The sequence below is a fragment of the Raphanus sativus genome, chromosome 6, assembly GCF_000801105.2.
Source record: "Raphanus sativus cultivar WK10039 chromosome 6, ASM80110v3, whole genome shotgun sequence".
NCBI classification, from domain to species: Eukaryota; Viridiplantae; Streptophyta; class Magnoliopsida; order Brassicales; family Brassicaceae; genus Raphanus; species Raphanus sativus.
In genome coordinates this window covers 14,384,841-14,456,929 of record NC_079516.1, presented here as the reverse complement: position 1 = coordinate 14,456,929, position 72,089 = coordinate 14,384,841, and the positions used below count along the sequence as shown (strand labels likewise).

At 31.9% G+C, this 72,089-nt stretch overlaps 2 protein-coding genes, 6 long non-coding RNA genes and 2 pseudogenes across 8 annotated transcripts; 4 read left to right on the top strand and 6 right to left on the bottom strand.

The window, feature by feature from the left end:
• Positions 1–9,009: 9,009 nt before the first annotated feature.
• On the bottom strand, positions 9,010–9,836 carry LOC108838386 (uncharacterized). The gene is made up of 2 exons (XR_001947512.2): positions 9,375–9,836; positions 9,010–9,278 (listed from the first exon to the last, which is right to left on the bottom strand). It is a non-coding gene; the product is annotated as an uncharacterized LOC108838386 (long non-coding RNA).
• Positions 9,837–26,496: 16,660 nt separating this feature from the next.
• Positions 26,497–28,254, top strand: LOC108833176 (uncharacterized). The gene is made up of 7 exons (XM_018606611.2): positions 26,497–26,604; positions 26,693–26,779; positions 26,866–27,057; positions 27,211–27,366; positions 27,461–27,514; positions 27,597–27,728; positions 27,859–28,254. The coding sequence occupies exons 1-7, from the start codon at positions 26,497–26,499 to the stop codon at positions 28,252–28,254; spliced, it is 1,125 nt and encodes a 374-aa protein (XP_018462113.2).
• A 2,554-nt stretch (positions 28,255–30,808) lies between these two features.
• LOC130495571 (eukaryotic initiation factor 4A-13-like) lies at positions 30,809–33,369 on the top strand (annotated as a pseudogene).
• A 3,919-nt stretch (positions 33,370–37,288) lies between these two features.
• Positions 37,289–39,079, top strand: LOC130495570 (uncharacterized). Its single transcript, XM_056986982.1, has 7 exons — positions 37,289–37,396; positions 37,485–37,571; positions 37,660–37,851; positions 37,998–38,153; positions 38,251–38,304; positions 38,387–38,518; positions 38,684–39,079. The coding sequence occupies exons 1-7, from the start codon at positions 37,289–37,291 to the stop codon at positions 39,077–39,079; spliced, it is 1,125 nt and encodes a 374-aa protein (XP_056842962.1).
• Positions 39,080–43,462: 4,383 nt separating this feature from the next.
• On the bottom strand, positions 43,463–44,427 carry LOC130496622 (uncharacterized). Its single transcript, XR_008935777.1, has 4 exons — positions 44,223–44,427; positions 44,099–44,142; positions 43,911–43,993; positions 43,463–43,600 (listed from the first exon to the last, which is right to left on the bottom strand). It is a non-coding gene; the product is annotated as an uncharacterized LOC130496622 (long non-coding RNA).
• Positions 44,428–50,251: 5,824 nt separating this feature from the next.
• LOC130496107 (uncharacterized) lies at positions 50,252–50,975 on the bottom strand. The gene is made up of 2 exons (XR_008935133.1): positions 50,717–50,975; positions 50,252–50,618 (listed from the first exon to the last, which is right to left on the bottom strand). It is a non-coding gene; the product is annotated as an uncharacterized LOC130496107 (long non-coding RNA).
• A 108-nt stretch (positions 50,976–51,083) lies between these two features.
• On the bottom strand, positions 51,084–53,107 carry LOC130496106 (probable aldo-keto reductase 4; annotated as a pseudogene).
• Positions 53,108–55,968: 2,861 nt separating this feature from the next.
• LOC108810250 (uncharacterized) lies at positions 55,969–57,433 on the top strand. Its single transcript, XR_001943014.2, has 3 exons — positions 55,969–56,398; positions 56,477–56,632; positions 56,733–57,433. It is a non-coding gene; the product is annotated as an uncharacterized LOC108810250 (long non-coding RNA).
• Positions 57,434–63,234: 5,801 nt separating this feature from the next.
• LOC130496021 (uncharacterized) lies at positions 63,235–64,802 on the bottom strand. Its single transcript, XR_008935048.1, has 3 exons — positions 64,088–64,802; positions 63,771–63,969; positions 63,235–63,673 (listed from the first exon to the last, which is right to left on the bottom strand). It is a non-coding gene; the product is annotated as an uncharacterized LOC130496021 (long non-coding RNA).
• A 2,436-nt stretch (positions 64,803–67,238) lies between these two features.
• On the bottom strand, positions 67,239–68,358 carry LOC130496230 (uncharacterized). The gene is made up of 3 exons (XR_008935334.1): positions 68,216–68,358; positions 68,032–68,138; positions 67,239–67,643 (listed from the first exon to the last, which is right to left on the bottom strand). It is a non-coding gene; the product is annotated as an uncharacterized LOC130496230 (long non-coding RNA).
• Between the last annotated feature and the right edge of the window lie 3,731 nt (positions 68,359–72,089).

Below are 72,089 nucleotides of genomic sequence, written 5' to 3'. Positions count from 1 at the left end.
TGCCTCAGGAGTCTGGATAACTGACCCGATCATGATGAGTCTTCATGCTGTTGCACACTTTGCCTCTGTTTTGGGACCTCGCTTCTACACTCCTCCTCAGCTCTGCTCAGCTCATGCTTGGTTCTCTGACATGTCCCTGTTTCATGTCTCACAGAATCAAGCGCAGCAAATGATAGCCCTGCCAACTCCAGAAGAGATAAAAAGATTATTTTTTAAACTGAATCCCAACAAGGCTCCCGGGCCGGATGAGCTTACCTCTGGATTCTTCAAGGCATCGTGGGATATTTTGGGCTCTGAAGTCACACAGCAATCTCTCACTTCTTCTCAAGTAACTTCCTTCATGCAACTGCTAACGCAACAATTCTGTCAATGGTCCCTAAATTTCCAGGAGCGAGTAAAGTTACAGATTTTAGACCTATTTCTTGTCTAAATACGGTCTCGAGGCTCTTGGTGAAGAGGCTGAAGATCATTCTTCAAGGATTGATCCTCCCGAGCCAAACTGCGTTTGTCAAAGATAGGCTGTTACTTGAAAATACGGTACTTGCTAGTGAGCTGGTCAATGGTTTTCACAAGAAACATGGAGTGAAGAGAATTACAATAAAAGTAGATATCGCGAAGGCCTTCGACACCTTGTCTTGGGAGTTCCTGTTCGCTTGTCTTGAAGGTTTGCGAGTCCCACCTGACTTCATCTCCTGGCTCAGAGCCTGTATCTGCATAACGAGCTTCATGGTTGGTTATAATGGCACTGTTAATGGGTACTTTAAAGTGAAAAGAGGTTTGAGACAGGGCGACCTTCTCTCCCCTTATCTGTTTGTTATTGCCATGAACTTTTTATCACTAATGCTTAACAAAGCTGCTGAAGATAACAAACTTAAGTTCCATGCCAAATGTAAAGCCACAAAGATTACTCACTTGTCATTTGCGGATGACCTGTTGATTTTCACCGATGGCTCCCTTGCATCTGTACAGCAGGTCCTAATGGTGCTCCGGGAGTTCGAGCTTCGCTCTGGCCTGAAAGTTAGTATGGAAAAAACGAGTTTCTTCTCATCAGGACTAACAGATCAGGAGACACAACTAATTCAAGCTACATCAGGCATGAAAATGGGTACCCTGCTTTTCAGATATCTTGGAGTTCCACTAGATTCTAAGAAGCTAAACCTGGTGAGCTGTGAACTGTTGATACAGCAAATAAAAGCTAAGTTCTCCTCCTGGTCTCTGAAGTCTCTTTCTTTCTCTGGTCGGTTGTTGTTAATAAAGACGGTGATAGCTGGTATAACGACTTTTTGGTGCTCCTCTTTCATTCTCCCAAAAGCCTGTATAAAGAGAATCAACTCAATGTGTAGTGTGTTTTTGTGGAAAGGAGATGTTGAAAGCAGGAATACAGCTAGAGTAAGTTGGGAAACTGTAGTATTACCAAAGAAGCAAGGGGGCTTGGGGATTAAAGATCTACTAACCTGGAATAAAGCCTGTACAATCCGGCTCCTATGGTTAATGTTCTTCAGGAGTGGCTCATTGTGGGTGGCGTGGTTTCGAGATGTGGTCCTCAAAGGTTCGCTGGCAAACTACTGGACAACAAGGCCCTCAGCATCGTTTTCTTGGCTGGTGAACAAGCTGCTCAAACTCAAGGACACAGTCTTCCCGCTGATCAAACTTCAGCTAGCTAATGGCCTCTCCGCTCGGTTCTGGTTTGATAACTGGTCCCCCTTTGGAAGCCTCTTCACTTTCCTGAATGGTTCTAACTCCTGCTTGGGTATCCCACGGAAAGCGACGGTAGAATCATTGGTTTCTAATGGCTGTTGGTCTTTACCTCCTGCAAGATCAGAGCAACAACTCCAGTTACAGACTTATTTGACAACAGTTAGGTTGACAGAGGAAGAGGATCAGTATGTTTGGGAAATCAATGGAAAATTGTCTAACCGTTACGAAACTGGGAAAGTGTATGCGTACTTGAGGCCGCAATTGGCGAATGTCAGGTGGGAGGCCATTGTTTGTAACAAGCGGGGAATCCCCAGACATAATTTTCATCTCTGATTGGTGGTACAAGATAGGATCCCCACACGCGATCGGCTCATCCGTTGGGGTCTGCAAGTTCCTTCAGTGTGCCTCCTCTGCAACAGTGTCGACGAAACTCGGGATCATCTATACCAGGACTGCTCCTTCAGTTTCGATGTCTGGTCGCTACTAGCGGGGAAGCTCCGACTACGACCCTTAAGAAGCTGGGAGGCTACTGTCAATCAGATGATCAATCTTCCTGGAGGTACACCGCTTACTACTCTCTCTCTATTGACTTGGCAAGCTATGATATATTGGCTCTGGAATGAACAGAACATGAGACTTCACTCCAACGTGTTTCGATCGGTAGACACCATTGCAAACATCATCTATCGACAGCTAAAGAACAAGATTAGTAGCCTCAGAATCTCGAATCCTCAGCTATCCTCCAGATTGATGCAGCTCTGGATCTGATTTGCATGCCCCGTGATCGTTTCCTCTTTTCCTCTTTGATAATTGTTGGGCCTTTCTTTTGGGTTCATCTTTGGGCAATTAGTTTAAAGCTTCAACTAAGGTTCTTTTGATTTGGGATAAAACACTGAGCTTGGCCCGTTTAACTAGCCAGGGGGTTTGTAATGTTTTTATTCTCATGCATTTATATATGAAAGCCTTTTTTCAAAAAAAAAAAAAGTTTGGACTAGCCATTGATAACGTTTATGTATTTTTGCAACTTCTCTATTTTTTTGGTTTAGCTGGTAATTCTTCTGTGTGCTTGAAATTAAAAAAAAAAACAATTCTATGCATTTGCGTAAAACTAAGGGTCTTAATTGTAGTACATTAACGCTTTAGTATTATATTTTCATGATATATGATTTTGCCAAACTTCAAATTAGTTTTGTACATTGAATTTTCTGCAACTTCTCAACCAATGAAAGAGATGTGACAACGACTTGTGTACCAAGAAAGGTCTCTTGTTTTAGTGCACAAAAAGAGAAAGCACAGAGGACTAGGTTTTCTCCCCTTGCAATGTCATTGTCGTTGTTTCCTGTAGTTAGTCTTACTCTTTCTCCACTTGAGTTGCATTACAATATTTCATCAAGTAATTTGTGTTAATATCATTTACATCAGAGAAATTATTCCATTGCTAACTTAACTCTATGATGTGATGTTATTTTGCATTTAACAACACAGCATTTTACTGACCGTAATTAATAGGCATGAACATTCGGCTACCGGATTTGGAAATTATACCTCCTTCGGATATTACAAAATATCGGGTCGGATTCGAGTTGGGTTCTCTCGGATTCAGATGGGTTTGGTTCTGATGTAAATGAAACCTAAAAATAATCAAATAACCGATGTATCTAAAACGGGTTCGGATAACATTACCCAAAATAACCATATTATCCGATTCGGTTTGGGTATTTTGTATCCAAACTACCCAAATGTATGAAAAATAACCAAAATACTTATTAGACATGATTTTTGAGTATTTATATCCAAACTATCATATTTTATCCGAAAATACACAAAATAACTAATATATTTGATTTATAATTTTAATTTTAAAATAATCATATATAGTTATAAATAATATTTTAAAATATATATATTTACATTTCGGATATCTTCAGATACTCATTCGGTTCTCGATTTGGACCCATTCGATTATTTACTTGGTTCCAGATATTTTGTCCAGTCCTAATAATTGACTTTCAAAAGAGTTTTTTTTTCTCAACCCAAATCCAGTTTTTCAATAGTAACTACGAAAAAATAATGAATTTAGTTAGGTAACTTCTCGACCCACTAAATAACTTATTCTAATAACAGCTAATGTAATAATTTGTTTCTACAATTTGTGTTATTTTGATTTGAATAAATGAAAATTTAGTTGGATGAAAAAAACAAACAAATATTAGAGTATTATTCAAGCTTTTCAAGCAAACGTGTCAATTCTACACCGTAATTCGTAATTAAATAGTAGTATTAGATATACACTTATAGTTGTCAAAAGAAAATTGTACTAGATATATTTTAGCCTTTTTAAAATAATTTTTTTGACATCCTAAGATAATATAATTAGTGGTGTGAAAAAAGAAGATAGTAATTAGTGTAATATTGCAATTATTAGCACTATAAATTTGGACAAGACTGAAGTAACAGTTTCAAATTAATCTATGTTTTGGGTTTTTTAATTTTGGAGTTCTTATAAAATTCTCGAGAAAAAATACTTCAAATTTTCATAAGAAAAATAGTTGAAGAAATTTTAATCCAACACTAGTAGCATATATTGTTGTTATTCTCTTTCCATTTGTCTTATCATCATTAATTTCTTACTTTATAAAAACAAAGATAATCAATGAAATTCTCTACAACTCAATAACAGCTAATGAAAATTTATATACAAATATTTTGTTAAATTTTCTAAACTTGTAAAATCTGCTAATCATCAGACTCCACATAAATTCTTACGTTTATAGACTGCTAGTCTGCTACATACGTAATTATTCTTAACTTTTAAAATCTGCTAAAATTTTAGAATCATCAGACTCTCTCTCTCTCTCTCTCTTTCTCTCCCTCTCAGTAACCAGAACAGAGCAGAAGAAAACTCTAAATCACCGATCTCTCAGCTGTCTCCTGCGTCTTCTTCTCAACCTCCTTGATCATTGTCTTTTTCTCAACTTAAGAAAGAGATGACTTTTTTGTTTATCTCCATCTTTCTTTCTTTCTTGTGATTCATGTTCATGTTTTTTTTGCAGGATCGATGGGAACAAGGGACACTCCACCACCTAACTTCGCAGCGACACCCATTCCAGTGAAATGGGGTCTACTCTACCTCGGCCTCCTCGGCGCATTCGTCCTAGGGTTTCTCATTTTCCTATGCTTCAAACTCCGTCGACAAACCTCTGCCCGAGTTACCCCTGTTGGGGAACTAGAACTGAATGCAGCAGCTCCTCCGTAACTCTCTGTGTTTGCTAGTCTCGTTTTCTGTTAAAAAGAAAAAGAAAAACATATTAACGTTAGGTTTGGGTGTTTGAGGCAATATAGAGCCTCTTATAAATAAGAGTTTGCTGTTTCTCTTTTCGTTATAAGACTATTCAAAATGTTGTTTTCTGTTGTTTGTAAATATTGTGTTTACACGATGTAGATGTGGTGAAACACATGTTCATTGTTTTGCTTACAGATAATGTCTAAAGGAAGTTTATGCTAACTTTTGTAAGATATGATGATATATATGACAAAAGTTAAAGTTCTTATCACTGACTTGTATAGTCTGCTGAATGTTTTGGACTAAGTCTCCTGTCCTTTAAAGAATGTATAAATGTTTCTCGCATCTGAGATCTACTCAAGTAAGTCCTCGTTTTTCTCCCAACCTCTTATGACCAATTTAAAAGGTCTTTGAGATTCTTCTAAGCCTAGAGGCCAAGGTCCTTGAGCTGAGACAGGGGAAGGTTGCAGATACTACTTCCAAGGCAAACATATAGCATCGATCCTTCTTCTTCCTAAGGATGAAGCCATTATGATACACTCTTCTTGATCTATGGCCGCCTTATTTCCTCTCTCAGCTTTGTCTAAACCTACCTTATTGCACAAGAAAACATAACTTAAAGAGACGTGTTTCTATCACTCTGATCGCAACTCAGTCCTTGGAATCACTTTCCGGATCTCCTTTGGTCTCAATGGTTTCTACCTTTGTTTTAGGAGATTCGGTTTGATGCATGTTTCTCCAGTTTGAACGGGATCTTTGAGTAACCCAAGACGACTTTGTTCCCAGAAGTCAACACTTTCTCACCCATTAGATAATCATACACAGACTAGGATCTATCTTGTTCTTCACCCATGTCACCAATATTACAGAACCAGAGAAATCAAAGAAGCACACGTAATAAAATAAACAAAAGAATCACGAAATTATGGTTCAACGAGAGATTACTACGAGAAATAATAATACAGGGGGAAAATTATTTGGACATCCGTTGGAATCAGAAGCATAATTTTTGAAGGTGATCCACGGTAAATGAGAAAGACGATGAACAGTAGCAACCTCTTCATATGAGTCCAACGTGTTGTAGAGTCTTTCTGTCAACTCTGCCTCATGCATTGAGAACATCTATCTATACCAGTATTTTCTATTCAAGCTCTGTTCCTTTGCACTCCCATCGTAAGCGTTAACAGTAAACGTGAAACTCAACGCTAGAGAACACACTCTCTTTGCTGTGGCTATAAAACTCATCAACTCCGCTTAGCACCTTCATAAAAGCTTCAATTTCTCTAATAGTCCAGCAGTAGCTTCCTCCAGATCACCCAGCTGATATATCTGAATTTGAATCTCCATGATTTGTACAATTTCAGTAGCACAAACTCCTCCACATCAGCAACACACATGCTACCGCCTTGGAGCTTCCTTGTTTCTTTGTATTTAAACATCAAGTCTTTTGTATTACCCAGCTGTTTCATCAGTTTTAGAGTCTCCCATGACTACCCTGAAAAGCCCAACTCGCCTCTCATAGTAAATAGCTGGTGCCGTTATCTTTCCCTGAGAAAAACAGAGATCCTTAAATTTTCTCTCTCTTGTTTTTTTCTTCATTAGAAAAGTCTTCTTGCAGTGAATCCTCTGTCTTTGTTAACTCGTCAAGGATTAGAATTGTTAAAGAACAATCTTCTTTACTCATGATCACGATTGTCAGCTTCAGCTTCGGGTGTACTCTGTGAACCACTTGTGTGTTTCCCAATCATCCCACGCATCTTTGTAAGTAGTTGGAGAATCAATACCCAAGAATGAGTGAGTTCAAAGATAATTCTCCCAGTTCAGGTGGACCAAAATGCTACGGTGGCTTCGACTTTCGTCTCTATTCTCATCCAACACTTCAAACTCCACACCATTCTTACTTTCGCAATCCATCCAAATGTATATTAATTCCTTCAAAAAATTGGCATCTCAATCTTCTGCACCAAACCATCTCTAGACATATCACAATACTAGGGCGAGGCTCCATAGGAAGGATCGGATCGGTACCTGCTGATGAACCGGTCCTTTGATGTTGAATCGGAATCTAGGGTTGTCGCACTGCTTGCAACGGCGCGGCGAGTGATGGATCTGACTCGATTCGCCAGCGACTCGTTGTGAATCGCCGTTTGGAAGCATCTAAAATCAATCGATCCATCTTCTCTCCCATCCAATCTCATCTCCGCTTGCATCCACAACTGACCTTCGAATCTAAACCATCCAATCGCTTATAGATCTCCACAAAATGGCTCGTCCCGTCCTCCTCCGGAAGTTGTGGAATCCGTCGGTGAATACTGATGTCCCATCGTCGCGATTCAGGATCGATCGAGCTCACGAACGCACCATCTCTCTTGTTGATCTTATCGTAACTTCCAATTGTACTCGTATTATGAATCACGAATCAATCCAGAGAGCCACATCACTCTTGGATCTAATCGACTATCCGCAGACTTACAGAGTCTGTTACAATTCACAATACAAGCATCTCTCCTCTCCTCTCCTCTCTCTCTCTATTTATATGAGTATTATTCTTTACAGATGTATTAAACTATCTTTTGAATCTTCTTGACCACGACAGTGATATCTCATGTTTTTATAAGTTTTTAGATTCATATTTTAGATTATTACGATCATTTTATGTTGCATTTAGATGTATTTATTGCATTTGAATACACATTTGCATATAACAGGGTTTTAAGTGTACAATTAGAAGTTTTGGGTCAATTCGCTAGGACTTATATGCAATTTCCAAGGTGTTGGGGTCAGAAACGAAGTTTCCAAACGTACAGGGACTAAAGTTGAAATTTAGCCAAAAGTGGCCATTGGTGTTTCACGAAAGCTTCATCTCCGATCCCGACGATTCCGACTATCTTTTAAATCTTCTTGACCACGTCAGAAAACTCCAACTCCTTCTCCTTACTCTTCTCTTTGATCACCTTTCTTCCTCCTTCTATAGTAAACTCTATGCATCGCATCAATCACGTTTTGAAAAGACACAAGTATCTTCTACCGAATCTGTAGCTTTTGATGTAACAGCACACACACAGTCTGATTCCCTCCCACCGCATCTCTCCATCTCAGTGGCATATAAGTCGTTAATATGTAATCTCAGACATCCAGTACCACCTGGATCCCAAGGCTTGTTAACTGTAGTATACATAACCTGATGCTCCATCTCTAGAATCGACAAAACTTCAGTATGTGAAACGCTCATAAGCATCATTGACCATAGAACAGAAGTCGTGGATTCTCCTATCTTTAAGTAGTAGTCCTGTCAAACCTTGTGTTGGAACAACAAAATCAGGTTCAAGAAGGGCACTTTGAAAAGCTAAGAACTGGGTATCGTATGTTTCTTCTGCTATCAGTCTCAAACTCTTGAACAATCTGCCACCACAACCTGGTTGGAACTAAAAACGCTCATACTATAACCAAGTCTCAAGTTAAGAGTGTCCAAAACTTGTACTTGTTGTAGCATCAAGTGTTTCTGGAGAGTATTATCAGTAGGGGAGCCAACATCAAATTGTCCAAAGCCAAATCTACATATACCACTTCATCTTGACCCACTGCCCTCTTGTGCTTAGATCTCCATTTAAAGTCTGTCACTGACATGCTGGCTTCGTTTCTTAAGTCTTTTTGACACTTCCTTAGCGCTTCATCTTACTCCAAACCTTTAGAAGAAGCAATTAATCTAACATTTGGTGTGCTACGCAATCAACAATTTCGACTGACTTTTTGCTTCAATTCTTCCGCCACCTCCACATCTAAAATGCATGCTTCTTCTACTCTCGGAGCAAACCGAACATCAAGATTCTGATCACCCACGTGATTCAGTGAACAGAGTCTTGCAAGCTACAATTTCTAAGCGACACAAACTCCACTTCATCTATCTTATGAACCGACTCCGAGACAGTCGGCGTTTACCATTTTGTTATTACCAAAAGCAGTTCGTAACTAATCGTGTTATATTCTCCTCTAATCCTTAAAATAAATCTTAATGTCTAGCTCAGAACTCAGAAGCCCATCCGGAATCAAATAAATCATGTTCATGGTTACAATTCCAGGTGAGTTTTTTGCCATATGATATACATGATCAACATATTCCAAAAAGATGGATTCCAAAGAACCAAATGGCTGGTATCTCCACTACAATTAAACAGCAATAGAAGACATGATATATAACTAAGGCCTCCAACAACATCAATAGGCTGGTATCTCCACTCCACTACACTCAAACGCCGAAACTATTTGTTTTCGTGATACTCACTCACAATTCCTTCTTCTACTGATTCAAAAAAATCGTGATTATCAAGTTACGAAATCCAAATTCCTATAGATTGTTAATCGTAACATTGAAATTGTCATGGAAAAGACGTACTTATCCGAAGCAGCGAGACATGGAGGCGATGGAAGAGAGCAATAACGACGACATTCCTCATCGGCTAACGAAGAACGATCTATTCACTCGTAGCTTTTCTCCGTGCGCAGAAACTGTTCGATAAAATGCGCAAGCGACATCCCCCTTGAGGAAGATGTTTTGTGTAATATCTGATCTGTCACATAAGAAAGCACGGGAGAAGAGTGAGGATTCGTCGTCACGGGTATGACACGTGACAGTCGGCGTTTCTGTAACTTGGAGAAGTTATACGGGGGGAAAATTACCACTCACACGTACTTTTTGAAACTACAATTACACATGAAAATTTATAATACCCAAATTAATTCTAGTTTCAGAACTCAAAAAACCCGTTATCTAAAAGAAATAATTAGCGGCTGAACATATACATAAATGCCTAACTGATTATGTAAACAAATAAAATCAAATTGTTAACTATTTTGAATTCTTGCTGCGAAAAGAGTTTTTATCCAAATATGTCGAATTTATTATAGTTAATATGTAAAATAAATGTTGTCAATATATTATAGTAAATATAATTAATGAAGTAATTAAAAAGTGAGATAATGAATGTAAAATATTAAAAAATTGAAAACAAATAATTTTTGTTTTATACTTCTGCAATAAATGATATCAATTTATTTAGTAAAGATAATAAATAAAGTGGTTAAAATCGATTAAAAATAGAATGCAATCCGTAAAAAATAACTAAAAAATAGGCAAATACATTATTTTGTATAGCTATATATATGTTTCCAAACAATCTAATCTATTAAAATTGAAGTACAACTAGAAATTAACCCTGAATTTTTCTTAATATTTACCAATCATGCCATTGGCCATAAAACACTGACGTTTTGACTAATAATTATACGTGTATTTGGCAGACGATTGTTAAATCTATTTTAACTAAACCATTCTCCACTTTTGTCACAACAAACTTTAAATTACAAATGTCATTCCCTATCATTGTTTCATGACCGAAAGGAAACCTGTGTTTGGAAATCAATTCTAAATAACAAATTCACACAAACGTTATTGATAAAATATTGCTGATATCGACATATCAGCTATATAATATGTCTATATAACATAGTTTTGGTTGTTGTATATTTTGTGTATAACATTGAAACTAAACCAGTTAATTTGTCTTATACAAACTTATGATTCTTTAATAAATTCATGCATATCAAACACGATTCTGTGATAGAGTTATGACTATTTTTAGTTACATCTATATTATTAAAGTTGAAGTACACAATTAGATTGTTTTGAAAACAAGGATAACAGAATAAATGAGATATGTTTGGAAATATGGATAGTAGAGACGTGTACTTCCTTTTATTTACATATTTAGTCATTGTATTTTCAATAAATTAATAACAAATGATAATTGTTTAGAAACATCAATAACATTTTTAATACTTCTTTTTATTTAAACATTTAGCTATTATTTTTACAATAAATTAAATAACATTCTTTCTATATTTCTTTTTATTTACAATTCTGTCACTATATTTACAATTCTTTTTATTTACAATTCTTTATGGTGAAAATAAAAACACAAACTGAAATATAAATAGTATATTATATAAAATAATTTATAAAAACAGTATTATTACCTTATTTAATTTAGTCAAGTATAAAATTTCAAGAGTTCAATTTTCAAAAAAAAATATCATAAAATTAATAATAATTCATAGAAAACTAATGCAAAAAATTAAAATTTTGAAACATGCATAAAAGTATGTCAAGAAGAAAAAAGAAGTAATGACTTATGTTATTAATAAAAATTGGAAATCCATTATATCAGTTTTAAAATATACAAAATGGACTAATCTAATTACCTAAAAACATTGTTTTGTCTAAAATAATCATAAGATAAAATTTAAATTTTATATACATATTTCAAATCAAAATAATAATTTAAAGTTTATTTATATCAAAAATTGATTTAAAATATGCATATATTCAAAATTTTATTTTTACTAAAATGTTTTCCAATAACCATTATTAAAAATGTTTTCAATATATATAAGGAAAATACAAGAAAACTATTAATTTCATATACCAACTTAAATTATGGTTTTTAAATTTCACATTAAACTTTAAGAATATAATATATATGATTATTTATAAGATGGTACATATAAAATACTATTAATTATATGATTATTTATTTGATGGACCAATACAATTAATTATATGATGACATATATATTATACATAATAGTGACTAGGGTTGGGTGTTCATGTAGCAATTCTGGTTTGTTTCGGATCTATTTGGATTTCGGGTTTCGGGGGTCAAAGATTTCAGCCCCATTCATATATTTCTAAATTTCAGTTCGAGTTATGACTAGGGCTGGCGTGTTCAGGTATCCATTCGGGTTTGTTTCGGATCTGTTTGGGTTTTGAGTTTCTGGGGTCAAAGATTTCAGCCTCATTCAGATATTTCTAAAGTTCAGTTCGAATTATATTCAGATCTTTGCGGGTTAAGTTCGGATTCGGATAACCCATTTACATTATTTTTAAAAATTCATTATATGTTGAATTTCTTAAAATCTATAAATAAAATAAGATATTGTATATAAATATGGATAACATATGTCAGAATATCTAAACTTAACATATAAATTGGTTTGGTTTAAATTTTGGATCAAAAATCAATAACTATTTTAAATATTTTTGGTGTTTTGAGTGTACTTCCACTATGTTAGATATTTATATTTGACTAATTTATATATTTTCAAGTATTTAAACCAACCTAAAAGTATCATATATATTTTGGATGTTTTTATATACATTAAAACTAAAAGTAATTAATATATATAAGTATATAAATCTTTTTTTGGATACATTTTGATATCCAAAATACTTCGGTTCGAATTGGTTATGGTTTCGGTTGTCGAAATATCAAAATTTTGAATAGTTTGGATATTTAATCAATTTTGGTTCGGATTTGGTATTATTCTTTCGGATCGTGATCGGTTCGGTTCTTCAGATTTGATTTTTTTATCCAGTTTTGATATTGACATGAAAAATAAATAGCAATATAATTTTTAAATATACACCCGCACGGGCGTGCGGGTCAAAATCTAGTCTATATTATTAAAAGAGAAGTACCCATATAAATTACCCTTAAGTTTTCAAAGTTATTTACACTATTATGCCACTGATAATTAAATTAAATTACCTAATTTAATGTTTGTCTTTTTCAGTTGAGTTAATGTGTTGTCCTAATATAAATTAAGTTACCTATTTTAATGTTTGTCTTTTTAAGTTGAGTTAATGTGTTGTCCTAATATAAAATTTAACTTTCCTTCTCTATTAAATCAATTTCAAAATTATTTATAGTTTTATTAATGCTGTCTTTTCAGTTTAATAAACACATTTCCTAATTCTAAATTTACCACATTTAATGATAATAAAAATCACATATGGTATGGTAGGAAAATTATTGTGCCCTCACTATCTTTTAGTATCGAACCAAACTAATTTTTATGTTAAGTTTAAGTTTTTGGCATACATTATTCAAATTTATTTGTTATATATATTTTTATTTTTATATTTTAAGAATTTCAATTTTTTTAAACAATTTAAATGAGTTAACCGAACCAGAACATGAACCGAAATTATAAATACCCAAATGAGGCTAAAATATTTCACCCCGAAAACCTAAAATCCAAAGAGACATGAATCAAACCGAATGGATATCCGAACGTACATCCCTACTACAAGATATAGAAATTGAATCACCTTATTTATTTTCAAAAAATTATTTTCCGTTGACTTTCTCATCAGTCTACAGTAATTATGAAAACTAATAGTCAAATCCAATCTGAAAATTATTGAACACGTAAGCTCATTTATAATAAATTAGCAGTTAGATCAAATATATATTATATTACATTTCATTTTCTTACAAATTTTAATTTAATTTTTATATGTCACAAATTTGTTAAAAGTCTAACAATTATTTTTTCTTACAAATTTTATAACTAATGTATCATGTTTAATAGCATACTAATCATATTTTCTATTTTTATATTTATCACCAAAAACTTTGTTTGCTATATATTTACACATACATCTAATCATATAAATGTTAGATTTGTTTAGGTGATCTCCAGTGTCGGTGATACAATTTACGTTAAATGAAAAATATAAAATTACTTAATTTAATATGATTACATTTACAAATATAACATTTAGTACACAAACAAATTAAAATTTAAAATTAAATACCGAGTGAGATTATTTTTTAACAAATTTATATTAATAGAAATTCCAAATATTTGGAATTCGAAAGCATTATGACCCACACCTATACTATTTTAATTAGGACAATTTAATTTATATAAGAATATCTTATTAAAATTTTAATTTTAATTTTTGTTTTAACTGGAAAAATAGTTTTTGATCTAAATTTATGATCAATTATTACAAATATATTATTTAATACAAACTAAAAACTAAAAACAGAAAATAAATACCCGTGCGGTCGCACGGGTCAAGATCTAGTTTTCATTATAATGTTATCCATGTTTTCAAACAGTTCTTATTTGTACTTCAGTTTTAATAATATAGATATAATAGATAACTTGTAATAATATTTTTTAAAAGAGATTAAATATTATAAATTGTTCAACTTCTTTTTTTCTTAATAGAAATTGGGTTCTTATAACAAAAACTACATTTCTATCAAATCTAACAGTTATATTATTTTATCAAAAATATTTTAAAATTTATATATGTTAAAAAACTACATTTAAATCTAAAACTAAACAATCAATTTTTTTTTTAAACCAGACCACAAAGTTTTGACCATTGACTACACGAACATGACCACGTTTTTGAACACACAACCTGACCACACTTTCAAAACATATTAACCACAAAAATGTACTAATTAACAACGCAATCTTTACTGCATGTATGCAATCTTTAAATTATCTTCTCATAGTTCTAGTTTAGACAATAACCTTGAATTGTTAAACAGCCAAATCTCCAAAACGTAATGTCTATAAAATCATGACTACACAAACCTGACGCACCACATATTGAATATACAACTTCACTGTCCACATTCCCCACATCAACTCGACCACATACTCGCTGACCACACTACATCTAGCAACACATTCTTCGACAACAATAACTCCCTCTAATAGCTGACCACACCACATCTAGCACCCAACTATACATACATGATCAATCAACAATAACTCCATCCACAAGATTTCAAACATTACATACCAACAATTTGCCCTACATAGTAACAATTTTTGTATTCACAACCACTATTTACAAACATCATTAGATGCAGCGACAATAATATCAACAACAACAACATTACAGACGGCTTATCAGGTATTACAAATTTTGCATCCACACCTGTACTAGGATGGTGTCTCTATGGCCATGCTTACCTTTTCATGTGTCCATACATCTACAACGCGCACCTAAGTATACATACATGATCAATATGCAATAGATTCATCACCATATTTCTGAAATGTGTCCCATATTACTCGTCCAAATTATTATGTATATGTCTTTCATGTATATTTTTGGTGTCCACACTCCCACATCTAACCACACATTTTTTGTTCATGTTGTTTATACTTTTTCATTTGAATGTAAAAATATAGAAACAATATATATATATTAAAATGGATGTTAAAATATAGATAACAAAAAGTTACAATTTCTAGTATCAAAGAAACTATTGTATATATTTTAAAAATTTTAAAATAGGCAAATACAAAATGAGGGTAAATAGATAATAATTTATCAAAATATATTAGTCCTTTGTTAATTTTTCAAAATGACCTCATTTTGGATAAAATTTATAAAACTAAAAATTAATATATAAACACAATTTTAAAAATTTATGTAGTATTTTTTTAATTTTAATTTTAATTTTATAGAATATATCAATATCAGCGTCGTATGATAAATAAATGATTAAATAACACGGTTAATATATATAAAACACGATTTTAAGAGTTCATGTAGTAGTTTTGATTTTTTTGTTTAGTTCATTATGAAATATGTACTATTATAAAGTTTGGGAAAGAAAAGACACAAAGCTTGAAGGTCATATAGTATTTTTCAATTTTTATGTAATTTGGTATATAATACGCACTACTACAAAGTTCATGAAGGAATATGCACGATGGATAAAGTTCAGGTTAAAATAGACATTTTTCCCTATATCCATCCTATCACACACGACATTAAGGAGGTGTTATTGGATTATGTATATATAAAGAGTTATATAGATTTAGATTTTCTAATGATTCTAGTGTTATTCAATTATGACTTTTCAAAACTATATCAAAATCTGATGTTATTGGTTTATGAATTTGAAATAAGTTGTCAAGAATTTTTAAAAGTCTGGAGTTATTGGATTTGTTATTTTACCAAATCAACAAATATCTTGTGTTATTCAAAAAAATATGAAAATAACTGTTTTTTCATGACTTAAAAGTCTGTTGTTATTCATTTGTGATTCTACATATTTTTCTTCACAAAATTTGTTTAGCAAAGTATTGCCTATCGTTCATGTATTCTCAAATACTTTTTATAATTTAACCAAATTTAAATTAATAACATTTCAAAAGAAACTCTACAAATATTGGTAGCACATGTCTTCGTACACTCATCACCGTAATTCGTTCACTCATCACCGTAAAGATTGGAACATGTAAACTTTAATATTAATTATAAAATGCTAACTAGTTACATATGAATGTCGAGATTAGTCAGATTCTTAAAAAGTCAATGACTTAGAAAATAAACACAAAAACCTTTTTTTAACGCTTTGTATCATTAACAAGCCATATAAGCAAAAAGTTCCAACATATTACAAAACCAAGCACAAGAACATATCAATAGATATGTTATAAGAGAGGATAAATAGAAAAATATCAAAGAAAGACAAACGCAATACACGAAGACAGTAGTTTTTTAGATCAAAAACCTTTGATCTAAAAAAAAATTGTGAGCTTTGAGAAAGAAAAAATATGAACGAGAACAAAGGAAGAACAACAAATGGAATACAAACTGGAAAAATGTGAAGAGGATAACAACAAACGTAACAACACAATATTTAGAGATACTCTACATAAGTTTATAATTATCTTCAGATAAAGACTCTAACAATTTACAAAACTTTTTGACAAAACTTTAAAAATAGAAAAAAAATCTTCATAACTCTTTTAAAATTCAGAAATCTATAAATTTTAAAAAATCATCAGAACTCTTTTTAAATCACAAACTAATAACACCCCCTAAGAGTCGACGTAAGAGTAAGAGCAATGGTAAATTACTTGAGTGAGCATCTCATCCATATAATATTAATATAATTTTATCATGTAACTAAGATTTAAACATAAAATAAATAAGACAGCTTAAAACTAACATTTGTGTTTTGAATCTCTTATAATTGTAAGAAAGTCTCTCAACAAGGAGGCTCTTCCTAATTCTTTTTTACATTTTTCCTCTCTCATTTTATTATTTTAATGTTGAGACTGTGGATGAGAAATCTCCAATGCTCATGCTCTAAGCTTCTTATATGTAAGGCAGCTATATACAGTATAACCTCTTTAAATTAATAATCGATAGATTAATATCTCTATAAATACTACAAGAAAACATGCATTTTGCCACCCCCAGAAGAATCACAAAATAGTCACAAATATGGTATTAGGGACTATATTGCAACTACAAAAAGTAGTCACTAAAATTTGGTCGCAAATTGTTTTAGTCACAAAACAGTCTTTCATTTACAACTATGTTATCACTCTATTCATGGAGGTATATTAGTGACTGTTTAGATACAAATTTTATGACTATTTACCTAGCGACTAATTTGTCACCGTATTGGAAAAAGAAAACAAAAAAAAAAGAAATTTATTTATAATGAAACAAATAAAATACAAAAACATAATATATATATAATATAGATACACATATATTATACATATCTACTTCCTCTTGCATTCCGATGATGACTCCGGCTATCACCACCAGCACTCCGTTGACGTCTCTGAATCTTCATCTTCGGTGAGTCTTCATCTTCGATAAGTCTCCATCTCCGGCGAGTCTCCATCTTTGGTGGATCTTGGATAGAAAAGCAGAACGTGACGGCAGAGGGCTTCACCAAAGTAGCAGCGGTCGAGAGCTTCGCCGGTGTCGCAGCCGTTGACAGTTTCGCCGGAGTCCCGACGGCAGAGAGCGACACCAGAGACGCAGTGGCAGACAGTTTCACCGAAGACACAGCGACGTTGACGAGAGCTTCTCAGTAGCTTTGACGTGATGCTTTTTTTCTAAAAACGTTCCTAAAAAGACCTACACGAGGTGAAACAACTGTGAAGTGTTTGTTGATTCTTGATTCATACCCACAAATGAAGAATAAAGAAAAAAAATTGATTATTTGAAGCTAAAGGAAGAAGGTACAGATAATTATGTCTGAGCGAGATAGAGACGAAGAAAGAAGAAAGAGATGACGCGAAAGGAAGAAACACAAATTTAACAAATCTGAACCACTAGATTATTTCTATCAACGGCCAAGATAGTAATCCATCAGCTGATGGATTGACCAATAGAAAATGAGAAGATCTTATTGATTACATTTACTTTTGTTTTTATTTAAATCGAAGTCTTGTATAGAAAAGAGGCTTGTCTTAATCGTATATGCAAAAAGATAGATATTTAAATAAAAACTGTGCTGCTTTGGGATATAAGTACTTAGCGATTTGGGGTATAGCTTAAGGTTTTGTGTTATATGGTTTGAAGTACAGGTCTTTAGGGTTTGGGGTGTGTTTAAAAATTGGATTAAATTTTAAAACTAAGTTTAGATTTATTGTTAAAGCATATATATTTTCACTTATAAAGAGTAAACACTCTATGAGGTAAATCATTTTTTTTTTAATTTACTAAAACATTTAAAATCATTCCCTGAAAAAAAAACCAACAAACACATTAACATTTAAAGTTTTATGTCTAACATGTTGAAAATATATCTTTAACTTTTTTACCAAAATGAATGTTGAAAGATATAAGAAATTTAGACTTATTCAATAGATTGTTTATCTGTAGTAATTATAGTATACTTAGAAGCAAAAATTAACATACTAATTATTATGACATACAAAATTAGTGAGAAATTTTAAGAATAGTTATCATACTGTGCCACTAAATGATAAGTCATATAAGAACCATAATCCCTAGTTTTTTTTCGAATAAACCATAATCCCTAGTTCTTTTTCGAATATTTCCAACGTTTTTACATGTTAGCAAACAAATACATAGCACAGTTTAAGTGTTATGCCATCACAAATCAGAATTATCTGAAAAATAAATTTTATGAGCCTGGTAGTAGTGATTCGTTGTCTATATTCGTTCATATATATTTGAAACATCATAACCTGGTGTACTTATGTATTGTTGAGTTTTGGGGAAGATTTCAATAGGAGTTAATAAAAAGTAACAATTGAGTTGCAAATTTGGGACTACCTTTACAATTAAACTCCCATTGAAAATGGTGTCTTAACTTCGTCACACTATGATACTATTTTGTGACTGATTATCAAAAGTCACTCATACGTCTCAATTTTGTCGTTTATTTGTGACTACTTTCTAACAAGCGGTGTAGTAGTAAATTTGTGACTAATTTGCCTTTCATTTTAGGGTAGTCATTAAAGAGTCACGTTGTGGTAGCAAGTTAGTCACAAATAATTGTGACAAAAAAAATGGTCACAAATAGTAGTAGCAAATTAACAGTTTTCTTGTAGTGAAATTAATATAATTTCATAGTCTCAAATTGAGTTTTTGGTTCAATTAGTATCTCGATAAATTAATAATCTCTATAAATTAATAAAAAATATAGTTTTGGTGTAGTCCCAACATTATTAATTTATAGAGGTTTCACTGTACATCATTGATATATATGCTTCCAAGCGGCATCAATATGTCATGTGTATGAATATGATTCTACATAAGATGTTTTTTACAGATGGGGGGAAATCTTCTTATGGTAATTTTGATGCAAAACCATTTTTAAAAAATCATTTTATGTTGAATTTACTTACACTATCTATCAGTTAGGTCTTTGGCCAGTTAATATATATCCCATATATTATCTTGTCATCAAGTGAAAATTCTATTAACAAATAACCTTAAGAATTTAACAAATAGTTTCTATTTTAAAGGTGTAGTAGAAAGGTACGTAGAAATTCGTTATGCCGCCAGCCAGCCTTTGTATTAAAACTTGTATCTCGGTTTGAAATGAATTTCATCAGATGGAAATAAAGAAGGTACGTAGAGATCAGACAAAACGTTTTAAAGAATACAACCACAGAGAATGTTCTCGGTAAGAAACAGTCGATGATGGTTTGGTAAACATCTCTTTTTCATCGTTCTGGTCTGAGTTCTATCCTTTTCTTATCTTGAGACAAGTCTGGTCCTAGATCTGTTTCTCACAGAACCAGACCAAGGCCACATCAAAAAATTCAACATTCAAGCTTATAACGTTTTTACACTACACAACTTGCAAGGCTTCGTATAATTTGAGAGTTTTTTTTTTGAGAGTTTATGGTGCTGGATATAGAAAAAGAAGGACGTTTGCAAGGCTCAATATTTTATAAATTTTGTTCTGTTATTATTATTATTTTTTTTTGAATAACCCGGTGTATCCTGACACCCACCTAAACGGATCCAGACTAGCGGCGAGTGTCCGTATCAGCCTACGTTATCGGCCGGAGTACGTCTCGGTCACCGGATGTTGGGGGAGCCCAGATTTTAAATTTAACCCCAGTGGCCGGCGGGATTCTAACCCGGGTCTGTTATTTTCTTAATCTTTTTCATAAATACATGTCACCGTTAAAACCTTATCAGCAGCTGATTGCTTTCTACCAACTCAAGCATCTCTTATGACTACACTACAGTGAGTCCATAAACACATAATGATAAAAAAAATCACAGCTTTCTCAGCCTTCTTTGAAACAAAAGTGTTCAACATTTCATGCAAAACAGCAGCCGCCACTTATCAGACTCACCTCTAGTCGCCGAAAGATGAAGCGCGTTCTCATAGTCATAGGGAAACGTATATGGATGCTTCTGCATTTTTTTCATCTTCTTGTCCACCAACATACACATTTGATAACTTCATTTGAACAGCAAGCGGAGAACTTTAAAAATAACTCTCCTCTCTCTCCTTAATTTATAAACTCCATAATGTAAAATGCAGTCCCAATAACAGCAGGGTCTGCGTGGATAAGCAGCAAGACTTTAGGAATAAGAACTTGTGTATGCTGACGCAGAGATTTAAGAACCTACATTCATAACCATCCTCAAACGCATTAGGCGAGCTCTTGAGTTAGCTCATATTTATTTAAACATACTCATGAAAAATCTAACTCAGCTTATGAACTTTAACTCATTTTGACACCAGTGTACCTATGAATTGTAGATTGCATGAATCATTTTTTTAAGTTCATACCCATATATTATTTTCTCCTAGAGATTATGCGTTGTTGAATTTTCGCAACTTTGATTGCCTATATGCATGAATCATTTCTGATGTGGGTTTCGTAATTTATGTTTTCCAACGTGCTATGACTATCCAGCCAATTTTGATGTGGGTTTCGTAATTTTTGTTTTCCAACGTGCTATGTCTTTTTTTTTTGTCACGAAATCCAACGTGCTATGTCTATCCAGCCAATTTCATTCTAATAGAAATATGGGCCTGCAAGAAAATGAGAGTATGACATGTTATGGGCCCACTATTAGCATAATATACCCTTTTTGTAACACATTTATGGCAAATATACCAGAACACTTAATCTCCTTCTTATTAATCAAAAAGCATTTTTAAAGAATAACCTTAAATGTGTAAGTTATTTACATGAGTGCAATGCTGACGTGTCAGCACCATATTCACTCTCAGCCCATATATAAAATCACCTTTGATTCACTAGAGAAATTACAAAGAAATGCCATTGTGGTATCACTCGAATTTCCTCATATACATTATAGTTCAAAATGAATAATTGGACGATTTCGTGTAAAAAGGAAAGTCAAAGATATGTCCGATTTCATCATTTCATGTTTAAGGAAAGTCAAAGATCATTACTATTTCTCTTAATTCTATTTCCCATTAACTCATTCCATGATTTCCTTTTCTATCAAAATATATTGACATATATAAGGTTACCATAGATCATTGCCATATAATGTATTACGCAATTATATAGTATAATGTTGTAAAATCTAATATTTGTTTTTTTTTCAATGCAAAATGGATCAGAAGCCATTTTATTAAAAGTAAACTAAACATTTTTTATAATGTATCAGAAGCCATATAATGTATCAGAAGCCATATAATGTATCAGAAGCCATTTTATTATAACTGTATTTAATATATGAAAACTGTAATAAATTTTAAACTAATTTAGTATGTTATTTAATATAACCGTAATTTATGCCAAATCCTCCACATAAATGGTTATCATTTTAAGTTTATACTATACACTTAATATTTGGTCAAATATCGTATTGAATATTGTTTCCTATATTAGGTTCGAAAATATAGTACTAACCAAATTTTGGAAGGCGATAATGCGTGTAGTTAAATATAGTAATAGCGTAAATTTTGGGTAAACTACTCAATATTTGTTTCTGGTAATTCTTGTGTGCCTAAACCCTAAGTTGCCTGACTATATATGATCTTCTAAACTCATTTACTCAGCATCATTACCAACCAAGTTCGAACCGGTATGCAATCTAACAAAAAATGAGTTCTATGCACTCAATATCCGAGTTGAAACATTTCAAAGGTGAAAAAGAGATGTAAAAAGTTTTTGGAAGCAATACTAGGCTAAAGGTATAGAAATTTTTATAATATTTTTTCATGGATGCAAAAATAAGTTTTTTTTAGTTTATTGCAATATGCTCTATATCAACTTAGCCCTGTCTAACCAAACAACTAACACTTTCATATGGTAAATTTTTGCAGGAGGACAAAATGCGACATTTAAAAAGGTTTTGGTTTCTTAGTTTGATCATTTTCTGAAACAAGGATAAAAAGGATTTGATTTCTCTTTTTGATTCAAATATATAAGCAGGTGACTTCAAATAGACGAAGAGCTTCATGTTCTCACATTTTGTTTGACCCTGAACTCCTAGAAATAGAAGCCTTCAAAAACAAGTAAGCATATATGAACATTTTCATCTGTTAATTATTTTACTTCTATGTTTGCTTACACAAACTACATTGACAGGATTTGTTTTTCAGGATACCAAGAAGAGCCTTTTCATGTGAGTTGCATATTAATTCGAATTTTATTTTGGTTTTCAGTTTCTGAATAATAAAGCCTTTGCAATGTATCATTCATATTTTGATTTGTACCATTGTTGTTTTTAGCATTTGATCTTAAGATTCTAATTGATGAACTATGTACCGTTTAAATTATCTTGCCAGGACTAAACTATTGAAAGGGTTATTTTTAGTTATTTATTGTCCATTGTTTAGTTTGTTTTATTTTGTTGCTAAATATTTCATTGAAATGAAATAATCGATTAGTTTATAAATATTATAAAAACTACAAAAGAGATTTCGCAGGTATAATTTCGGAAACAAAAGAAGGTAAGAAATATTGAAAGAGTAATAAACTCCATAGTTTTGGGACATATTTAACAACCATTGAAGGTTCGTCTTCTGGATTTTATATGTACTGGTATAAACTAATGAAATAATCGATTAGTTACGTTAGTTCATCATTATTATTAGTTCAAAAAAAAAGAAGTAAACCCCTGTTATAATATTTTTTGTACCTGCAAAATCTCTTTTGTAGTTTTTGTATATGTATTTTCTTATAGTGATTTTTATTTTACAATGCAAACAAAAATTAAATTACAGAAAATAGAATATTAATTTCCAACATTAAAAATATAAGAACAATTTAAGTTGAAATGTTTTCACAGATAAACTAATTTATTTGAAATCAAATTTCTATATATTTAAATGTAAATGATACACTTTATGGTATCAATTCATAATCGTGATTTGCAAGTTATGATCTTTAATTTAATGCATTTATGATTTAGAATATAAGTGAGTGATATTTTTATCAATATATTGATCTCCACGCAAATTTAGATTATTATTTAGGTCAATGTTGTATTGTATATGGAAAGTCTTGATTGCAATCACAAAATTTTATGTGGAGATAAAATTAGTGCTGATTGCCGTTATTTATACTACCTTCTTAATCTTTACATCACAAACGAAATCCTTGATTCAAATGTTTAATATTAACCTAAAACAGTATTCAGCCGTATTTATCAACTTCCGAAAACAAAAACATTTGAAGAAATCTTAACTTGCAATTTGCCAATCAGTATCATCGAGCGTATATTTGATATATTGATCTCATTTAATAAAGAAATAATTTGAAACTTATATAAATATAAGTGATGGAAGTACTTCAATGATATCATCTTCTCTCTATTCTTTTGTCTCTAACTTTTTTGAGATCCAGTACTTAAATAAATGGCAGGTTTAGATTTAATTTGTTGGCGATTTGAAGCCTGTCTACACAATATGCCCCTCACATAGAAGACCCACATTTAACATTTACTAGATCTTGATCCGTAGGACCGCACATGTATTAATTTTCAGTTTTAGTTTTCATTTATTTATACTTAATTATATATTTGTAATATTTGATCATTTTATATTGACTAAGCTAGGGGTGGGTATTTGGGTACCCATTCGAATTTCGTTAAAATTTATTCGGGTTTGAGATTTTTGAGTTTAAAGATTCTAGCTCTATTCGGCTATTTATAAATTTTGATTCCGGTTTAATTCAGATCTTTGCGGGTCCGGATAACCCGTTTAAACTATTTTTAAATTTTTTAAATTTATATACTTTAAATTTCCCTAAATCTACAAATAAAATACTATAACATGTAAATTTGAGTAATGTAAGCCAAATTACCTAAATTTAAAATATGTTTAACTTGAATATTTGGATGGAGAAAAAATATATATTTTAAGTATTTTTGGTGTTTTTTTATATTTCAAATATTTTAGTCAACTTTAAGATAGCTTATATCTTGGATATTAACTATAAAAATAGATAACATATTCAAGTATATATGATTCAAATACATTCGAATATCCGAAATATTTCGATCGGATCATGTTTGGTCTGGTTATTTAGATACCAGAATGATAAATTTGTTTGGATATTTATCCACTTTTGATTCAAATTTAATAATATTTTTTTCGAGATATACGCTTAAGTCAAATTTTAGTTGTTTCCATATCTAAAATGACTTTCTGTACACGATGTTTTTTTTTAATTGTTTAGTTAAACAAACCAGTTGGTTAGCAGATAAACATGGTAAGTTAACTGATAATGTATATTTTATTGATTTCGATTTTGGTTAAAGCCGTGTGATACTGAAATTACGAAAAATGACATTAGCGAATGAAGCAAAAAAACGACCGAATGCTATACCTATTTCCAAACGTAATTTTTTTTTAATATTACTATCTATGTTTCTAAACAAAACTGAAATTTAATTCAGTTTTAATAATATAGATATTTGGTTATCCTTTTATGGTATAATATTTTACATTCACGAACCTAATAAATGATATACTATAGAACCACAAAATCATATTATTTAATCATATTTGCCAATTAACCTAAAACTCAATATCATGATCTCAGTTATGCATAATGTTCCTCTCTTTATACTATAGAACCTATAGAATCGTATTATGTAACTATTTTCGATGGTAGTCTATCTATAATTTAACTATTTTCAATACAAAAATACACGTAACCTAATGTTACTTATCAAAGATTTGATTGATTCCAGTCAGTGCTTCAGATTGTCTTGGGATTTGTATTTGATTTTTTGTTACTGATTTGTTCAAAGCTCCCTCAGATAGATCTACACAAACCAAAATTAAATAGAACAAAGACACTGGTCAGAAGACCAAACCGGAATGAAAGTTTGGTTTATTATTTCATTAACGAACAAAAATCACTCAAGTAGTGTAATGTATACAAAAGGTCGCTACATACTTTTCGAACGAAGAGATAGATGAAAATTAAAAATATATGTCTATCATCCGTGATTAAAAATAAATGTCTATCATCTGTATTTAATAATTATGAACAAAAATATGTTGAGAATGTTATTACATAACCGATCCATAAACTATGTTTACAAATTTAAAATATATGTTAAAATTAAATTAAAATTTTAGAAACCAATCTCACCCTGCGCAAGGCGCAGGTCCTACCTAGTCTAAATGTTATAGTCTAATAACACATAAAAATGTTGAACTGACTATGATCATATATTATATACAATTCATACTTTAAAAGCGTTGCTAACAATAAAATTACAAAAATTTCTTACTTTCTTGACATGATAAATATTTAAATTATTTACTAAAATTGGAAGTGCTGAAAACTTAAAACTAACATAAATTATGCAGCAATAATATGGAAGATTTTTTTAGATATAAACATTATGTAACAAATGTAGTTAAACGGTAAATTTTATTCATTTCCAGTGACTTGTTTGGCATATTTTCAAATTTATTTTTTCAAAAGTTTTGTACAAAGGAAATTTTCGTGTACTTATCTTTATTTGAAAAAAATCTTTCGTCAATCGATTTTACTAATAGTAAGATAATATTACAAAATCAATATACAGATTTTTCAGGAAACAAATCATAGTCATATAAAAATATACGATAAAAAAAAATAATTTGAGGATGCTTCTTAAAAAGTAATTTTATTTTGAATAGCCGCTGATTGACTATAAAGTTTTGTTTGACTCAAAATTGATTCCCTATTTAACTCACACAACTGACCTTTCTTAGTGATTATCATTCCATTTGGTTTATAATTCAACCTTAATAAACTCAGTCAAACTAAAACTTTATGTTTTCCGTTATAAACAAATAAAGATGTGTATTAGTTGTTACTATTTTAATTTTCTCTATTAGACATGATAATATGTGCATATAAAAAATAGAGTGTTTTCAATTTTGAGACACAAAACAAATAAAATGTCAACCAGAATTAGGATAGCGCTTGTTGTGAATCTGTTATCTCTTATATTTTCAACAACTATAGTTGATTCCAATCAGAGTACAGTACCTCTCAGATCTTTTAAGGTTTGTTTAAAATACAACTTGAGAAGCACATTTTCTTCTATTATTTAGATTATCATGTAACATAAAAACTTTTTTTTGTCTTTGACAGATAAGCGAAAATGTTACATATGATTGCATAGATATTTATAAGCAACCAGGGCTCAATCATCCTTTGCTCAAAACCCACAAAATTCAGGTGCATTGCCTCAGAATTTCATCTCCTATGTTTTTACTTGTACTAGCATGAAAAATATTGATTATACAATTTTTTTTATTTGAAAGATGAAATCATCAATCTCAAGACCTGAGTTAAAGATGCAAACTGGCAAAAACGAAACATCTAACAAAACGAAATTAGAATGTCCAAATGGAACTGTTCCTATATTGAGAAATACAAAAGGATTTGCCACTAACTCACAAATCTTTGCTGAGAAGAATTTTCATCCGCTATCAGCAGATAGTCCTGGAATGCATGTAAGCACTTATTTCAATTTTCTTAATACGACATATCTAATATTTTTATGTACACATCAAGTATTAACTATTAAGTCATTAGTGGTTTTGTTGCAGAAAATGTCATTAATGTTTTGCCCAAAATGATTCACTAATGTAACCGACTTTTGATAGATTGCTGGAGTAAGATCCAATGGTCTATTTCGTGGTGTACAAGCTTGGTTTAGTGCAAATGCGCTAAACGTGGGAAAGGATCAAGTCTCATATAGTCAAATATATATAGGCAGTGGATCGAAAAACCAAGTCAATTATATCTCAGCGGGTTGGATGGTAGGTTTTATATTTTATAAGTGTATTGCTTAATAAATTCGTTATGTGGACCTTTTGAGTATATTCTCAAAGTATTAGAATTCCATGTTGATAGATAAATCCAAGTTTATATGGCGACCAAGGTGTTTGGACTTTTGGATTTTGGAAGGTACGTGTCTACAAACAAATTAATGTTTCATGAAAACATTGATCAAATAGTAACAAGTATAGTATTAAATATTATTTAATAGGGCAAGGATGGGAAAGGATGTTACAATACAGCATGTTCAGGGTTTGTTCAAGTATCAAAGGTGATTCCAATTGTTGAGCCCTCTGTTCTTAAGCCAGGGGTCCCCGGCTGGTTGCGATATTCCATTCATCAGGTTATTACTTATAATCAGTTTTATAAGCAAGCTGGTGATCGATATATTTGAATATAACATTTCTTAGATCCGTACCTTTTAAACTGATAAATGTATTTGTCTTGTTTCTTTTTTTAATATATGGAAAAAGGATAAAAACACAGGAAACTGGTGGATTACACAACTTAAGGAAAATGCACCTAATGAAGATATCGGTTATTGGCCAAAAGAATTATTTAATCTTCTAGACAATGGTGCAAATATGGTTGGAGCTGGTGGTGTTGTTCATGCTTCTCCTTCTGGTTCAAGCCCTCCCATGGGTAATGGTCTTTTACCGAATGGAGACCCCCAGGATTCAGGAGTTTTTACAAATATTGAAGTCTTGAATTCCAACTATGAGCAACATAAAATGGATTCTTTTCCTATAGAGAGTTTGGTAGATAGTGTGAAATGTTATGGTCTAAGAATTGGTTCGCAATTACGATTCCGTCATCTCGGTTTCTTTTTCAACTATGGTGGTTTGGGAGGGAATGAATGTGGAGCTTAACATTGCCAACATACTCTTTAAAATAGGAATTTAATAAAAATATTATACATTAATAAAATGCAAACCATTATATAGATGTACTATTCATGTTTTTTTTTGTTCTCAAAGTTAATGTCTCTCTAACTAGTAAGTGCAGTTAACGTTCTATTTGAATGTTAGAAACCACAGTAAAAAAGAGATATGAACAGATATATACGATCATATAGATCCAATTTAAGTTGGTTGCTGCATATATCTAGGCTTGAAGCATGCCCTTAACCAATGAAGCATCTAATCACTACTAAAAAACCTACATTGATATCAAATTGTTATAGCACGTTTTTACTGAACTGCTATCATAGATTATTTAGAAAATTCTGTATTGTATAACATCGTTAGACAAAACGCTATAGTAGAATCAAACCTAAAATAACACTTCAATAATGCTTTTTGAAAATTAAGTGAACGGAAAGATAAAATCACTAATTCCGCCAATACTTACTGTGAAATTTGAATTGGGCGCCACAATACATTATTTAAGCGGTTTCATCAATGCTATGAAAGACAAATAATTGCATTTCACTAATGCTAAAAAACTATTTGAACCCCTAAACCATAAACATGCTTTTAAACCATAAACTCTAAAAATAACCCTTAAAACTCAAATCTTTTCATATTATAACTTCAAATCTTAAAATTAAACTCAAAATTTAATTTTCGTAATCGTAAACTATAATTTTCTAAACACAAAGATTTAATATCTTAAATCCAAAATTCAAACATAAACTATACATTCAATACTCTAAATAAAACTTCAAATCTAAATTATTTAAAAAATTAAATATAAATCTTATATCTAGTCTTCAAATCTATTATTTTCCAAATTTAATCCAAAATACTAAACGTTAACCATAAAACCTCGTATTACAACAACCAAACCTTAAGTCACAAAACTAAACTTTGCTCTTAATCATAATTTTTAATAAACCATAAAATCCAAAATTTAAAACTTTTCAACTTCTGAATCAAACATTCAAATTTCTAAACAAATTATAAATCAGATTTATGTGTAAACATACAAATTCAAAAATGATGAAATTTTTTTATATCATGACATTAAATTTAATTAATTATAAACTCCAAAACATAGATTTTATATTCTAAACACACAAAAACAAAAGAAATACTTTCATTTTAATCCTTTTTATCAATTCAGTTTTAAAAGAACATAACCAAAAAATTAGAATCAAACTTTTATTTCAAAGTTTATATACAATTATTTAAATTTAGACATTTTAAAATAATTATAGATAAAGAAAAATATAACTTTTATTAGTTTTTGTTTTGGCATTTGATTGGTTTTGATCCAAGGGCTGCAAATCACTCTTTTGTGATCTTCATGCTTCCTTCTTATTGGTCGATTCTTCAAATATCTGATTTTGGGTTTCACTCTCTTCATCTCACACACATCTCTTTTCTCTGTATCACTCTCCTCGTCATCTCCTTTCTCGCTCTCTCTCTTGTTATCCTTCTTTCTCTGTCTCTCTGTCTATGTTGTATCTAATTTTTTTTATTTATATTAATTGATATATCAATAACAATTAATATTTGAACAGAAAATATGATTAAAAACATGGAGGAAAAAATATTTTAGGATTAGTTTTGATGAGAAATCATCTAGAATAGCTGGTAAATATACATTTATATAGACCTTTAAGTTTATAGTTAAGGGATATGGATTTGAGATTGACGTTTAAAACTTTATAAAAAAAAATTGAAAATATTTTTTTTTTCAAAATAGTTTCAAAAATTATTCACGAATTTCAAAAAGAAAAAAAACAAAAATAATTATAAAAATTTTGAATTTTAAAATATATAATCTGAAAGAATAATTTTTTAGTATTTTATTTTATTTTTTATTTATATGTTTATGTATAACTGTAGAAATGTCCTTTTCTATTAAATAAAACATTTTAGTCAATTTCCTCTTTAAAGTGTTTTCTGATAAAAACTTGAAAATGGTCTATTTAGTATAATTTCCCTTAGTTGATATATCAATAACAAATATTATGTTAACAGTTTTTTTACTTGTAATTGTTATTTTTTTCTTTATTTGTTCAGTTCTGTCTCCCCACCCCCCACCCCCAATTTTTTTAATATAAAAGGGTTTACACTAATAATATATAAATATGTTTTAGAGATAAACGAAACACTAAATTTAATAAATTGTTAAAATTAATTATAATTAACATCATTTTATTGATGTAAATTTTGCATCAATTACTATGTTACTATCATTTTTTCTTTATTAGTTCAGTTCCCCCATTTGTTTTTTCTTATATTAAAGGTTTTTCACTAATAATATATCAAAAGGTTTTAGAGATAAACAGAAACACTAAAATTAATCGGCACTTGATAAATTGTTAAAATAAAACATGAGTCATCTAATTGATGTTGATGTTAAACAAGTCAATAATAATACTATTGATGTTAAACATGTCAATAATAATGTTAAATAACATATTTTGTATCAGTTACTAATAAGTAATTTGAACTAATAGCATTTCTATACGCGATGCAATACGATCTTTTTCTTGTTTCAGTTCATCTCCACGTCCCCGTCCGGGAAGATCAGCGGGGATGTCTGTTGCCGCTTCCAGCAACGATAGGCCAATCCGCGCCCTATGATAATCAGCAGGATCACGCCAATGATGAGTGCCCAAGCTCCTGCGGTGAGACTACTGTCTCCAAAATCCGGTAGACTATCTGTAAATCCCATCTAACCAACAAAAGAAAAGAAAAATTAGTAACCAAAATCTATATTTGTAGTCTTTTTTTATTGATTATTAAGTATAATCTTATATTAATAGTCTTCCATTGTTTTCATTTTGTAAGTTGACAATGGACTTTATTTGTTTATTTAGTTTTATCCTTATGCTGTTTTAAATAAAACAAAAGTAAACTATATGTAAAGAAAAATAGAAAAATTAATACTTTCTTGATTTCACAATATTCAGTCAAAAGCTGTACTGTAAGACCCTACTCACCACATTCTCACAAAGAATCTGAAGAACCTTAGCATTACTTGACTCTCAGATTTCTTCTGAGAGTCTATTCGCTGCAGATTTTTCTACTGAAAGGTGAAGGTATCGTTCAGTGGTCTATGTTGATGGAGAGAATCAGGTTCCTCCCTGCATATGAACACTTGAGTTGTGGAGTTTTGTTGTAGAAACCAACGATCTTTACCACATCTCCAAAGGTGTATCAATACAGTCCTGCATTAGTTTGTAATGACAACCTCAGACTTCAGGTACACCCTAAACCGGTCCCTGCTCTATTTCAGACACTGGGGAGAAACTCGAATAACCAAGATTCGGGAAACCACAGCGAATGTAGCTTCCTCTGGAGACATGATGACTCTTGGTGTAACGTTAGCAGCAACCCACCCCTTCCGTGCTACCGTGTAGTCATCACGACTCACAAAGAGGTAGACCACCAGCGTAATGCATCAGCTTCTTCACATATGTGAGCCAGTCAAGATCCCATAGTTTAGAACACTTATATTTATATATAGAATTTGACTGTCCATCTATTTTTCTCTACATTTTTTTCTTTTTTTCTCTATAACTTTGCTTGTTTTTTTCTATTTTCTATATATTTAATCTATTAATTTTGAGTCCTGTTTTTATTTACTGTACAAAGGTTGTAACTTAAATTTTAAATTGTCCAACAAGAGATTTAATAATATCTGAAACATTATAAGTAATTCAATCTGATTGATAATTCAATGTGTTTTCTTAATAAATCTGATTAATAATTCAAAGACTAAACCTAATTCCCATACGGGGAAGACTCGCGGGGATGTCTGCTGACACTTCCAGCAGCAATAAGCTATCCCTCGTCATAAGATAACATCCAGTATGACTGCCCGATGATTGGCCACTCTCCTGCTGTGAGACTGTAAGCAAAATTAGGTGGAGAATCTTTAAACGTCATCTGATCAGAAAAAGAAAAGTTAGTAAATACTCTATCTATTTTATAATAAATATTATTTTAACATTTTTTCTTGTTATATAAAAAAATTTATCTTATAATTTCAATACAAATTATATTTATATTCTGCTAAAAATTAACTGCAAACTATATTGATTTTATAAATAATTTTAATTATCTCAAATACTAAAGGTCAGAGAAATGTAATTAATTAACGACTTGCATATATTTTCTTCACTTTATTAATTTGTGCGAAAAATATCAAATTGACATTTATTTAGAAACGGAGAGAGTAATGAATATGATCATTTTACTAAACTTAATAACGATCAAAACATTTGCATAATTAATAGAGAGGATGTTCGTCAAATACACTAGCATCACTAATGACAATGGTTTAGGCTTGATTTATTATAGTTTGTCAAGAGGAAGAAAATTATTCATGGTTTAGTTTGGTTTAGCTTCATTTCCTATAAGTTGGTCTACTCCAAAGCTCAGTCCGGTACCTAGTATGGGAAAACCGCAATATTTCTGCTCCAACCAGAGAGCCCTTGGTGGACTACCTTTGGCGTCAAGGTTCATGCCTGTGTCCGTGAAGGCGTGAAGAACAGCGCATTCTCCAAGGTGGTGTCCATGTTGTTGTCGGAACTCCAGGGCGTGTCTTTGACATGTCGAAGAGACAATCCACATTAAGATGTTTGTTTTTGATGAAACTAGTGAAATGCTCTCTCGTGGTTTCAAGGACCAGATATCTATGACATATTCCAGTTTCTTCCACTGAAGATCTAAGAGTGGGTGCCTTCTGAGCAACAATGCCACCAGAAGCTCTTGAGATCACAAGGAAGTTCGTGAGCAAGCCAGTGAGAAACTGAGAATCTTGGTGAAGCGTGACGAGCTCACCCTCGAAGGAAGAGTGGAAACTCGAGACACTCTGCGATCACTCGGAGTATCATCTTCGTGAACACTATAGGCGAAAGGTGGATTGGCTCACAGACAAAATGAGAGGACGTGACCACACAGTCTCAGCTACGTCACAGAGGCATGGATCTACAACACAATAGATATCATGCATAAAGAGAGTTCAGGTCTGGATCTTCTCGTGTGCTCATCACAACTGATCTCTTGGCTCATGGTACCTATTGATTGTATAGCAAGTCTCACTGCTGCCTTCGAACGTTGATGATCTGCTGTGACGGAGAAGTTCACACTGTCACTGAAGAGTAAAGGTTTATGTTGGATCAGGATTCAACGATTAAGAATCTGGTCTTAGCTCAATGGAGTTAGAAGAAGAAGCTAGAATTGGAACTTGAAGGGAAGACATTCTAGAAGTATACTGAAGATTAATACAAAGTCTTGATTATTTGGTGAACGACGAGTCGTCATCTTCTTGGACGGAGTTTGTGAGAGAACAGAGAGAAAGTAAACAGAGTGAGAGAACAGAGTGAGAGAACATTGGAACTGAGTGAGAGAACAGAGAGAGAGTGAACAGAGAGAGAGAACAGAGTGAGAGAACATAGGAACTGCTTGTTTCTTAAGGCACACCTCATTTGTGTAAAATGATATAGTATAATATGTTTTATGATATCGTATATATAAATATTTTAGATCCTGAGCATAAACTTAATTTACAGAGAAGTGTCTCATATAAAATGAAGACTAATAATAATAAAAAGTTTTTAAAATAAGATTTTGAACCATGTTTTTAAAATAAGTTATTTTTGTGTGTTTGTATGTGTATGTTTTTTACATAATTTTTGAAAATTTTATGGATATACATGATATTTTCAAAGTTGAGTTTCATGAGTAAAAGTAAAGAAAATTTACATCCCAATAAATAAAATTTAATAGATTTGTTGAATCAATGATATGTAATTTTTTCCCATAATGAAAGATTTTGAATAGAACTTAAAATGAAATCTATAAATTTAAAAATAACAATAACAATAATTTTTAAGCCAATAACAATGGAATCTATAAATTTTTCAATTCCTCAATGATTTTTCTACCAATAACCCCCATAAGAGGATCACTAATCCTGGCATGTATATTAAAAAATTGTCCCTTTTTGTAGTTATTAGTAAATAATTATCTTAGGTAAAAAAGAAAAGTACTCTAATATGTCCTAGTTACAAAAACAATTATTTTAACTACCCCATCCATTTTCTTATTATCCTTTCATTTTTTCTTTCTCTTTTTACCCTCACTTTCTTCATTATTTTCTTTTCTTATTTTCAAATGTTGTGGAACCTACTATTATATTTTTTTTCAGCTCAGCCCCATATATCGCCCATATTATTCTTTTCAGTTTTTCTTTTTTTTAACTTTTTGAGTGGGTCCCATATCTATTTTTAAAATCCTTTTTACAATTTTCAAAATTTTTTTGAAGATTAATATAAAACTAAAATAATGGAAAAATCTATTTATCTTAAAATAATTATTTTATAAACAACAAAATAACAAATTAAGTTATTAAAATAATGTTTTAATCAATAATTATTTTAAAAAATTAATTTAATAAAATATTTTTACAAATTAATTTTATTTAACTAAAGTTTTATTTATTTATATATAAGCAATCAATTTTAACATAAGATATTTCATATTTAAATCAACAATTAATTTTAAAAATATTTATATAACTGATTTCAATGATATTTCAAAAATACAAATTTAATAAAATATCTATTTAAAAAATATTTTGATAAACAATTAATTTTAAAAATAAATTTAATAAAATATTTATATAAATTTTGGTTACATAAAATATTTCAAAAATACAAATTCTATAAAACCTATATTTCAGTAATATTTTAATAAAAAATTAAATTCAAAATAAATTTAATAAAATATTATATAAATTATTTTTCGTAATTAAAGTTTATATATATTTTATATAGCCTTAAAATTTATAAATAAGATATTTCATATTTATACTATTTATACTATTTATATTTGTAATTAAATTAACAATCTATATAAATTATAAACAATATTCTCTTTTTTTATAAAAATTAATTTTGACATTTTTTCTTGTTATGTAAAGAGTATTATTTAAGATTTCAACTCAGTTATATCTATTTTATTTTAATGTTATGTCTTAACAGCTTTATTAAGAGCATTAATGCATTTTAATTATTTTTAATCTTTGTGAAAAATATCAGAATTACATTATTTTATATGAATTTTAAGATTTGATATTCTATTTTTATTTACATAAATATAAATATGTATTGTGGACTACTAGCACTATTAAGACTATCTTGTACTACTTTGGACTACTATGTACTATACATATTTCTATTTTTTCTATATTTTCGGCTTATACATTTTTTGCAGATATAACTTATTTTATTTTCACGTAGTATTACTAATAAATGTTAAAAATTTATAAAAATATTATTAAACAAGAGAATATTACTACTATATTTGGTACTACTAAGTGTAAGTATAATATTTTTTGTTGAATGTTTTATATTATATTTTATATGTTTTATTAATACTTCATATATTATTAATTATTGATATATGACAATTATATATTCTATACATTATAGGCATGTTTTAATAGTTTTCGTTCAAAAAAAAGACATGTTTTAATAGTTTTTTTATTCACCTTAATCATACTTATAAAAATTCAGTAGTACCACCTCTTTTAATCTTGTAAAACCTTATAGAACCCACATATTAAAATTCTACACATTCAAAATAAGCTACAACCATTGTTTCTAATAATCATAGAACATGGTTCCTCAAAATCACATTAATAATAGCCAATGATTCATACATATATCTAGAACTTGAACAGCTTCGTTGAACAAAGTCACTTTTATGTTGCTGACTTCCTCATCTTTCACACCAAAGTTGCAAGTGACAGAAAATCCATCTGGTTACTGGCTGAGGTAAGGGCCTTATTATCTTCTTTTAACACAATGATCTCATCGGGCTGACATAACACCTTATTATCCTCTCGTATTCGCCTCTGTTTTGCATATGACAAAGAAAAAGGATTCTCGATTGGTGATTAATATGCTTCTGTTCTCCCCTCATTGCTCTAACCGTCACTGAATCACATGAAAAAAAAACAGAAGACAGTTGAAAGTTATTAGAAGAAACAGATAAACAAAACAATTTTAGACACATAAGCTTAAACAATTCATATGACAGTGATAACATAAAGACTCAAATCTTTCATAACTAGAACAAACCGTAAAATAAAGGCCAAAGCTTAATCTAAATGTTATAGTCTAATAACACATAAAAATGTTGAACTGACTATGATCATATATTATATACAATTCATACTTTAAAAGCGTTGCTAAAAATAAAATTACAAAAAGTTTCTTACTTTCTTGACATGATAAATATTTGAATTATTTACTAAAATTGGAAGTGCTGAAAACTTAAAACTAACATAAATTATGCAGCAATAATAGTGGAAGATTTTTTTTTAGATATAAACATTATATAACAAATGTAGTTTAACGGTAAATTTTATTTCATTTTCCAGTGACTTGTTTGGCATATTTTCAAATTTATTTTTCAAAAGTTTTGTACAAAGGAAATTTTCGTGTACTTATCTATATTTGAAAAAACTTTCGTCAATCGATTTCACTAATAGTAAGATAAGATTAAAAAAATTAATATACAGATTTTTCAGGAAACAAATTATAGTCATATAAAAATATATTTTTTTTTTTTGTAACTTGGCTTGTCATATAAAAATATACGATACAAAAAATGAATTTGCGGATGCTTCTTAAAAAGTAATTTTATTTTGAATAGCCTGATTAACTATAAAGTTTTGTTTGACTCAAAATTGATTCCCTATTTAACACATCGTAACGTTTCAAGATACACAACGGACCTTTCTTAGTGATTATCATTCCATTTGGTTTATAATTCAACCTTAATAAACTCAGTCAAACTAAAACTTTATGTTTTCCGTTATAAACAAATAAAGATGTGTATTAATTGTTACTATTTTAATTTTCTCTATTTGACATGATAATATGTGCATATAAATAATAGAGTGTTTTCAATTTTGAGACACAAAACAAATAAAATGTCAACCAGAATTAGGATAGCGCTTGTTGTGAATTTGTTATCTCTTATATTTTCAACAACTATAGTTGATTCCAATCAAAGTACAGTACCTCTCAGATCTTTTAAGGTTTGTTTAAAATACAACTTGAGATGCACATTTTCTTCTATTATTTAGATTATCATGTAACATAAAACCTTTTTTTTGTCTTTGACAGATAAGCGAAAATGTTACATATGATTGCATAGATATTTATAAGCAACCAGGGCTCAATCATCCTTTGCTCAAAACCCACAAAATTCAGGTGCATTGCCTCAGAATTTCATCTCCTATGTTTTTACTTGTACTAGCATGAAAAATATTGATTATACAATTTTTTTTTATTTGAAAAGATGAAATCATCAATTTCAAGACCTGAGTTAAAGATGCAAACTGGCAAAAACGAAACATCTAACAAAAAGAAATTAGAATGTCCAAATGGAACTGTTCCTATATTGAGAAATACAAAAGGATTTGCCACTAACTCACAAATCTTTGCTGAGAAGAATTTTCATCCGCTATCAGCAGATAGTCCCGGAATGCATGTAAGCACTTATTTCAATTTTCTTAATACGACAGATCTAATATTTTTATGTACACATCAAGTATTAAGTCATTAGTGGTTCTGTTGCAGAAAATGTCATTAATGTTTTGCCCAAAATGATTCACTAATGTAACCGACTTTTGATAGATTGCTGGAGTAAGATCCAATGGTCTATTTCGTGGTGTACAAGCTTGGTTTAGTGCAAATGCGCTAAACGTGGGAAATGATCAAATCTCATATAGTCAAATATATATAGGCAGTGGATCGGGAAACCAAGTCAATTATATCTCAGCGGGTTGGATGGTAGGTTTTATATTTTATAAGTGTATTGCTTAATAAATTCGTTATATGGACCTTTTGAGTATATTCTCAAAAGTGTATTACAATTCCATGTTGATAGATAAATCCAAGTTTATATGGCGACCAACGTGTTTGGACTTTTGGATTTTGGAAGGTACATGTCTACAAACAAATTAATGTTTCATGAAAACATTGATCAAATAGTAAAAAGTATAGTATTAAATATTATTTAATAGGGCAAGGATGGGAAAGGATGTTACAATACAGCATGTTCAGGGTTTGTTCAAGTATCAAAGGTGATTCCAATTGTTGAGCCCTCTGTTCTTAAGCCAGGAGTCCCCGGCTGGTTGCGATATTCCATTCATCAGGTTATTACTTATAATCAGTTTTATAAGCAAGCTGGTGATCGATATATTTGAATATAACATTTCTTAGATCCTTTTTTCAAAAAAAAAAAACATTTCTTAGATCCGTACCTTTTAAACTGATAAATGTATATTTGTCTTGTTTCTTTTTTTAATATATGGAAAAAGGATAAAAATACAGGAAACTGGTGGATTACACAACTTAAGGAAAATGCACCTAATGAAGATATCGGTTATTGGCCAAAAGAATTATTTAATCTTCTAGACAATGGTGCAAATATGGTTGGAGCTGGTGGTGTTGTTCATGCTTCTCCTTCTGGTTCAAGCCCTCCCATGGGTAATGGTCTTTTACCGAATGGAGACCCCCAGGATTCAGGAGTTTTTACAAATATTGAAGTCTTGAATTCCAACTATGAGCAACATAAAATGGATTATTTTCCTATAGAGAGTTTGGTAGATAGTGTGAAATGTTATGGTCTAAGAATTGGTTCGCAAAAACGATTCCGTCATCTCGGTTTCTTTTTCAACTATGGTGGTTTGGGAGGGAATGAATGTGGAGCTTAACATTGCCAACATACTCTTTAAGATAGGAATTTAATAAAAATATTATACATTAATAAAATGCAAACCATTATATAGATGTACTATTCATGTTTTTTTTTGTTCTCAAAGTTAATGTCTCTCTAACGACTTACATATATTTCCTTCACTTTATTAATTTGTGCGAAAAATATCAAAGTGACATTTATTTAGAAACAAAGAAAGTAATGAATATGATCATTTTACTAAACTTAATAACGATCAAAACATTTGCATAATTAACAGAGAAGATGTTCGTCAAATACACTAGCATCACTAATGACAATGGTTTAGGCTTGATTTATTATAGTTTGTCAAGAGGAAGAAAATTATTCATGGTTTAGTTTAGCTTCATTTCCTATAAGTTGGCCTACTCCAAAGCTCAGTCCGGTACCTAGTATGGGAAAACCGCAATATTTCTGCTCCAACCAGAGAGCCCTTGGTGGACTACCTTTGGCGTCAAGGTTCATGCCTGTGTCCGTGAAGGCGTGAAGAACAGCGCATTCTCCAAGGTGGTGTCCATGTTGTTGTCGGAACTCCAGGGCGTGTCTTTGACATGTCGAAGAGACAATCCACATTAAGATGTTTGTTTTTGATGAAACTAGTGAAATGCTCTCTCGTGGTTTCAAGGACCAGATATCTATGACATATTCCAGCGATCTTCCACTGAAGATCTAAGAGTGGGTGCCTTCTGAGCAACAATGCCACCAGAAGCTCTTGAGATCACAAGGAAGTTCGTGAGCAAGCCAGTGAGTTGTGAGTATCACCCTCGAAGGAAGAGTGGAAACTCGAGACACTCTGCGATCACTCGGAGTATCATCTTCGTGAACACTATAGGCGAAAGGTGGATTGGCTCACAGACAAAATGAGAGGACGTGACCACACAGTCTCAACTACGTCACAGAGGCATGGATCTACAACACAACTGATCTCTTGGCTCATGGTACGTATGGATTGTATAGCAAGTCTCTCTGCTGCCTTCGAACGTTGATGATCTGCTGTGACGGAGAAGTTCACACTGTCACTGGAGAGTAAAGGTTTACGTTGGATGAGGATTCAACAATTAAGAATCTGGAACTTGAAGGGAAGATATACTAGAAGTATACTGAAGATTAATACAAAGTCTTGATTATTTGGTGAACGACGAGTCGTCATCTTCTTGGACGGAGTTTGTGAGAGAACAGAGTGAGAGTAAACAGAGTGAGAGAACAGAGTGAGAGAACAGAGCGAGAGAACATAGGAACTGCTTGTTTCTTAAGAGTGATTTTGCATCGGTTCAGCTTGAACGGAAGAACATCTGTTAAAGGAAAGGCTGTGGATTCCGGGATAAGCTCGATGAGTGGTCATTGAGATCGTGAAGAATCTAAGAGAATCGTTGAGGCTGAGGAAGAGAGATTGTGAAGACATAGCATCTAATGGAAGCTCTTTTGGAGCAGAAGAATGGGTCTATGTACAATGTTGGGGAGTGATTTTCAGAGATCAAAACAGTAAAAGAAAGACTTAGGCAACTCCTCTCTCTCTCTCTCAGTGGAGTATTTGTTTCTAGTTTTGTTGATGATTAACAGTTGCTCAAGGATTTTCAGATATCTGAGAGAAAGAAGACTTTGTCGTCTGACTAGAAGAGATGACAATCAGTTGCCTAAAGAATCTGAATAGATGACAGAATGGTATCAACTATATACCAAACTTTTATCTTTCTTTTGTTTTTTTTAACAATTTGGACGACAATTAGGTTGACTGCAACTGTGGCTAAAGAACCTGAAATATGTGAATTTTGCATTGTATATTTTGCATTGATAAATGGTTCCTTGCAATGAAACTTCCAAGTAACCTAGAATTACTGACTAATGCCATCTTACTCTTTAGCAGGCTGGTGCTTTAATGCTTGCTGATAATGGAATTGTCGTTCATGAGTTTGACGATGTATGGATATCAAAAATCAGGTTAGTGATCATCAATTTCTTATTAGTACTACTGAGTATGAGTTTTCCTGGAGTGTTGCTCCTTTGAGATTTATGATACATTTGAGGACAATGGTTGATATTCAATAAGCCATGGAGCAGCAAACAATAATCACTATGAAGCTGGTATACAAGCAACTTTCTAGCTCTCCTGATTACAACAAATGTACTCAGGTAGATATTTATGTGCTCTCGATTGATCACAGGAGAAAGAACAGATGGGGCTGCTTTTTACCAACATAGCTTTGCCAGAAGAATAAAGAACACATGTTTTCGATGCTGTAAGACATAGGGGCCAGTCTCAGCGAACATTCTTGAAGCTTCATTATCCCTTCTAGAAAGATTCTTAAACAGAGACTAGGCATGGTACTTATGCATGTCTAAATCTGGCAAGTCATCTAGAGGCACAACCCATCAGCAACACGAGCGATCAGTGTCATCTTCACCATCCTGGCTTATTCCTTCTCCATTAACAAACTCACTAAAATTATCATAACGTGATCAACTGAACTACGGATTTGTATTCCGTTGTTCGAGAACATATGGAGTAGTTCATTATACTTTTTGTTTTGCTTAAAAATAGTTTGTCTGATTGTAAGTAAAGTTTAATTATACAAAACAATTCATATTTTGTGAAGTTTTTTTATTTAATCAGTTTAGTAATATATAATATAGATACTCAAACATAATATTTAAAATAATTTAAATTAAACAAAAATATATGGAAAAACCTGGGTTTAGCCACAAACAAACCATAGGAAAACTATTTAATCTCTCACCAATACATCAGCTTGCATTATTTGGGTTTCCATTTGTGGATTGACTGATTTGTAGGGTTCACTAGGGTGGGCTCTCGTCGGGTTCGGTTCAGATCTATTCAGATTTCGAGTTTTCGGCTCAAAAATTTTAATCTCATTCAGATATTTCTAAATTTCAGTTCAGTTTAGATCTTTGCAGGTTTGGTTCGGATTCAGATAACCCATTTATATTATTATTAAATTTTTAAAATTCGTTATATACTTTAAATTTCTCAAAATCTATAAACAAAAGGTAACATTTATATTCATTATTTATTTGTTTATAATATTTTTTCTATATAATGTTTTTTAGAAAGCTTCACAAAATTAATATAATTTATATAAAATAATGTTTATAGCATATATGGACATGCTGCATAGATGGGGAATGTACAAGAAGGTGCAACAAACTAACATATTAATTTGATTTCCATAATTTGATTCATTTCGACTCTAAAGTTTTAGGAAAGTCCCCATAATTTGATTTTCTCTAATTCCAGTATTAAATTAAGGGGGAATTGGAAAAGAGAGACACTTTAAACTTTTGTTTGTCCATTTAGGATTTTTCATACTTTTGGCAATTTTTGACATGTTTTGCCCTTCGTTTATGAAAAAAATATTAAACATAACTTTAAAAATGTAAAAAAATATGAAAATGATTGGAAACATAGGTATGATAATTTATATGTTTAAATTTATTTTTTAAAAAATGGAAAATCATATTTTATTTTCTCTTCTAACCAATATAGAATACACATTCTATTAGTCTGCTTAATCTAGAAAATCGATACTAAACTTAATACATAGATATAGCTTGGGTATATATCGTAAACTAAAGTTTCTTCTACCTTATATCTGAGCTAGAATTAGTTGCTTCACAATCTAGCAATATGTCTTCAGTGTACCAGTAGATATATAACGATATATAGCCTCAACTCTATGTTGTACCTTACTTAGATGTTGTGTCATAGTCTCTTCTGCCTTTTACCTTATGTGACGCCTAAGGAAGAATAGGCGTTGCATGTGTTGTATTGTGTTCTGGGTTAGGTATATTGTATATTCTAGGCAAATCCGAAAAATATGGAAATTTCCATTTTCGGTTTTAGATGTTTCCTAAATCTACTCTAAAAATCTCAGAAAATATTTTCTTGATATCCCACATCTTTCTCCTCCATGATCCCCTTCTCTTTGTTTTTTGTGTTTATCTCTTATTCACTGCCATATCTTCTCTTCTCTCTTTTCTTTTCTCTCTTCTCTCTATCAACATGACTCCAATATATGTTAAATATGGTGAATAGATGTCTAATTCCAGCGGCGTGTAGAGTTTCATGGTAGACAAAGACAGGTGTGGTCGAATGACTCCATTAGAAACTACTACTCCGTTTCGAATGATTCCATTAGAAACTACTACTCTGTTTAGCTTGTGCTATGTTAAAGTACCAGTTCGATAGCATTTTATTAGTTGTGCAATTGTATAATAGCAGAAAACAATTGTTATTATAGCATTATTAAAAAAATAAAAATATATTTTTAAAATTTATATATCGAAATTGTTTACAAACTTCTTTTCAAAAAAAAACCTATACACAAAATTCTATACCTAAAGTTCTATCTCCTTACGCCCGCACCACACCACGACCGACGCCGTAATAACGAGTTCTCTAACGTCACCGTCTTCCAGTCACACACCCTCTAAACCTAATGTCCCAGAGGCTAACGACCACGCTTTTGCTACCTCCTCTTAGCAGCTGAAACAGAGTTACATAAGAATATGAAGATACAAAATATTTTTAATCAGCATCCTTGCCATTAAGTAGAAGCATCAACTACCATCCAGATCAACGAAACAAACGACAAAAGGTTAAATACCTCCAAGCCCGATCAACGATACACATGAGATATAAATAAACCAAAACATAAAGAGGTTCAAGTGTGGTAGAATGCTCTATCAAGAACAAGCTTTGATATGTTGAAATCAAAGTTAAAATTATTAGCTCAAAAGAAATGTCAAACTGAGAAAAATAAGTTGAAGTCATTATGTAAAGGTTAAGTATATACCTCATGCTCACGATCCTCAAACGTCTTCCGTAGTTAATCTCCAACAATGAGTCAATAATAGTTTCTTTCACCATTCTTTCTTACTGCACATAAACATGTTTTTCATTGTTATTATTATAATAAAATTTATTCAACAAGTGCTAATCAGTGAGAACTTAGCTCCTAATAAAACAAACACAATCTCTTACCTTGTACAGACCGATAAGATCTCTGGAGGTTTCATGTTCAAGACCTTGGTAATATAATAATTGTTGACGTTAAGTTGCAGTGAGTGGAAAAGTTTCTGAACTTAAATTGGTTGAGCAAGCTTACCATTGATCAAATACTTGTGCCTTCCACCAACAACAATCTTCAAAGGTAGCCAAAAGACAAAGAAAGAAGAAAAGCAAATCAAGCTGAGACCTTTTTCAGCATAGTCTCATAACAGTTTAATGAACCAAATAATTTTAAGCTTTTAAGTAGAGAGATAACTAAGTAGAAAGAAAAGAGAATTAACTTACACAAGAGAAGACCAAATCTCGAACCATTGCTTGCCCTTTGCTAGAATCCACCAATGAGAACCGCCTTCGACGCTGCTCCGCCTTGCCACCGGAGATGAGAGAGAGAACGAGGTGTGACGGAGATGAGGAGATGCAATGAAACCCTAACAAGAAATCTGGAATGGAAACAAGTAAATTTGAATCCTATATTCAGTAGAAGAAGAAACAAATTCTGAGAAATCGACATGTGGATCAAGGCTTGTTTGAGACCAGTGACGATGGAGACGAACCGGCGGTGGAGACGAACTCAGTCAATGACGATGGAAACGATCTCAGACCAGTGACGATGGCACGAACTTAGACCGGTCTGTTCTTTCTCCTGCAATTTCTCATCTCTCTCTGCCTCATCTCTCTTCTCTCTGTCAGGGTTCTCTATTGAACCCTAAATCGTTATGGAAGACGACGACTCCATGTCTTTCTTTTTTGTCTACTTTTATTTTATTATAACTTTTTAATATTTTAACATTTAAAATCAATTACAAAATTATAAATTATAATTATAATTTAAATTAAATTAAGGGTAATATGGTATTTAAAGGGAATCAAAATCCTATTTTCCTAAAACATCTTCTAAAAATCTTAGAGTGACAAACCTAAGATGAAGATGTCTCTTTTTTCTAATTTTTTCTTAAATTAATAACTAGATCTGTCGTGCGGGTCTTTGTTTTATATAATTAGTATATATATTTAAGATTTTTATATATTTAAATGTGTATATCTTTTAAATACAATAATTTTATATTTTTCTTACTGTAAATTAATTAATTAATTCAAATTATCACATATATTGCTTTTAGAATATATTTGTCCGAATTTGTTTTGATAATAAACCCAATTTTTGATCTTTATAAATACCACACATGAAATAAATCATAACTTCTATTTTAATATATAAGATAAGGAATAAAATATTGATTTGTTAAGAAATCCGGTTTTGTAGGAGTTGATGGTTAATTTAGGTGTGACATATTATTAAACATATTTTTAGTAATAAATGAATGATAACTGATTTTTAGTTAAGATCTATTTTTTTAAAATTCACACATGAATCAAGGTTGTAACTTTTATTTTAATATATAAGATATTAATTAATAATATCATGCATATTGTTAGAGGAAAGGATTAAAAATTGGGTAGATATATGGTATTGACTAATATACTGTTACAAATATATAAGATAAGGCCAATAAATTAAATCTAATGAAATAATGCAACAACCTTGCATAATTAGATTTTATAAGACTTTTTCTCTTTGAATAATATAGATATGCCCTTTGTGGACTAATATTTATGTTCGATTAGTTTTCATATAATTTTGTAGCTATTTTTGTGTGTTTTCCACACATATTATGCATGTTCTTCGGTTTTTTCTTATTTTCTCGTTATTATTTCATGATATTAATTAAAGTTTTACTAATATTTTCCTCATGTTTTATATATTTTTGCCAAATATTTGTTTTTCTCTCAAAATTAATACAAACCATACAATCAATGAAATAAAAATCCTACTCAGTGGTTACCATAAAAAAAATTATAGTCGTAGTGATTCAATGTTAGTAGAGTCTACATTTGTTTTCTTCTTTAGAAGTCTAGCTTTTAGTTTCTTTACACGATTTAAGATATAATATGATGTTAGTTTCAAAAAAAAAGATATAATATGATGTTAATTTAAATGATATGATAAAAATCAATGGTAATGCTTAAAGTGATATTTCTCAAAATGTATCTTATAGGTTTTTTTTTTTTGACTAAAGGCTTATGTATCTTATAGGTTTGCTAGACCCATGCACCCTTATCACACACGGAATTAAGCGTCGAGGTACCTCATCCATATATAATAACTTTTTTTTTTTTTTTTGACAAAAGGCTTCATATATAATAACTTTGTCATGTAATTAAATTTAAACATAAAATAAACAAGACCACTTAAGACTAATTTCTTAGTAAGGAAAGGCTCTGACTCTTCCTACTCTTTTATACATTTCTGTCTTTTTTCTCTTTCATTTTATTATTCTGATGTGAGAGCTTCGATGAGGAAAATGCTCATGCTCTAACATTAATATATATGCTTCCAAGGTATCGATATGTGTATGGTTCTACGTACAGATGGGGAAAACCCTTTCTTTCTTCTTTTTAGACTTCGTTTTAGATTACTCTTTCCTACTCGGTGGTTACCATAAAAAAATTATAGTCGTACGTAGTGATTCAATGTTAGTAGAAATACTGTAGAATCTACATTTTTTTTCTTCTTTAGAAGTCTAGAGCTTTTAGTTTCTTGTTAGTAGAATATACATTTGCTTTACACTATTTATTTTCAAAAAAGGTTAGTTACAAGATATTATCTCTAGAGTCTCTCCCACAGGGTCACAGTATTGTTTCCACGCACGAATCACTTTCACACTTAGTTTCCAATAGGGGTGGGCACTTCGGTTATTTTATCGGTTCGGTTCGGGTTCGGTTCGGTTTGGTTAATTCGGTTCTAGAATTTTTTCAGTTGAAATAAACCATAGTTAGTTTGGTTTGGTTCGGTTTCGGTTCGGTTTATTCGGTTTGGTTTAATCAAATTTCTCTAAATTTATTTTCTTTTACGAAAAACCATGTTGTAGTACATAAATGAGTACATAAATGAAATTGTTAGTAAGCTAAAAGAGTAGTTTGATGTTTTCACTTTTCAGTTGTATAACTATAAATCTCACCTGAAGTTTTTAGAATTGACACCACCTAAAAAAAATATGCAAGAGAGTATGAGAAGCAAAAAAGAGACAATGTGGAGACGCAGAAAAACCTTGTTTTATGTTTTAGTTTTACTTTTAGCCTTTAAACTTTAGGGTTTATGCAGCCATAATGAAAAATATTCAGGATTTTCCTTATAAAAATATACGCTATTGGAAAAAAAGGAAGGAAATTAAGTGGGCTTAATCTTAGGATTTTAATAATTTGATATTACTATATTACTAATATTTTTAATTTAAACAATAATAAAAATACTTCAGTTTATCGGTTCGGTTCAGTTCAGTTTTAAACCGAACCGAACCGAACCGTTCGGGTTGGAAAAATCTTCAACCGAAAGAATTGATAGTAACTTTGGTTCAATTCAAATCGGTTTCGGTTCGGTTGGTTCGGTTTGACTCGGTTCGGTTCGATTTTTTTACCCACTTCTAGTTTCCAAATTGATTTGAAAGGTTTAAGTCGTTAACACAAGAAACAATAACACTCAGGGTACTTTCTATCTTTTATATCATACTAAGTCACTTATTGCTACACATTTTTTTCCAACATATTATGCATGTTCTTCGATCTTTTCTAATCGGTTTATATATATAATTATTACATTAAATTCTCCACACATATTATGCATGTTCTTCGGTCTTTTCTTATTTTTCTAGTTATTATTTCATAATACTAATTAAAGTTTTGCTAATATTTTTCTCATTTTTATATATTTTTGCCAAATATTTATTTTCTCTCTCAAGATTACTAGAAACCATGCAATCAAAAAAATAAAAATTCATCTTAAAATTATTTTCAGTTATAACATTACTTTATTCACTACTGAAGTTTTTGGTGCATTTTGAATATATATTTTCATTGGTTTACGAATCTGGTTAATATGTATGTATAAAACAATATATTTTGACCAGAAAAAACAATATATTATTGGATAATTTAGTATACAGAGTCGTCATAATTAAGGTGTTATGGTTTTTAGCTTGACGAATTTACGTCTAACATTCTTTATTAGCTGAAATTGAAAAAAAGAACAATATAAAACGTAAGAGTGAAGGAATAAACTGAAAAAGTCAAAACAATACTATATCTTTGTGAATTTGATCGTACAAGTCTGAAACATCAGTCTTCTGTAACAGCAATATCACTCTCGGTATAACACCTGGAACCGGAACTTGAGCGAGAACGAGTAGTGTCACTGAATCTGCTTCATCCCATTCGTATAAAAACTGCTGCACAGGAGAGTACTCTTTCTTCCTGAATCTTCTCACACATCTGTGTAGTCAAACGATCCCCATGAACCAGAAATTGGACCGAACCGAATCTTTTCAAACACATAAGAGGACATGACGAGTGGCTGCCATGCCAACTGTAAACAGGTCCACTTCTCTGTGTAACCTGAGACACCACGTTTTGTATCAGCTGATTTCCCGAGTTTTTGTATTTGAAAGTAAAAAAACTTTGCACTTTGGACATGACACAGTTGAGAAATATAAGCCTTGCTAAACACCGTAAGATGTGGGATTCTCACTGAACTTTAAACCATTGTCTCATAAACCATATGCAGTATTTTCCTTCTTTTGAACTTAAACTGCCAAGTTTTAGAAGAACTTCCTCTGTTGATGATCAGTTGATATTCTTCTACCACCAGTCATTCCTCCTTGCTGAGCACAATCAGCCTGCATCTTCCATCAAAGTCATAAACCCATATAACCTCACAGTGCTCGCCTCAGATGAGGTCAAATTGGTAAAAGAGTTTGGCTGCAGTACAGAAGACATGCTATCATCAGAATGCTCCAAACTTGCATGTTTCAAGATGGATCTTCGGTCGGTTACTACTAGACGAGAACACTCTTTGACTGAACCAAATTGATCCAGCAATTGTTGCTTGAAGTCAGTCCAATCCTTGATTTCTTTCTGCGAAACATCCCAGCACACCAGCTAGGCAATAGCTCCATTTAAATTCAGAAACATCCTTCCTTCTTGAACAAGACACCAGTCTAACCACAGGACAGGATATTGCAAGTTATTAGCATTCCACCCTGCAAAGCATCACCAGTATACTGTCAGAACTTGAGAGATTTGCTGTTGTCAACATAGAACCATACATTTAGAAAATAAGTCTAACCATTTGTACCAAATTCTTGTCTCAGATGATTCAGATAAGGTTGTCAATGAATCTGGAACCGCCTGCAGTAGAGCTGGTTGTGAAGATGTCAAGGGTGTAGATGTCTGGCTCACCGCACTGGGAGTGACAGATCGTCCTCCAGAACTCCGAGTCAGAGAGTCTCAAGAAGAGGACCCTGGGAAAATAAAGGTCAGTTGCATACATCTAAACGGATATAAACTCAGCAGAAAATTAATGGAAAGTTACCGGAGCAGAAAATAAAGGTCAGTTGCATACATCTTGTCTAGCCAATTTCGTTTATAATAAAAAGATATCCCATCATTTTTGTTTATAAGTACCTTTCCATATTGTAATCTTCGTCAGTTACTAATTAATATATATATATATATATTTTTTCCTTTTTATCCGCGCTATACTTAGATTCTATCATATCAAAATATTATTTTGATGTTTTTCCTTTATTATTTATCTTTTATGTATAGAAAGATACATTTTTCACGTAGTCTATCATAAATAAAAGTGGAAATAATTTCATCAAAAATCTTATTATGTGACACACTTCAAAAAGCAAAATCCTTTATATATTAAAGGAGAAACATTTGAACTCAATTTTGTAATAATTAAAAAACACCTCATCCTAAGATGTCACTCAATTACGTAATCAATTACATTCAATTGAAAACAAGTAGGTCTATATTCAATTTTTAACTAAAACATTGTAGACTTAAATAATATGTAACACGAAAATGTAAATCAGATATTAAAACATTTGCGATTATATTAAATTATATATATTGTGTACCCGAACAACCTAATTTGGTTTTAAATCTGATGTATATATAAGTGTTTTGGACTATTACAGTTATAAATATTTTTACGAATTACGATAATTTTTATTTCATATCGAAATAGTAAGTAAATTAGTCTTTAACACTCACAGAGAAAAATAAAAATAAAAATAACTTTATTTCTGATAATAGCAATCTAGGATGCTGAAGTTCTGTTTTTAAGTATACTGGTTCGTGATGAACAATCCACAGCTTCTTTGTTCTTTAACTAACAAAACTTCTAGCTACAATCCCATTTGTAATGTTGGTTAAGGTATTGCCCAACAGAGCGTGGTAGTCAACTCTGAAAGGTCGGGTGTAGAACAATTCAGACTGGGGGGATTACCAATCCACACAAGGGAGACAGAGCCAAAGTCTCATTTTGGCACTAGCCTCTCTGCTTGGTTTTGAGGCCGTGATTCTGTTTCACCAGAAGTTTGTATTCCCTTCTTGAATCGAATCAGGGATCTCATGTATAGTTAGTTGCCTGCCAAGCAAGAATCAGTATTAAACAACACTAGCCATGTAAGTGAACTGTGTTTCCTAATCCAGATAAGATTACTCTTCAGAGAGACAGAGATTTACCATTCACCAGCCAATTGAATTTCTTATCTCCGCCATCTGTAAGAGAGATTTGAAGGTATTGTAAGCATTTCTAGATATTGTCATCTTGTGAAAGAATGGAGAGTGAGTTCTTGAGAATCGCAAGAATCTGAGCATCATGATAGAGCGCGAAACTTCTGCCACACGCTTTTGGATATCCGAGAAGAAGTCTATGTTTAGCTAGGCTGACAATGAAAATGACCTTTTACCGCCATTACCTCTTATCACTTGTTATCTGAAGTTAATACAACTTGTGACCAAGAAAACTGAAATGAATAAAATCAAGGTTAGTGCACAAAAAAAAAAGAGAGAATAGAATCAAGGTTAATGTTTGTGTATACTTTGTGACATTTATTTGTGCACATAGTGTGCTGTGTCACTGCCAACTGGTGTGCAAACAACTCCTCCTGGTTGCCATACCCTACTAGCCAAAGAGACACTGAAAAAATAACATCTAGACATTCCTCCCCTGCAATTGTTTCCCTTTTTCCAGTTGAGTACTGAATCAAGAAAGCAGAACCTTTTTTGTCAACCATGATTCCTCCACGTTGGCAAGTCTTCTTCCATGCTAATACAGAACATTTCTCAGTAGTGTGTCTATCCGCAATACAGTCAACTCGACCTAGATCTTTGTCTTTTCTCTCTCCCCTGCAGTCCGAGAGTTTAGATAACAGAAGAGGAGACAAACCACCAAGCTACTTCCATGGCTCTGATAGAACTCAGATATATTTCTATCAAGAACAGAGGATTACAATGGAATTACAGAGAAAGCTATCTTGAATCTCCTAGGAGAAACAAGCCTAAGCCACAAGGCTCCTACTAACCAACTAACTCTCGGTTACAATCCTCTCTTCTATTTATACTCTCCACTTGAATGTAACTGCCTTCTCTTCTTATTGTGCAGGTGACAGGTCAGCTTCACACGTGACATTTCCTTTGCTTATATGATCATATCAATACCCCCCTTCTGTAAGTGGACAGAACATCTAACCTTGCTGCTAAATTGTGTATCTAAGCAGCCTTTGACACAAGATCGCCTCAACAAGTTGAACCGTAGCAGTAACATGAGCTTCAATCATAGTGTTCCAGAATGGCTGTTCCATAAATCTGTATCCCAAGACTCAGAATGCAACCCAATCCAATCCACTGCGTACATGCTGAAACAGGCTCAAAAGAATCAGTCTTGCGTCTCTTGCTCAATAATAGGTGTAGCTGAATTATATCAAACCCAAACAATGAAAGAATTGACGCTGCAGACAAGTCTTGCATCAGTCTCCAGCAAGTAAAGTTTGTGCTTGGCCAGATTGATAGCAACAACCCTTCTTTGAAGACCTAAACCATGACATATTGAAGAGTCCCCTAATGTATGCATAGCATTAGCAGCATAAGTTTGCAAACGTACATATTTTTAAAATCTCAATTTGACATTCATAAGCACAGAAACTTTCAGCAGCATCCTAAAAGGTGGTGTAGGTGTCAGAGTTCTTGAAAGTATGCACCATGGCTGTGCACTAAACTTTTCACTTGGAAACAACTTGATACAAAATTTTATTTTTCGAATGCACTTAACGTTGGTATTTGGGTTTCCCCCGGAATGATAATGCACTAAGCAGCACATTTAAGACCTTACTTAATCTGGCTGACAGAAGTTGTCTGTCTGGCATCAAAATATCATGCACCACCAAAGCCAGTTTAAGCATCTTTTGCAAAAAGACAATGATGGAGACTCGGTATTCTTGAAAGTGGGCATGTTATCTTTCTCCTTTCCGTCATCTCTTCGGGACTAAGTTCCACTGATAAAGCTCCAACGTTCTGATTGAGGTTTTCGATCTTAGTGGTTCCTGGGATTGGGCAAACAAACATCATCTCCCTGGTGGTGAACCCATGCCAGGGCTAGTTGTCCGGGAGTGCACCCATTTCCTCTCAGATACTGCAACAAACTTTCTCATACAGAATCTTGTTGTGTTCTATGGTTTCCTGTTGGAATCTTGGTAGAGTCTGCAGTGAGAAACAGAATTCAGGAAGCATACAGAGGGTTTGATATATTCCACAGCTCATCCAAGAATCTAACAAAACCTTTGCACTTGCCTTTCTGAAGTCATTCTTGTCTTCTTCCACCTCTCTAGACCATTCTAGCTGCACGGCAGTTTATCGGGTGAACAGCATGCGCTCTTCTGATAGTCGAGGCAGAGGCTTCAGACAAACCCATGTATTTTATTTTATTTTATTTTACCTTCTTCAACTAGCTTCTTTAGTTCCCCCATCATGGAATTGACAGGCAAAGAAATTGTCAAAATCAGTAAAAGTTGCAGCATGTTTATGAAGGCAAGCATTAAATCTAGTCAAACAACAACAAAAAAAACCCTTATGGGAGATAGGTTTATAAGTGAGGATGATAAATGAGAAATCAACCTGCACCATTCCTCTCAATAAAAGATTATTTCACTAGAGAGATTGGTTCTTAACGAATAAGCTAGTAATACGAGCAAGAGGGATCCAAGGAGAAAACATTAACTCAAATCTATCTTTTTTTTTTTACCGTATTAGTTCAAAGAATTTGAAGCTAATTATCACTGACATCATGAAACTCCAATACCCTTGAAGTACTGAGCTATTTGAGAGTTAAGAAGGGCTTACAGTGATTTCGATAATAGAGATCAATGCAGTCCACATCGAGCCTCTTTCAAACACTAGCCTCACATATGCAGGGTCTCCCCGTTATATCTCTCTCTCTCTGAATTGAAACGAAAGTCAAATCTCTCGAAAGTCAAACCATCTGAATTAGAGAATTTGAGCAGATAAAACAGTGAATGAATCTGTTTTGATTACCTACAGTGTAGTTAAGGTTCAATCACTCAAACAAGGTATACAGAGCCGATGTACTTTATCTTACCCTCTTCCACTTAGCTTCTTCTTCAGTTCCCCACATCTTAGAATCAAAAAAATACAAAAAGAAACTGTTAAGTTCAGCAAAAGGTGCCCTGCTTCTTTCGATAAAAGTCAGCTTGTGGTATGTGACAAGAGCTCAGAACCAACCCTATTTTTTATAACCTGTATAGGTAAAAGGCTCAAATTGAGCCAGTCAAATATCATCATTTCACCAGACATTGGCTCTTCATAAATAAGTTACCAACCTAAGGAAGAGTAACTCAAGCAGAAAACATCTATCTTCTTCGACCCTATTAGTCAGTCAGAACATAACACAAGCCAAACAAGTGACGCAATCATACATACATACACAATGACCTGCAACTTCCATTTCAATTTGAAAAATGCAAAATAAAAGTAGGATTTGCAAGAGGGAAGGGCTTACATTACAGTGAAGAGTATCAATCCGATGCTGGTAATAAAGATCAACATCAAGCCTCTTTCAAACTAGCCTCACAAGCAGCTCTAACGTACAAAGGATCTCCCTTTTATCTCTTTCTTCCCCTCTTCATAGCTCTATAGCTATTTTTTCCCTAAACCCCATTCTTCAGAGCCTAACAGAGTTTCAAAACAAAGATAAGCGCAACCTATAAAGGTTGTTCCTTTCTTGTAAACCCAACTCTGATATGCGAAAACCAATCAGAGATTGACCAAACCAAGATCTTTAGCCGTAACCTTTTTCCCTTCTCTCGACGAAATAGATTATAAGAATGTTTACAAAAAAATAACGTGGGTTCAAAAAGTGTAAATCTCCAATATTCGAAAACTTTTTCAAGCCTTTTTTCTAAAAGTATTTTTCGATTTTTTAAATTTTATTTCGAAATCCAAAAATTATTTTTATTTAAATATTTTAAAATTTAAATCTTAAAACTTAAATAGTAAATTCAATCTCCCAAATTAGATCAGTTAACATGTAAATTTTTTTTTTTTCTATCTCTTTAATGAAATCTATTTTAATTATTTTAATTTTTATACAATATTTTTATGATAAAAAGACTTTTCATGTGATGTGGTGGTATATGGTGCTGTGGTGATGGCAGAATAAGATTTACATGAGGAATTCTCAGAAAAATAAAATGGGAAATAGACACAATCGATGCTAAATTCTAAGGAGTGGGAGAATGCATGCATGCATGTGTCGTTGGTGACGTATTATACAAATAAAATTCTGAGAACAGCTATGTTACTTTTTTATCGTGACAAAAAAAAATAGGTTTAATCTCTTTTTTTAGGTTTAATCTCTTTCAAAATCCTAAACACTTATCTGTTTATTGTTCTCTCAGTAATCAAAGCGTTGTAAGGTTTTAATTATTGATTAAAGAAGGAGACGAGATTGATCAGTTCCATTTTAATGTAACGTTTTTACCCTACACATTGAAACTAGTTCGATTGTTCAGTTCCATTTTTCTCATCTTTTTGTCTGTTTCTGAATTAAAGTCAATAAGCTGGCCCACTTTTCACTCTCGACATAAATATTTCGTTTTTTACTTTACCTTTTGACTTTTTTTGAAACATTTGACTATTTTCTTATCAATTTTAGCATTTACCAAGGAAAAAAAAATTAGCATTTACCAAAGGTGTTATTTTTTTTTTAATTTCCGACGAGCATAAAAGAAACAGTCGGAAAACTAACGACCACCGTCGGCGGAGAAATGGAAAACGTGATGGTGAGTTGGAGAAAGCGTCTTGATAAGAACAAAGATGTGTGTTTGGCTTAGCAAGCACGGTTTTATTTAATGTGCTTTAAGTTATGTGTTTGTGGTTTGATCAGTGCGGGTTTTGATATTTTTGTGGTCTAATACGAAATTAAAAAATGAGGCCTTTAAACAATACAGAAATTTAATTTATAAAAACCTTAATTTTATAACAAAAATTTAAATATCTTCAAAACTAGTAAAAAATTGCAAATTCTTAAAAAATAATTTTCTTGCATTTTTTTACAAAGTCATCCATCATAATTTCATAGTCAAAATAGTATTGGAAAGAAAAAAAATTTAACCTAAAGATAATTAATGTTTAATTAATTATTTTTTTCTATTCATTCTCATATTAATTTATCTAAAATCTATCTATATAAAATAGACTTCTATGGCCTCTCCTTGCTTCCACGTCATCGAAGAGGGATGGGCAAATGCTGACACGTCAGCCTCTCTTTTACCTTTTGTTTCTGACACTTACGGACTTGAGATTCTCCTGTTATAGTCTATCAAACATTTGGGCCCATTGATTGTTTATTTAATAAATTCAGTTCTGGTCCACACTGCTCCTTACTATTTTTCATGGGATAATAACCCAAATAGCATTGTTCTTCCAAACATAAGAATTGGGCCCCGACTCAAGAAGCCTACCTTCGTTCTCAGTCATCTTCTCCAGAACACTAATATCATTTTTCCTTGAAAGAGCTAAGATTAGAGTAACGGCGCAAATCACTTAAGAGCATGCCATTAATCTTCACATTCAATTTCAGTAAAGTCTAGAACCCACTACTTCTCACACCGTCCTCTTCAGCTTCTTCGCAATCTCATACCTATAAAAAGGCATCTCCTGTGCCATGATTTTCACAGATTCCTTCATTTTCCACTCAACATATAAAGATGAACCTTGAAGAACCATAGCGACTTCCAAGACAGCACTTTCTGAATTGAAGCCTGAGCCTTGCAGTCGAATCGTTGTCTCACGCATCTCCGTTTTGGAAGCTATGAATGTGAAGAATATGTGATCACTGTTGATCCTCAGGTGACTGTCTCAACTATATAAATTGAAACCCCAAGTAAATACCTCAACTAACTATATGTGTTCTGTGATGTTTCACAGATTATTGAGTTTCTCTTCACTGCCAAATTGAACGAAATTCATGCGGATAAAGGTTGGTGTTATGGCTGCCCTCGCGTGTTCAAAGAAACTGGTGCGAAAGATATATTCATTCACATGTCTCTTTTTTAATAAGACTGATGATGTGGGTGTGCTGAGGTAAGAGAAATTGAAACTTTGTGCTCCATCATATTATAACCCATTTTCCATATATTCCATAAGGCTAATGGTTTTGAATGCACTATGCCACTATCTACAGGTTCGTGTGGAACTCTCTGTGTTGACATACTGGTTCAGCTGTCTTAGTGGCCTTTGATGAGGAGATGGCTACAATTACCAACATTCAAGCTTCTAAAGCTGTGTATATTGTGGTATACCCTGATATTAAAGTCTGTCTATTAACCTTAGCTACTTTTTAAAGAACCATGATTTCTAAATATAGAACTCTCCGGAGTTGCAAGGGGTAGGGGTCAATGCTAAGGTTGATAGGGACCTAAGTCAGTTCATTACTGAGATTGTTAATAGCAACGTACCCATTCCAGCTCAAGCTAACTGCTTTCAATTTCACTTCAAACCACCAAACCTTCACCATTTCCCGTATATTTACTGTGCTGGAGCATCCACATGTGCCATCCTTTGTTATAGAAGTATCCCATTCCTAATTTATATCTGCTGCTCTGACAAATATTTAATCTCTGAAAGCTAAGCTGCCTGGAGTCGAGACACAAGGATCAGCTGTTGATTGCAATGTTTCAGCAGTATCAACCAAGCAGCAACTTGATCCAGAAGAAAATGGACCGAAGAAAGTTGCACCACCGCAAAATGAACTTATGAAACTTTTGGCTTTAGCATCTTCTCAATTTCTGTTTAGCATCTTCCCAATTTCTGTTTTCCTTTTTTTGTCTTTAAATTCGATGTGGTGGTCGATGCTTGAACTATTAATGAAATTTCGTTTTTCTCTTTCTGACTTTTGCTTTTTAATACCATATATAGCTGTCAAAACTCAAAATCTTTTTGTTTTTTGGTAAAAATATAGCAGTAGCGGTCAATTTTGTATTACTGGTGCAACTTTTCTCCAAATTTATCATCGACAACAATTTGTTTTGTTATTAAACTTCCCGTGTTTGATCCACTTCTAGGTTATCATAATTTTCATCCACACCTCCGTTGTTCTCGCAAATCCTATTAGTCACTCTTCGCTTTTATTAACTCATACAGACCCATACAATACAGCAGTGCGCACGTCAAAAGTGTCATCAAATAAAGTTCAAGGCGACGAACATTATAGTATACAAAACCATCGACATGGTATGTTCATTTCCTTAACATGAGATGTGTATGACTGTGTCTGTAAAATGCAGGTGACATGCTTAAAATTAGAAGGTTAATATGATAGAGACAAATTTGCTAATTGAAGTGGACTCTGATATGCTAAGCTACAAAACACTAAAACCATGGACCAGATTTTGTTAAGCATCTAAAATTTATTAAATCCTCCAGAACGCTTCCCCACTAACACGATACTCTTAGAACTAAAATTCAATGACATTTACAATAAGTCAATAACCACCTGTTACTAACATGTTCCTTTCATTATCTCTGTAACACTTTCTCCTCTGCACAAGTTTATCTCTGGTCCTTTTAAGGTTCTCATTACTCTGCGTAGACGTACAGAGCTTCACAGCAACTGCACAAGTGAAAACTTTCAACTTAGTACCTAGACTGGCAAAAATAGTCTTGAGAAAGGTATTTCATTTACATCATCTACGAAGATTCCTAAAAACGAACCCACAAAATCCCATTACTACATTAACATAAGTCGTATAATTTGTTCATTCAAGAGCGGCTAGAGCTTGGCGGATGGGATAGAAAAAATGCAAGAAAAGAATCACACTAAATAAGGGTTAGTTATGCATTCAGAAATGTATTACTGAATTAAGTTTCGACAAATATCACAAGCTGATTTTTTCTTAATTTGTACAGCTGCAGCTTCTACGAGAAAAAAACATACAACAATCAAACATAGAACTTTAACACACAATTAAAAAAATATTAATAAAATACTTCACATATAATCTCATGAAAATAATAAAACTTAAGTTTGTCGAAAAAATGAGAACAAAATTTCATTGAAAAATATAACTGAAATGAATATTGAAAATAAAATGTACAATGTCATAAAATATATAGTTAATAAAAAATAAAAATCCAAACACGTAAAAATTATAAACAAAGGTCAAATGTTAACAAAATAAATATATCTAATCTAATTAGAAAACTAATTATATTTATTATATTCAATTTAAAGTTATTTTCAAATGTTTTATAAAATTAAAATATAATTTAATATAAATTAATTTTAAATTTTAATACAAACTCACCCGCCCGTAGGGCGGGCCAACCCCTAGTGATATATAAAGTTACAAACCGTGTTATTCAGTAGAAATATGTTTTACAAAGTGCTACCACCTTATTAAACTTTAAGATAAAAAAAACAATTGACAAAATAATTACACCCCAAATGTTTAAATAAACCAGAGGCCCCATGCAATTGTATCATCGGGATGTTTTCAACGCCGGTACTGGGTTTGATGTTGAAGAAGCTAACGAAACGAGACGATTAACAGAGGAACCGCCGTCTTGCCAATTCCTCCATAGCCAGATGTTTTGAGTATATCTCTGTCCACGTAAGAAAGCACGGGAGAGTGAGGTATTCGTCGTCACGTGTATCACACGTGGGAGACTCCGAGACAGTAGGCGTTTCTGTTACTTGGAGAAGTTAACATGGGATGATATATAACTGGAGTAGAATAAATTTGCTCCAGCTCCCAAACATCACTGCAAAATTTTCAAATCGCAGTAATATCATATAAGATCTTTTTAATAATCATTTAAGATATAATATGATATTAATTTAAATGATATGATAAAAATTAATAGTAATGCTTAAAGTGATTTCTCAAAATGTATCTTATAGGTTTGCTAGACCCATGCACCCTTCTTATAGTCGTAAGGATGATCATTCTTCTTACAATCTACATTTTCTTCTTTCTTTATAAGTTTTTTTTTCTCTGTATTCCTCTGCTTCAATCTTCTCCACTATCTTCCACCACGTCTGTTTAGCCGAACTAAGAGGTATGTTTATGTTTATGTGTCGTAAATATTTGTCAAGTCATTGTTATTCTCTTTATCTGGATCAAGCTCTTGAATCTCCATGTCCTAGACCATTTATTTTTGAGAGTAAAATACGCGGCAGCCTCCACCCCAGCAAAACGTCTTGTGGCTTAATAAAAACACGCTTCTTTTACACTAAAACTCATCCGCCGCTTCACTATTTCCGACCACAAAACAGATCCACCAGACCTAATTATCTCGTAAATATCATAAGCTTCATCGACATACGTCTGTGCGTGTCACCCCCGTTGGGGAACTCGAATTGGGTAATGCAGCAGCTCCGTAACTGCTGGCATTAGGGAAAACTTCATTTTATAAAATCGAAGCACGACTCTGATCATCCCGATAGAATAAAAGTAATGAGTTAGTATTATATCCTTTTTTATCAATAGTATTGTATCTAATACTATCTTATACATTAAAACAGAAATCACAATCTCAATTCAAGAGTGATATTTTAAAAATGAAAAACAAGCAAAAATATAGATTTTTTCAAAAAAAAAAATAAGCAGAAGCTGAGAGAAAACATATATGGACAATCAAATCCCTTATATATTATTTTAGGAGCATTAGAAATAAGTAACCTTTAATTCATGTGTGATTTACAAGTGTGCCATTTCCTAGGTGTCATCACCACAAGCTCTCTCACAACCTAATTTCAAGAACCCTTAATTAACTAGACTAATTACAATAATTGCCATTAGTCATTAGATTGTTACTTAACTAATATAATCTAAGTTTTTACTTATTGACTAACCAAATAAATCATGTCTATGATTCATGTTCTTGCATTATTATTTACCATATTCTGAGTCACGGATTATATGTTGGATGCATTCGATTATTATTTACATGGTTCTCTCATTATTTGTTACTATGGATTGAAATATGGTTTCATACGATATTTTGTCTCAGTCTTACCAGATCGAAATCAAAATACAAACTAAAATACAAATGCCCTATCGTATGTACTATATTCACAATCTTCATCCCAAGCATGGTCTTTATAAATTTTACTTTATATATTTAAATTGAAGAGACCAAAAAATCTGAGTCTTCTCTTGGTTTCTACAAGTCTTCATCATATAACATTTTATATATAATTCTGAACGCCATCTAATTATTTTATCAACGCAATCTAATCATTTTATCAGACTTTTGATACATATATATTATTTTATCATGATAGTTTTGATGGTTTTTACAAGTCTTCATTATATATAATTATCGTATATATTATAAATATATAATTATCGTATATATCTGATCATTTTATAAACGTAATCTAATCATTTTATCTCAAAAGTTTGATACATATAAATTATTTTATCATGATAGTTTTGATACATACAAATCATTTTTCATGATAGTTTTGATACATATAAATCAACACAAAGTATTATTGTACTTTATATATGATAACAATAACAATAATGTCTTCTTAAAGGTCCATCAGACATAACAAACTCTATACGTAAAACCAGGACCCTATATTCAAACTTATCGTAATCAATTTAAAAATACAAATTCAAATCAAGGTGACATTAAATAAAAGGTTATTTTCTCAATGATCAACCGGGCACTTCATTGTTGAAAGGAAACTTATAATAACTTTGATATTATTAGATTTACGATTTTGGAAACATTTACTTATTTCGAGAACCATAATTATGGGTCAATAATGTCAAACGGTATTTGATTCCTTGATTTTTCTGGTAATTATAGGAACTCAATTAGGGTCAGACTCTTTTAATATTATTTGATTGTTGTATATAAGGAAGTATAAATTATTATTTCAAATTATTGAATCAATTATGCATCGACCTTGATGTCGTTTCCTTTAATTTTGTCATATAAAGAGAAATTACATTATTACGTTGACTAATAAATTAAGGACGATCATAGCTCATGTAATTGGTGGGCATGTTATTTTATATTAAATAATATTTTACTTTAGTTACGGCTTTATCATATCAAGGTTTCGTTCAATCCTACACGGTTTGACGTCTTAATATAAATATATTTCTACAATTCAAGAGACTCACCACAATCTTCTTCCCGACACACTATTTATCAAAGTTCTCTCTCAAGCAAATTCATGGTTGGATCTACAAACGTGTCTGATTCGAAACCTTTCAAGACAATGTGAAAGGTTAGGGTGAATATTGTCAGGATAGAGTACCATTTCTTTTTCTTCTGACCTTATTATTATTTTTTAGTACTTTATTTAAAGCATATGAGATCATATAACTGTATTGTTATGTGCATAATTACTGCCGCTGGATTTATTTTGATAAACTAATCCTTAGTTATTTCTATTTATAGGAGTGCAAATCAGGAGTTCTGAAGAATTTTTGTGACTTTTTTGCTTTATCAGTTTATTTTGTTTCTTTATAATTTATTTCTTGCGTATTTTTTATTATCAGTGTTTTTTATAATATTATAATCATAAATTTTATTATGAAAATAATACTTCTATTTCATATGTTTTGATTTCTCTTAAATCCATAATAAATGGACTAAAGTTATTGCATACTGTTATATATTTCATTTTAATAAAATAAATCTGACACATAACCAATTACAAAAGTTTTTTCTTATATCTAATATGTGTGCTTATAACTTTAAAATTTTTAATATCTATAAATTAAAAATAAAAAAAAAATTTGGTCACTCACCCTGCGCAAGGCGCAGGTTATCAACTATTTCTATATATAAATATCAGTGTTCTAAAGAATGTTATACACTAGCCGAGCATACTAGACTAATCTAAGTTATATGTGATCATTTTCAAATAATTAATATTTAGGTATGTTTTGTCTTGTATATGTGTATTGTAAAAGTGCTTATATTAATCAAAGTTATATGAAAATTACGGACTGGCTATCCATATTAAAAATGATAGATACAATTTTGTAATAAAGTTATATATAATAGTCTAGGCAATAATCGTGGCTGTGATCCTGCTAATTATGTTTTTAGATAATATAATTTTTCACTGACTAATGTATAATGAATATACTCCATATTTATAAAATTTCTTGTCGCTGAGAGTATACTCTAATATCAATATTATTTTTAAATAATATTATTAATTTTAACTAATTTATTTGGTGAACCTCTTCAGATTTTTTTATGTTTTCAGATATTTTATTAATTTTTCAAATGTTTTTCTTTTATAAGCTCGCATGAAATTATTTTTAATTGTATATGTGTTGTTGATTAATTTAATAAAGTTTCATATGTATGGATCCTATATCTTTTACTTATGAATTATATTAAATACTTATGAAAAGTCATATGTACTTTGTTTTATTGTTAATTACCTTATTTTAAAAAATCTTGTATATTATAAATATCTTTAGTTTTATTTAAGAAAACTATTTGATTAGATTAACTAAGATTTGTATTATAATTTTCTAAAAAATGTTGTTCCAAAAAAATAACATAGTAGTGTTATTTGCCAATGATACATTCTTATAAATATGATCAATTTAGCGATTCAGATTTTTAAATTTTAAATTTTTTATGTTGCCAGTCTCTCCCTTCCAATCTTTCCTTTGGCTGCTTTTACCGTCAAGAAAATGGTGATTCGAAAATTGTATCTCACAATTCAGGGATGTTACAATTTTATCCATTATTGGATTGTTTATAGAGGGAAAGATTGTACACTAATTCTTGAAGAACTTAATAACTTTCTTTCTGATAATAGCAATCTAGGATGCTGAAGTTCTGTTTTTAAGTATACTGGTTGGTGATGAACAATCCACAGCTTCTTTATTCTTTAGCTAACAAATTTTCTAGCTACAATCCCATTTGTAATGTTGGTTAAGGTCTTGCCCAACAGCGTGCGGCAGTCAACTCTGAAAGGTCTGGGGGGATTACCTATCCACACAAGGGAGACAGAGCCAAAGTCTCATTTTGGCACTAGCCTCTCTGCTTGGTTTTGAGGCCGTGATTCTGTTTCACCAGAAGTTTGTATTCCCTTTTTGAATCGAATCAGGGATCTCATGTATAGTTAGTTTCCTGCCAAGCAAGAATCAGTATTAAACAACACTAGCCATGTAAGTGAACTGTTTTCCTAATCCAGATAAGATTACTCTTCAGAGAGACAGAGATTTACCATTCACCAGCCAATTGAATTTCTTATCTCCAGGCGATCTACCAGGGACTAGTGAGGATCCAATGACTGTCATGCCATAGAGAGGACAGGGTTGCATTGCATTAAAACCTGCCTCCCTCGCAAAAGATAGCTACTTAGTGCTAGACAAGGGGTCACCCTGTCTTAACCCTCCAGTGCCTTTGAAGTGTATCTGTGAATCCTGCATTAATTCCCACAGAGAAAGCTGTAGTAGAGAGATACATTTGCTTAATCCAGTCAATATGAAATCATCGAAAGCTTTGGCTAATATCAAATTTGATAGTGATATGCTTTCGCACCTTTGTCTTTGTGGTAACCACTCACAATTTCATAGGCTAACAAAGGTGTTTGATACCAGGCAGGATGAGTTTTCTACTTAGCAACCAAGATTTTTGACACCAGCTTGTACAGAGTATTACACCAGTCTTTTTGATCTCTGCTGGAGATGGTAAACGAGACAGACTGCTCTGGTATACATTATGTCCTGCAGAAGATGAAACACTTCCACTCCATCCAACCAAATGAAGGTATTGTAAGCATTTCGAGATATTGTCATCTTGTGAAAGAATGGAGACTGAGTTCTTGAGAAGCGCACGCTTTTGGATATTGTCAAGAGCTACGACGAAATCTCTGCCACACGCTTTTGGATATCCGAGAAGTTGTCTATGTTTAGCTAGGCTGACAATGAGAATGGCCTTTTACCGCCATTACCTCTTATCACTTGTTATCTGAAGTTAATACAACTTGTGACCAAAAAAACTGAAATGAATAGAATCAAGGTTAGTGCGCAAAAAAAAAAAAAAAAGAATCAAGGTTAATGCTTATGTATATTTAAAATCCGAGAACCAAATCAAGGATGAAAAACACAATCGTAGAATTTAAATTAAAAAAAACTGTGAACTTATATGGTCAATTTGACAAGAAAAGGTTCATTTTGTGAATGCAATGAATGAACCGTGTTTTCCACCAATGTACTGATCTTAAAAATGTAAAGAATGATGTAAAGAATGAGAGGATTTTCACGTTTTTTACCCAAAAAAGTTAGAACTTGGAGAAAGAATGTGGTAAAGAAAAGATATTGGAAAAGAATGATTTTAGGGATTTAGTTGATGATATATTAATAACAATTAATATTTTAGCAGAAACTGTGATTAAAAAAACATGGAGGAGTAAAAGATTTCAGGATTAGTTGATATATCAACCAAAAATATTATTTAAACAGTTTTGTACTTTGTAATCTTATATATTAAAACAGAAGTCACAATTTTTATTCATGTGTGGTTTTTTAAATTGGACATATTACTAGAAAGTCATGTTATATTTATTTTCTAATTTTATATTATTATTATTATTTATTATAACATTGCATATATTCATAGAAAATCTGTTGAGAAAATTTTCTGAAAAATCGACACTCTAAGTTGGTAAAGGGGATAAACTTTGCTGCTATGAAACCGTAAAATTTCAAAGACAAGGGGTGTGGAGTGAATGGTCACACCAAAGATGCGAAAGGCCTCCGATATACCAACTCAGTGCCCTAGAATATGACACACCTAGATAACAATGAAGTTGATCCCCTGGATATGACGCACCAGGATGGATCGGTTTGATTCCTTGGATATGATGCACCAAGACGGATCGATCAATGGATATTACTCACCATTGAAAAGAAAAGTGAGAATCACTTCTTCAAGGACCTTTGTAATTAAGCTGGCTATATTCTCCAGGTGGTTTCATGCGTTTATTGCTTGTGGTGGAGAAGATATGCTTCAAACAATGAACACATGTCCTGATGCTTTCCATGATCATATCAGATAAGATTATGAACTGAAATGATTGATGCAGAAGCAAGCTAATCGGATGAGATCTATTGGTAAGGGTCAATGTCTATCGCAAGATCCAGCCATAGAGACTTCTGAAGTTTGAAGGGAAGATATGATATTTCCCTTCATTTTCAAATTGCAGATGCGTGAAAACGATACTGGGGTCGTGTTTAAGGAGGTAACGATTTACAAAATCATACTTGATACAAAGTTTAAAAGCTCCCAGTATCATTATTACATATGGTCAATGTTTGGAGAATCTTTGACTATCAACTATTGTTTGCCAGTGTAGATTAACAACGACGTGTTTAGAGTTTGTAAAAGATTTCAAGAAACAGAACAACAAGGCTGGGAGCTTTTACGCCGGTGTTATCTTTATTAACTAATGCATTTGCAGCTGCAATAATATTATTCACTCCCAGACACCTACCTTCACAGTGTCTGCAATCAGTGATGATATTTGTTCCTGAAAACTCACACTGTAACCCCTGTTCACGTGACCAACTTTGTTTCAGGGTGAAAGCAGCAGAAGCAACAATCTAAGGAACCACACGCTTCTGGACGCATTCATTCGGGTGACGAGACTCCAAACATAATAGAAGTTGATCCCCACCGATGCCACTAAACTTTGGAGCCGCAGACGCCCACGTGTGTTATCCTAGCAAGTTCAGCAAACCTTTGTTCCCAATTAGATTTCCTTCCCTGTTCTACAAGCTCTGGAATAAGCTACAGCTACTACTCTTTTCCTATGTTTTAAGTTTTTTTTTTTTTAGTTACCTTCAATCAAGCTCCGGTGGGATTGTAGTAATTTGGCAACATTAATAAAGAGAACCTTGACGGGTATTTTGTAATTTGTCACAACAAACGTCTGGTTCGGTTCATGCTTAAATACCAGCAAAGCTATGAACAGAGATTGAGTCCATATGGTCACGAATAATCCAAGAGGCATCAATCATCTTCCTCATAGCATCCCAAGAAGAGCCTGTATTGCGTTTTGACAGCCGCAAAAAAAAAGAAAAGGAAAGAGGATCGTCTTGTGGCTTTAAGGAAAATCAAGAATACAAGAACCCGTGAGTTGGCGGTGTTCAGGTATAACAGATTGATAGTTATTGTAAGTTTGACTTCACCAAGATATAGGTAAGCAGCCCTTGATTCAAACTGTGTAACGTAAGCTTTTAAGTAGCTGCTTAGTGGAATTAGATGGAACTTAATTCTCCATATAACTATGTACTCGATAGTTTTTGTATTACCTATGACTGAGTAAAGGCCTTTTCCTTTTCTGTGTATCCAGTCCATATATATAACCTCCTTTACATTTATTGTACATGTCTATTCCTCATATTTGTTTTTTATACCATCCAGAGAGAAAAATGTCCGGTTCCTGTTTTGGTTTGAATGTGTACACCGGATAAAGTTATGGAAAAATACCATACTAAATGTGATGGGTATTTCACATATTTTTAATGACATGCATGTTATCGTAAACTAATTTATCCGATAAGACGACCATTTGTTTCCAGCTTAGGAGGTCCAGCTGGGGAAGCAATCTTTCCTTATTTCCACATTTTGTTCTTTTTTTTCTGGCCATTTAACTACTCTTAGGAGAACAGTTCCTAAATTTAACACCGCTTCATGGTGACTCAATCTGCGGTTATGGCCATCACTCACCATTACAGTGCCACCACTTCTCCACCGTGCTCCAACAACTTTCATTAGTCTCAGTGAGTCACCACTGCGATAAGTGGTGATAGATCAAATACATCATTTGGATGAAAACTGACATTGATTCACTTTTGCTGATTGAATATAGCCAGTTGCAGTATCGGATTCTGTTTCTTGGGTTGACCCGAATTAATGGTGGTGGTAGCAGAGCTTTCTATCACTGCCAAAGAGCCATTTGATGGTAGCATCATCTTCTGTGACAATCCTACATATCCTCTCTTCTCTTTTAGTTTCCACTAATCTACAATCATCTGGCTAATCTTGATCATATCTGAGCCCAATTCAAATGTTTCGACACCAAAAAATGAACCTAAAAGGTAATTAAATGTTAGTATGATGAAGTAAGATGAGGAACTTGAAAGATTAGCCACTTATTATTTCAGTTTTGATTTAATTTGAAGGTGGGATGCAGAAGTTGATGAGGACACAAAACCTGAGGTTTCCAATTAAAATATGGTATCATTGTTTATGACGCTAGTGGTGGCCGGGACAATTGTGTGGTCCTCTAATGATATAACTATTAAGAGTCAAAACTTATTTGTTGGAGCGATTACTATAGAGACTAATGTCTAGTACGTACGTGTGTCTCTTACCAAACAATGTGAACTAAGTAAGCTATAATATAAATATTTGGCCACTCTTTTCAAAGCTCAACTCTTTAGGAGTTTTAAAATAATGCATGGTTTCAGACTTCATACCAATGAATAGACAGCGTGTGCTATGATAGTCCTCTTGTTCCAACCATTGCGAGTCGTGGGTGGTTAGCAGCTCAACATGGTACCTTAAAAAGCGTGTATATTCCCATCTGAAGAACTTGGTAAATACAAATAATAGAAAGCTCTATGCTAATAAGGATGATTAAGAGGCATGTGTATAGAGAACCTGACAACTCCAACAGCATTTCTTAAAAATGCAGTGCTAGTGAAAGTTGAAAAATTTCTCGTTGGAGCTTCTTGGAACACTTGGCACATGATACGTAACAACATCCGGTAGTAGAATCAACTGAACAAATCTTGGCTATGTATAGGAACAATGTGAAACTTCCACGTCGTCATGATTTGGATTGTCTAAATCAGCTTCAAAAGGATTCGGCAGTGTATTGTTTAAATAAAAAAACGAACTCTCTATCTCCCTTACAACTTATAATAGGAATGTTTAAATCAACATTGTGAGAAAAAACCATCACTCAAATCAGTGTTTTTAAATCTGGACCGGACCGACGGTCAACTAGATTCAACCGCGAACCAGACACCACTCCAGGTTGGACTAATGCTAAAACCCAACTAAAATTGAACTGGTTAAAAAGCCATATTAAACCGTTAAAAATCCGGGAACCGAGTGACCTAACAAACAGACAAAACCCTGGTTCATATAAAAATCAAAATTTTGTTAATAAAATAATTAGTTTATCCTTTTTAACATATATATTTAAATAGGGTTTGTCACAATCTGCAATCAAAATATATTCTTTAACTAATTAGTTTATCCTTTGGGCTATGGAATGTATGCGGAACCTGAGGCAATACAGGGTTACTTTCGCGACAGATTATTCTCAATTGGTGAAGATGGTTTCGGAACCAGAAGAATGGCCTGCGTTTGCAACTTATTTAGCGGATATCGAGACTTTGAAAGGAAGTTTTCACAGTTCATATATCATTTATGTATCGCGCACGAAGAATCAGAAGGCCGACAGCCTCGCACGAAGTGCTAGGAACCAACCGACCTTTGTCGTGCATATGGATGCAGAGTTACCAGTTTGGTTTACAGAGTCCTCTTGAGTCTGTAAAGTCGATGACAAAAAAAAAATGTGCATATGATTTTTTTTATAAGTGATGAAGATTTAGAATGACAAAGACTTGGAGAGTAAGCTTTAAATGTTTTTTTCTATTAATTTTATATTTGAACTATTTTTTTTTCTATCACATCTCAATTTGTTATTTTTGAAAGTTTTCTAAACATTATGGTTATTGAAACATTTCATTTAATATGATCTATCTTTGAAAAGATATACATTGTATTTACAAAATAGTAAATTCAATTTAATCTAATTGAATCTGATCGGACCTGTTCGAACTGCAATGAATCGTGACTCAAAATATTTTCGGTTCGTTCGCCGGTCAGGTTTTAAGAACACTGACTCAAATATCTGAGTTACAATCCATCGTATGCTTCAATCATATATAGTCAGTTTTGGTACTAAAACCAAATTTTGAGTTAAGTTTAAAAATTTTTGCTCCAATTTTTTTTAAGAAGTTTGCATTATATACGTGAGTTAGTAACTCAAAAATGTTAAGTTTCATCATTGGAATGTTGACTACAATAATAAGTATTTTAGCATTTTACTTTTGCTAATTATATCGAATAGCAAGTTTAATTTTTTTCAAAAATGTAAAGTTTCATCATTGAAATCTTCGAGAGCAAGTTTAATTTTTTTTCATGCAAAATATAAAAGTATTTTAGCATTTTACTTTTGCTAATTATATCGAATATTGTAATATTTAGTCTCCATTACAAAAGCTATGGCGTCTCCTTAATGAAGTACGCCTTTGGAGTTTGGACTTTGGAGCAAAACCATTTAATTGAATTTAATTATAAGAAACATCTTCAAATTGAACAAAAACTTAACCAAATCAGGTCTTTTAAAGGCTCAACTTAAATAATGATTCGCTACACCTTTGTCTATAACTATTTGGTGCACCCGTGCAACAAGGTAACGCGAGATTCGGCCACGTATCTAGAAAAGTTTGGTTTTGTTCGGTTACTTTTTCTGGCAAACGAAAATGTTTTTAAGGTTCAATTATTGTTGCTAGATATGCAGTCTAATAAACCGGAACACTGAATCAAAATGTTTGTCTTATGACACATAAAAATGTTGAACCTACTATGTTCATATATTATATATAATACATATTTTAAAAGCGTTGCTAAAAACAGAACTACAAAAATATTCTTACTGTCCTGACATGATAAATATTTGAAAACTTAAAACCAACATATATTTTGAAATCTTTAACAATACAAATCTTATTTATTATCTTTTCAGTGTAAACATTATTGTGGGATATTTATAAGGAAAAAAAAACAAAACAACTTGTAGTATAAGTTCAAAATCTCTAAAAATTCGTAGGAAAATCTAAAATTATGGCATAGTTAATCTCCCTATATACTAAAGCACAAGTCATCTCTCTAATAAAATTTTGACAAATGGAAATTCCTTTAAATACAGAAAAAAATCAATTGGTTTGATCTTTAATGATCGTATATGAGGCAACCTTAGTAATAATATTAGTAACTGTTCAACAATATCTTCTACAATTAAGAAAAAAAATTAAGAAAAAAATTAACTTTTTATTTTCCTTTTCGACAGTGAAGATATTTTTTTTTTTTTTTGACTTAAACAGTGAAGATATTGGGAAAATAAATTTGAATTTTCTTTTCTTCACTTTTTTACGGCCACCAAAATATTGCAAAACAAAATTGAATTAATCTTTGCTTATTTCTTTTACACTAAGTTAATTCACAATTTTGAAAGTGATATGTGCTATTCATATTTTAAAAAAAAAACTTTTACAAAATTCTTTGTTGTTTCGAGAGCAAACGGTTACAAAAATGATTTATCATAACTACTACTTCCCATTATCTCTATAACTGTTTCCACTATCTCAACTCACTTGTGAAATTATACTATAAATAACTACAATTATTCTCTTGAAATTCACCATCATCCATAGTCATTTTTTTATTCTGTGTAAAGAAACGTCAAACGTAAACATACATTTTCTGGATTTTCTTGATAGATTGTAGTTTATACAAATGTCAAAGTTAAGATTTTTTTTTTTTTTGAATCTGGAGTTAAGAAATTTTATGCTCCTTGATACATGATGCTTTATATTTTCTTCTATTGAATTGTAACACTCTTCCCAAATTTGCAGGCAAAACATGTGACTATCATGATCCCACGGCCATACATTTCTGCAAATCATGCTTTTAACAGTTTTTTTTAAATTCACCTTGCGTTGTGTTTGTTGTTTCATTGTGAATTTTGTTTGGTTAAAATGTTTAATTGGAGAAATAATAATTGTGGGTTTAATTTCTATAATTTTAACACATATGTTTCTTAAAAATATGTATGCCTTTACTGTCTAAAATATTTCTAAAATATTTAATCATATTAATAAATATTTAATACAATCATAATAAATCACATTTATGCTATATTTTAACAAAAAATATATTTAGACAATTCATACGTTTAGAATTATAATAATTTTGTTGTATTAAAATTTATATTGAAAAATATAATGTGTTCCTGCAAAGCAGGGGCCATAATACTAGTTATAAATAAATGTTTAAAAGCTTAATCAAATAAATAAATGGTGAAAATTTTCTTAAACTGTTTCCAGAAAGATGGAATAAAATTAACTTGTGTAAAAATGTAATAACTATACTCTACATAAAAATAGCAAAAACATGAAATGAATAAAATAAGAATATTCCTGAAAACGTTAAACTAAAAATCTGTTTAACAATACAAATCTTATTTATTATCTTTTCGGTGTAAACAATATTGTGGGTTGGATTTTTAAAACAGATATCGTTTTAATTTACACAGATATTTTTCCAAAATATATATTACATATGTTATAATATAACAAACTATATCTTTGGGTTTCAGAATTTAAACATACAATGCACAAGTTCAAAATTGTGAAATTAGAGTATAGCAATAACAATTACTTATTCTATTTTAAATTAT

Bases quoted from the DNA above. Each gene is read 5' to 3' on its own strand.
- LOC130495570 (XM_056986982.1), top strand. From the start codon at position 37,289: ATGTCAACCAGAATTAGGATAGCGCTTGTTGTGAATTTGTTATCTCTT. The intron at 38,154-38,250 runs GTAGGTTTTATA...CCATGTTGATAG, and splicing joins ATATCTCAGCGGGTTGGATG to ATAAATCCAAGTTTATATGG. The intron at 38,305-38,386 runs GTACATGTCTAC...ATTATTTAATAG, and splicing joins GGACTTTTGGATTTTGGAAG to GGCAAGGATGGGAAAGGATG.
- LOC108833176 (XM_018606611.2), top strand. From the start codon at position 26,497: ATGTCAACCAGAATTAGGATAGCGCTTGTTGTGAATCTGTTATCTCTT. The intron at 27,515-27,596 runs GTACGTGTCTAC...ATTATTTAATAG, and splicing joins GGACTTTTGGATTTTGGAAG to GGCAAGGATGGGAAAGGATG. The intron at 27,729-27,858 runs GTTATTACTTAT...ATATGGAAAAAG, and splicing joins TGCGATATTCCATTCATCAG to GATAAAAACACAGGAAACTG.